A 72,089-nucleotide genomic window follows, 5' to 3' on the forward strand; every position below is an offset into this window, starting at 1 on the left:
CTGGAAGAGCTAAACACTATACCGAAGATCGAGTTCCAGAAGTGTTTTGGGGATTGGAAAAAGCGCTAGCATAATTGTATAATACCTAATGGAGATTATTTTGAAGGGGTTAACATTCCTGTAGACGAATAAATAAAATTCCAAAAAACAAAAATTCTTGTTACTTTTTGAACACACACATCGTATATAATATGATTTGGAGAATTATTTTTAATTTTTATCAATGCACAGTTTTCTTGGCCTTTTTCAATCCTACCTAAGTTTAATACCAAAATCACAAGTCAAAAGTTCCCAAAGCTTGTTTACCTAAAACGTTTTTACTTCAAAAAGATTAATACTAATTCTGCGAATAAGAAATTTTTATACATCAAAAATATCTAGAAAGAGAGTTAAATAAATTCCACAGCTATGTAAAAAAAGTCACAGATAAAAAACTATAAATAAGAAAAATATAGTAGAAGAAAAGTAGATTTTAATGTAATCGGCAAACTCAGCTACAATGTAGCTGAGTACTTACATATTTCTATGTAACAATAAATGCTTTATTTTAAAAATGGTTCATTAAATGTGATTTTAAGATCAAAGTAAACTTAAAAATAACCAACCAGAATATTATCGACCGGAAAAAAAATGATTGGTTATTTTTTAATCATTAATCAGCTACAAAGCAACCATAAGAAATAAACCAAAACTTAAAAACACAAAAAGGATAAGTTACATTGGATAAAATGATAATCATAAATCACCATCATATAGAAATATTATAATTAAATATTTAACCATTTTTATAATAGACTGAAAAAATATGGAAGCTCTATCGGAAGCGTTTTCTTGAAAATGTTTCACAAGCATCAAAAACAAACTAAAAAAAATTGTAAAAAACTATCAAACATGTGTTTTCTTTATTATACTTATTAAATAAATAATTGTATTAAACAGGCCATTAACGCACGCTGAAGTGAATTTCAATTGATAAAAAAGATCATAGACAGGGGACAAAGTTTAAAAAATAATTTACAGACAATAAACAAATATTAATATACATACTAATATAAAATAATTTGGTATTTGTTTTTACTTAAAATTTACAATTTAAAACAAAACTAAAAAAGAATCTTTGCTTTTATTAAATAACTTTTCAAAAAAAATACAACTGTTACCCACTTTAAAGGAACGTATTAATATATGCTGGTAAATCGTACCAGTAATAATAAATTTTATTTTGTTTACCACATAAAAGATGATAATTAGAACTTATGAATTGACTAATGACTGTCATAGCAGTGTCACATCACATTCCAAAATCTAAAAATCTGAATGGTATGCAGTTTGTGGAGAGGATGAATCAATGTTACTACGGATCCATAAGACGTATTAATATTTGACTGTTAGAAATATAGGTATAAGAATTAATTACAGTGATAATCAGCATAATAAATTAAAGAAACAGAATTACGTTTATTAAAACTGAAAAAGGTAACATAAAAAATAGATAAACTTTTTGTATAAAATAGTTAAAAGTTGTATTTTTTTCACTGCAGTTTCCAAACACTACCATAAAGCTCATAAACCTCTTCGCATGACACTGCACTAAATGGGTCTTAAATTTTATATAACAAGTCCTCATAATTTTCAAATCAATTAAAACATATTTGCATTAATGAAAATTTATGCTCTTTGATCTACATCAATGAATGTCCACAATCAATTTCTTCAAAATACTATAACGAATGCAACAGCCTTATATTCTAGCATTTTATTAAAGTTCAAAAAACATCAACTGATTTCCACTTTACAAAACAATAACACATGCTGCACTTGTACACGATTTGATTTTCAGTACATAAGGCATTCATATCTTTATGCTACTTATAAAGTCTAGTTAAAAGATAAAACAACACTAAAATACATATTTTTACAAGCACAAAGTGATTATTCCTATTAATTTTTTTTTAAAAATAAAGCGTCTTAAAATAAACACTTTAATACATTAACATTCTTTAATTTAAACAAATTTAAAATTGGATATTATAAATTTAAAATTTATAATTGATAACTAATACAGATATACAAAAATTGTAATAACTCTATCCTGGCAACTGAAAAAATACAAAGCGAAAATCTTTTAATTCACCATTTTTTTTTCTTAATGAAATAGAAAAACATTAAAAAAACATGGTGCATTACAAAATACCACCCAGCTTCAAAAAGTACTCATGCAAAATACAAAAAAAAATTGCTCCATAACTCTCTAAATTAAATTAAGATAATCTGGAGATTGGTAATGCTAATAAACTCTTCATTTGTATTAATCTAGTGAAGTTTCAGAAAAAACTTGTCTTCACATTTATAAACTTAGAAACCAGGCTGGTAAATTAGGCTGATATTTTTTAATGAATGATGGATGATATGAAAAATAATAATTTGTGTTAACAATAAGAAAAACATATTAATTAGTTTATATTGACAATTTGAAAAATAGTTTAGAATAAATTTAATGATAAAAATAATCAAATGGTTGAAAGATAAATATTTATAATGAAAATAAGTTAATGCAGATGATGTTATTAAAATAATATACACACCATGCAATTCGGATCATTTACGAAACCTTGATTCTCAAAATTTTTAGCAACACAATTTTATGACACCTGTCTATGATCTTGACAACAATAAAAATTAATTACAATTCATTACTTTCAATATTATTTATTATCACTACTATTATTATCATCATTAATAATATTAAATAACACTGTTGATTGAGCAGACAACTGGTTTTTCCACGTTGTGGTACCACAGAAGTACTAGTATTACACTATATATATATATATATAATTAAATATTATTGTTTTTATTCAGTTTATTTTATGGTTTGAACTTTACAAGTGGTATAGATTTAGAGTTAAGACACTTGTCGCACACCCATTCAGCATATACTTCAGCAGTTAACAACTGATATGCAGCCTCTATAAGTCCTGTACAAACACTGAAAAGAAAAAAAAAGATATCATTATTTGACAATCTGATCTATAAATTAAAGTTTGACAGTTTCAAATTATTCATTCAAACAGTGGATCCACCTAATTACTTACCATCATTCTAATGTAGGGAATACATGCTATGAAATATAAAAAGAAGCCTTCTATCCAACCCCTCTACTATAAGGTTAGGTTAGGTATAAATAAGATAACTATCTGCTGTAAAATTTGTATCTATTCTCAATGTCAAGGCAAAGGGGATACTTAGACTGTGTTGCGAAAGTATAGATGTTTGTAGATTCCATCCCTTCATTTTTTCATAAATATTTCAATTTTCTTAAAAGACATGAATCGATCACAGTTTCTGTCTACATATTATACTATCATTTTGTCCATGGTCAGAAGCAAAAAAAAAACTTTTTTGAATGAATATAAAAAAGCTCACAATAGAAATAATCAGATTAAATATTATTAACTGTCTTAACTTTGTATTCAATTAAGACACTTAGTCTTGTTATATTAAACAATCGATTTTCCAACATAAAGTACATAGTTATTTTTTCAACAAATGAAGTTATGAATAAAGGAAAAGCAAGGTAGTAACTACAAAGCACAAATTTTTAATAATAATTGATTGCATTAAATGTTCTTTAAATATAGACAAAAGTATCACCACACCAAAAACAGACTGCTATGGTTTTTTAGGGCTAAGAGTTTTTCTTAAGACTGCTTAGGTTCTCTCCAGCAAACCAAGTTAAATGCTAACCATTCAAAGAACTAATAAGTAATTCTACTTACATCCCTGCTAAACAAGAGTGAATCAAGTAAAGGGTCAAAAATGTTTTTTCATAAATATTTGAAAAACAATCAATTGAATGTCAATAAGTCAAATGTATATCAACATTTTTAACATTACCTTATTCTTTTGGCAGCAAAATAAAATTTCTTAATTTTTTGTTATTTAGCTTATTTCAAAATGCTCCATTTTAACAATTATTTTTCATAATATAATAAAAATTATCATAAATTTCTATTTTTTACAACTCTGTTGAAAAAAAACTAAACTCAAAATGGAATTTACATATAATAAAATTTTTATAATGAATATTATCAAAGCTAAAGTTTTTAGTCTTTTACTTTTTTTAATTTCACCTGCTTTATAAATACCTATTGATTAAATAAGCTTGAAGCTTGTGTGAGGATGTCAAACTTTTCATATGCTATGTTTTTTAGCATGTTTATGTTTGTTAGTATGTTTTTAGCATGAAAAATGCCAAACCAAAAATGTCTGACCAAGATTCAAACCTAGGATTTTAGATGAAAGACTGATTAAAAGTTATTTATATGAACTAAGATAAATAAAGTATTAAAATAGCTCCTTTTTAATTCTGGGAAATAGTAGAATATTTTTTAATCCATATAACTTATACAAAAACAGAAAAAATGAAAGAAGATTCTCTAGCACATTTAAAACTTGGAGAATCTGTTTTAACAGATGATTTCACTACTTAGATGGTTCAAACATTTTCATTCAAGATGGTGTGTATTTTGGATGTTTTTTTTCTTCGGATTATGTATGGTTTTATATTTCTGGTTACATTAATAACCAGCCCAGCGGGCTGGGGTATTGGTTAACTCATCATCACAAATCAGCTGATTTCAAAGTCTAGAGTTTCAAAATTCAAATCCTAGTAAAGGCAGTTTACTTTTATACGGATTTGCAAATACTAGATTGCGGATACTGGTGTTCTTTGGTGGTTGGGTTTCAATTATCCATACATCTCAGGAACAGTCGACCTGAGACTGTACAAAACTACATTCATACATATCATCCTCATTTATCAAGTTAGTGACAAGTTTTGTGAAATAATGCAACAAATAAACTTGGACACAAATTTTTCTAATTCAATAATATTTATTGATGAGCTACGTTCATGTTAAATGGTCATGTGAATAGGCATAACTGTCAATACTGGGGCAACGATAATCCCAAAGTGATGTTAGAGGGTCATACAAAGTACCTTGAGAAAGTATACGTTTGAGCAGGATTCATTGGTAATTGTATTGTAGGGCCTTTTATTTTATATGGTAATCTTACAAGAGATGCTTCATGCAACTTGTTAGCCAATGGGATTTTACCAAATATACAGAACAGTTTTGGACAACTTTGATTTCAGCAAGATTGATATTACAAATCTCACTACCTAAGGGCATGACAAATTTTTAATTAAACATTTCCAGATCATCAGGTCATAGAGGAGCCATAGAGTGGTCTGCCAGATCTCTAATCTGTCTTTACATTATTATTTTTGGGGTTACTAAAACATAACATATACAGAACAAAACCTGTAAGCGACAACTTGAAAAGGCATACAATTTATGAATCTACATATATACCACCAAACATGATACAACAAAGTGTGCACAAGCTAATACGTAAGATTAGTGCATTGCCAAACAGTAGAGGGAAACCACATTGAACATTTCTTGCACAATGGTATGATTTCAAAGTTTATTAGGTAATTTAGGAAAAGAACATTTAATTAAATTTAAAAATTAAATAATAATGTGATAATTAAAGTAAATAATATCAGTTGATTTAGCTATTTAATTTATATTAGCGTTGCAAATTATTAGTTATTGCAAACACTGCCATTTTTTGAGCGAGACATACACGTAATTTGTGTTGTTTTAGAATCACATGATTTGAATTTTTTTTTTTAATTTTTGAATTAAAACATTTACCTTTCTTAAAATTTATTTTTTTGTCAGGATAAGCTCTTTCCTTCTTCTTTTTAAACTAAATCATATTTTTAAGAAAATCATAAAATTTACTTTGTATTTTTCTGAATTATTTTCTTCTTTTAAAATATTTGCAATACAAAGTCTTTTGCAACGAAAGCAGAGTAGAGGTCTTGCCTGTACTTCATACACTGTGATGATCTTTCTGACCTAAATTGTATTATACTGTATATAATAGGCAGTCTAAAAAGTAGTGAGCCTTTTGCACACAAGACAGTGTTAGCGTCCCAAATCTCAGGGAATATGAGTCACAGTGGGTCAAGCGGAATGTCATTTGACAGCTGACAGTTGAAGCTAGTAGATGTGCAAACAGTGTTGGAATTCTTATATTCAAGACATAAGATATTGCGCTATGAAGATGAGTGAACTTTCCTCAAAACTGAGTTACATTTTACAATTTCAATAAAGATGCAAATGCTGTGTAGACCTGTGAAGTTTGTGCTGTTTATAGGCAAAATATACTTTCAAAAGCAATAGCCAAAAGATTGTAGTCATTTTCGTTCTAGAAATCTGAACGTCCAAAATGCTCCTCACAGTAGGTAACTGATCACAGAAAAAGTGAATGATATTCTGGCAAAAGTTGAGAAGTCTGGCATGTAAGCATTGCCAATAACCTAAACATCAGTCACCAAACAGTGTTAAATCATTTTGAGAAATCTGGCTATAAAAAGAAGTTTAATGTTTGGGTGCCATATGATCTGACTCGGAAAAATTTACTCAATCAAATTTCTATCTGCAAATCTCTGATAAGACCGAGCCATTTCTGAAGTGATTGATCACAAGTGATTAAAAGTGGATAACATACAACAATAATGTGCATAGATTGTGCAAGGTTCCCAACGAATTTTAAGATTCGTTTTTTGTGACTTTTCCTGACCAATTTTGTAGAAATTTCCTGACTCTCATATGCTATTGCCATTTACTCCACAAAATATATAGATATTTTATTTTTTTGCAGCCTCCACCATCTCTACAGTAGCCCAACTAAAGCCTTTTTTTTATTATTTATTATTATATTCATTTTTAAAGTTTATATTTTAATGATTTTTTTAACAATATTCATTTAAATTTAGGCTTTGCTGTGATAAATTGTTTCAGTAAATTACATTGCAAAGTGCAAAAAAAAAACAACATTTAATAAGTTTCTTGCATAAAAATAAATGACAAATATGAAATAAACACTAACTACAGCAACTAAAGCAATTTTTAAATATAATTGGCTTGCAGTTGATTGCTGAAACTTTTTCAAAAAAACTACCCTACATTAATTTGCAAAGTACACAAAAACAATATTTAATAACGTGGTTTGTATAAAAATGCTAAGAAACACAGGTTTCAATTTAATAAAGAATGTATGCATGATCACAACTTAAAGGAAAACTAAAATCACTGTAATTAAAAGTAATATACATAAAAAAACTAGAACAAAACACCTTATTTTCTTTTGGTACAGAAAACAAAATTATTAACATTTACTTCAAAATATTTTGTCATTATTATTCTAGCAAATTTCCAGAATGCCATCAAATTATGGTGCAAGGCCATAATTAATGACATAAAAGCATTTAGTAGCTCAAAGCTGAATTTAAATGCTATACAACTATCAGGAAACATGATTTTAAAAGTAGCACAATATTATCACATAAACTTAAGGATGTAAATTATTTTGTACAACAATGAGAACCCACATAATTTCCACCTTAAAAACTGTGTTAACATTTCGCATAAATGAAGTCAAGGATTCAAATGCATGATTTGCTGCTATTACTCGGATAAGAAGATCCGGGCCAAGAACACACAGTTGTATCACAACCACAATTCTCACAACTATTGATCAAAGTTTTAGTCTACTGAGTTGAAGTACCACTGAGAGATAAAAAAAGTTTTCTATGAAGGCTGAGAATTCCTTATCTTAATTATTTCATTATGTTGCTTTCCTTTTGGTCACTGCCTTTTGGCCAGAATTGCCCCATTCAAAGTTTTTTACACACATCACAAAAACCATGATACACATCTATTTCTTTTCAACCAATTCTGTTAAAATAAATTAATTCTGGGTGTATATTTACATCTAATCACTAGTCATTAAAGTCTTTTTAGATGCCATTTAAAAGTAATTAATTACCTAAAATACAAAAAATATTCATGGTGGTTTAAGAGAAATTCCAAGAAAACAGTTAAAAACCTTTAATTTTTCAATGGGACTTTTTTGTTAAAATTTCATCAGTGAAAAAATTAACTGCAATTTAGAATATTTTTCCTTTAATATAAAATAATAATTGGGTAATGTAAGTATTAATGGCTGCTTGAAGCACACAGTTGAAATGTGCTGAGCAATGAGGTCACCACTTCCTCCAGTAAGTTATCAAATATATTTTGGCATGACTTAAAAAATACTTTACAACTACCATAATCTTAATTCAGTAATAAAAATGCAATTCTCTAAAATTTTCAGCAATTTTCTGATTTTTTAAAAATTCCTGACTCTTTTTAACTAAATTTATATTTCCTGACTTTTCTTGCCTGTGGGAACCATGTCATGGTCGAAGCTCCACAGTCTGTGGCAAAGCCCACAATGACGCCCAGGAAACTTATGCTGTGTGTTGGGTGAAATTGGAAGGGCATCACAAGCTGCTGCCGCAAGGCAGTATGATAGACACAGACCTGTAATGTAGAAAATTAGCACGACTGCACCTAGCAATTCAAAAGAAACGGCCTTAACTGGTCAACAGAGTCTCCATATATCATACTGATGCCATACCACATACATCTTTAACAACTTATCAGGAATTGTGAGAACCTGACTGGGAGGTTTTAATGCACCTACCATGTATCCTGGACCTGGCACACTGTCAGAGTATTATTTGTTTTGGTCTTTGCAGAAATCTCTGAATGGTGTTAAGTTAGTTTCAAAAGAGGCCTGTGAAAACCATGTGTCACAATTTTTTGACCAGAAACCACAGAAGTTCTATAACAACAGGATTACAATGTCTCTGGAAAAATGGCAGGTCACAAAAAAAAAAAAATGGTACATATGTAGTTCATAATAATATTTTCCAATAACAAGAAATGTTTTCTCAAATTTTGCATCCAAAGGTTCAATACTTTTTAGACAACCTAATATTATTATTAATATTATAATATTATAATAATATTATTATTCCTGATATAATTTAAATAACACACCAGCTCATGTGCCAATTCTTAAGTTAGTATCTTGCTAAAACCGAGACAATATTTTCCAGTGATTACAGGAACTTTTTTCTTGTTTCTCAGATTAACGATAATCTTGAAAGGATATTATTTTTAACCATAAACAATACTGAGGAAAACATAATGCAACAGCTGCACACAGTCTCCAAAAATGCATTCCAGGAAACAATCCAAAAATGGAAGAAATGTGTACTGCTGATAACAAGGAATGAATAGTACAAATTCATTCCTGATGGCTAGAAACAAGGAAATTTCTATATCCTTCATTATTTACGATGCAGTAAGAAGGAAGCATTCTGAAAAATGGGAAATAAAGAATTGACAACTTCTGCATGACAACGCACTGGCATATCAATCCATGGTCATCAATGATTACCTGGTATAAAATATAAAATAGCAATTCTGGAACATACATTTTACATCATACTCTTCCAATCTGACACTTAGTTGATGTATAATTTACAATTTTCTTGCTTGAAAAATGCTCAGAAGGGGAAGAATAAAAACGCTGAGAATGATATCTCAAATGGTTCCAGAGATATTTCTAATACGCCTGAAGGAGGAAGTGTACAAATTTGTTCATATAAGCAGTTTTTAAAAAATAAACTAACTGCACCTATCATAACCAAAATATCTTAAAATATATTAACCAGAATTTTAAACCTACAGAGAAATTTAAAAAAATAAAGTTATATAGATAATAAAATTAAATGAAATTTTTTTTTACAATGTGCAGTGATACTGTATGTAACAGGGTCTACACACTAGGTCTGAAAGGTTTCCAAACTAAATTTCTGTAGTTGATATAGGGTGGAAGTGGTTTAAAGAAGGTAGAGAGTCGTTGGATGATGACAAATGAAGCAGGAGGCCGTCAACAACTGTTCACGATGAAAATGTTGCAAAAGCATGCGCGCTCCTGCTTAACTCTTATCTTACCCTTCGAGCCATAGCAGAAGAACTAAACATCGGTAAAGACACAATATGTACATTTCTAACAGAAAAAATGAACTGCCAAAAGGTGTGTTCTTGGTTTTGTTCCACATTTCTTGACCAAAGAACAAAAACAGGTGCATCTTTCTTGCGCTCAAGACTTTATTGAAACTGCCGATAGCGACCCAAATTTTTTTGCAAACTATTGTAACTAGGGATGAAAGCTAGTGCTTCATGTATGATCTGCAAATGAAGCATCAATCCACTGCTTGGTTGAGTCCTGAAGCACAGAGACCAGCAAAAACAAAGAGTAAAAACGATGTTGACTGTATTCTTTGACTCAAAGGGCCTGTTCATCATGAATTTGTCCCAGCTGGTCAAACTGTAAATTCTAAATTCTATTTGGAAGTAATGAAATACCTGATGCATCGCATTCATCAAATCTGGCCTGAGTACCGGGATCCAGGCAGTTTGACTCTCTTGCACAACTGCCCCAGCACACATGGCAACAGTTTTAACACATTATTACACCACAAATCAAATCACTGTCTTATTCCACCCACCCTATTCACCTGATTTGGCTCCAGCAGACTATTTTCTGTTCCCGAAGCTCAAGTTGATGAAAGGCCGCTTTTTCAACGACATTCTGTCCATCCAAAGGAGCTTGCACTGAGCAGTTGAAGGCAATCCCACAAAGTCATTTCTTCAGTATGTTTGACAGACTATCAGCGCTGCAACGAATATATAACTAGAGAAGGATTCTATTTAGAACCCTTCCCAAATTTTGAGGGTAGGCTGCAACAAATATAAAACTAGAGAAGGGTTTTATGTAGAGGGCTAATGTGAGTAAATTCCTTTATCTTTATATTTGAATTTTTATTTAATTTAATTTGGGAACTTTCAGATATACTGTGTATGATCTGCAAAGTTAGTAGCAACATTGTGCCTGTTGTGTGTTTAAAATGGCTGCAAAATTCCAAATCATGACAAGTGTAAGATACATTCAGTCATTTATACCCTTTGAACGAAAGAAGAGATTGCTCTGAAAATTCATCAGATTTTTTCCGTTTATGACAAAGATGTCATAAATAGGTAAAATAGATTGTAGGTTTAAAACAACACCACATTCATCATTCAATAAAAATAATTCAAAATATTAATTAAGAAAAATAATGAACAGCCATATTTGAGGTAGATGGGATACACTTCTCATAAAATTTTCTTTCTTGGCAAAACACCATAAATATTGCATCTGCATTTCGAATCTGATCGAGGAATGTAGATTAACGGACAGAATAGTTGACATGAGTAGTCTGTCAACTAAACTACCTGCAAACACATTGTCACAAGGAAGTATGATTCAAAATGAAAATTCTATTCCAAAATAAAAAGCTTTAAAACTATTTTCTGGCCTTTATAACTTCACTTTCCGTACATTCCTGATGAATGTTGGATTGAGCATTTGCAAAAGATTTTTGTTTCAATTGATTAATTAAAACAATTAATTAATTAATTAATTAAAACAATTACTACCTTTCAACTGGTAGCTTTCTTGCTGCTTATTTAAGAAATATGATTCAACTTTTTTCATCTCAGAACTCAAGTGACTGAAAAATGTTGCCTCAACTATCTTTATTTTTGTTGGGATATAATTTATAATCAAAAATATATATATAGAAACACTACTTGGCTGTAAAATATAATACTTTACTTACCGGTGGAACCAGAAATTACAACCTGATTCACACAATATTGCCTGATCATTATCATGAACTTCCTTATGACAGATGCCACAAGGATATATAGGAGGTGCATTAGGATTCTGTGGATTAAATACCATAGGCTGATCAGCAGGATACACCTAAAAAAAAAAAGAAAATCAATAAAGAATAAATATATCTGCATGATAAAAAAACGTAACTAGACAATTACAAAAATTAAAAAACTTGTAGATCAAGACAGTATAAATGAATTATACTATATGTACTGTTCATCACCATATGGCTCCAAGAATAAAGTTAATAATCTAAAGTTATTTGTTGCTCTATAAAATACATTATTTCCAAGAAATCTTGTTCTAACTACACATTAACAATTATGAGAATTTGATCACTATTCCATTTGCCTTTTATTAAACTTATCAAACCAAGCCTTTTCTCGTAAATGAGAAAGATGAAGACTGTATGTATTCTGTAAATATATTTTGAAGGTCTACCTTGGAATTTTAACATATTTTGATTAATTTATCTAAATCCTTTTTTCTGTTATCAAAGATTTATTTTTAAACACTAAAGTGAACTGTGAATGAAATTTTCTACCTTTACTGGTATACTTCACTGTTATGAAAAATGTTTTAATTACTGTAATCTTTCTTAAGAAAAAAACGAAGAAAATTGTGCAAAGCTTGCAATTGTTTTCATTAGAATTTGTAATTGTTTTTGTGAAAAACCAAGTGCTAATTATCGAAGTTAGTTTATCTACAGTACAAAAATGTTAAAAGTAAAAATGGATGGAAATGAAAGTTTTATTCACTTACTTAATAAGACATCTTTTAAGACCTGCTTAATGTAATGAATATTTATATTACAATATAATATGACATATTGTAAAAAATATTTCATGTGTGAAATCATGTACAACTATAGAATTGCTGTAAAAAACTGCATTATGATGAATTTCTTTAAAACAGTATTTTTTCAGGTCCCAGTAAATTTTTTATTAATTTGATATAGAATACCAACCCCTAAGTTAACCACATCCAATGTAACAAACCAAAACTGCTTGATAATGATGTAATAACTAAGCAGCTCAATACTAAAAATGATTTGTTTTTAAAAGAAATTTCATGAATTATTTCACTATTATGGATAAATCCCCCACTAAAAATCATGAGACCTTGCCAATGGTGAGGGAGCTTGAATGCTCACCGATACAGAGTAGCTGGACCAACGATGCAACCATATCAGAGTGGTATCTGTTAGCTGTTAAAGGCGTAGATCAGGAAGACCTAAACGGCCATATCAACATCACTCAATCTTCTGAGTACTGCGCAGCTGAATGTAATGGAAAACTACAGCTGTGTTTTTTTCAAGAGAATGTAGCGCTCTGCATTTTCATGTAACAAAGATGGAGCACCTTCCTTGGTAAACATTCCAGAGGTAAACTAGTCCCTCGTTCGAATATCTGGGGGGTGACTGCTAAGAGGTCACCAGAAAATTAAAAAATAACATTCTATGAGTCACAGCGTGGAATGTTAGAAGTCTAAAAAAATACTGACAGATAAGAAAATTTAAAGAGGGAATTGGGTAGGTTAAATGTAGATGTAGTAGGAGAGGTTCGGTGGGAAAAGGAAAACTTTTGGTCAAGTGATTTTAGAATAATTAACTCAGCATCAAATAAAGGGCAGACAGAAGTAGGTTTCATAATGAACAAACAGATAGGGAAGAGAGTGGAGTATTTGAAAATGCATTGCAATAGAATCATTGTAATAAGGATAAAATCAAAACCTAAACCGACAACGATTGTTAACATCTATATGCTTACAAGCGCCCATGATGATGATGAGGTAGAGTGTGTATACGAAGAGAATGATGAAGCGATTAAACACGTAAAAGAAGATGAAAATTTAATAACAGTTGGAGACTGGAAAGCAAGCATCAAAAAAGGCAAGGAAGGAAATATTGTGGTTGAATATAAGCTGGGATAAAGAAATGAAAGAGAAGACTGACTTATTGAGTTTTGCACAAAGTATAATCTGTAATTACCAACACCCAGTTTAAAAATCATAATAGAAGAATATACACATGGAAAAAGCTGGGCAATACTGCAAGGTATCTGATAGATCATATCATGGTTAAGCAAAGACTTAGAGGCTAACTCTTCAACTGTAAAGCATATCCAGGAGCAGACAATGATAGCAACCATAATTTAGTTATAATGAAATGTAGGAATGGAGTTTAAAATCCTGAAGAAAAGGTGTCAGATGAATCACAGAATTTTGAGAAGGTTAAGGAAGAGTTGTTTGGAAAATGTTAAAAAGGAAAATTCTTAAATCAGCAGAAGTGAACTCAGGTGGAATAAAGACAACTAGTAGAAAACCTTGGATATCAGAGGATATATTGCTGCTGATGGACAAGCGTAGAAAGTATAAGAATGTTAGTGATGAAGAAGGTAAAAGGACCTATCGACAATTAAAAAATACTATAAACTCAAAAAGTCAAATTAGCGAAAGAAGGGTGGATTAAAGGAAAGTGTTCAGAAGCGAAAAGAGAAATGATCATAGGTAAAATTGACAGAGCATACAGAAAAGTTAAGATTTTGTGATACATAAGTTAAAATCTAATAATGTTTTAAAGTAAAGATGGTACAAGACTTACAATATGAAAGAAAAGGTCGATGGGTGGGGGGGGAATAAATTGAAGAGTTATATGGATGGAATGAATTAGAAACTGGTGTTAGAGAAGAAGTTGAAGAGGATGAAAAGGGAGATACAATACAGAGATCTGAATTTAAAGGATTTGAATGGTAGAAAGGCTCCTGGGATAGACAGGATATCTGCAGAATTACTGTGCAGAGCAGGTGAGGAAGCAATAGATAGATTATACAAATTGATGTGTAATATTTACGAAAAAGGGGAAGTAAATTCAGACTTCAAAAAGAGTGTTATTTTCATGATACCAAAAAAAGCTGGAACAGATAAATGTGAAGAATACAGAACAACTAGCTTAACTACTATACATCAAAAATTTTAACTAGAATTCTGTACAGAATTGAGAGGAGAGTGGAAGAATTGTTAGGAGAAGACCAATTTGGTTTCAGGAAAAGTATAAAGACTATGGAAACAAAGTTTTGCGCTCAGATTAATAGTAGAAGGAAGATTAAAGAAAAACAAACCAAAATACTTGGCATTTATAGACCTAGAAAAGGCATTCGACAACATAGACTGGAATAAAATGTTCAGCATTTAAAAAAAATTAGGGTTCAAATACAGAGATAGAAAAATGATTGCTAACATTTACAGGAACCAAACTGCAACAATAATAATTGAAGAACATAAGAATCAGTAATAAAAAAGGGAGTCAGACAAGGGTGTTCTCCCTATCCCTCTTACTTTCTAATAGAACCAGCAGTTAACGATGTTAAAGAACAGTTTAGATCTGGAGTAACATTGCAAAGTGAAAAGATAAAGATGCTATGATTTGCTGATAATAAAGTAATTCTAGCTGAGAATAAAAAAAATTTAGAAGAAACAATGAATGGCATGGATAAAGTTCTACACAAGAACTACTGCATGAAAACAAACACGAACAAAATGAAAGTAGTAGAAATAAAGTAGATGGACCACTGAATATAAAAATAGGATGAGAAAAGATTATGGAATTAGAAGAATTTTTTTTTATTTGGGAAGTAAAATTACTTTCCAATGATGAAAAAGTAGCTTCCCAATGATGATGGAGTAATATAAAATGCCAAATAGCACAGACAAAATGAGCTTTCAGTCAGAAATATAATTTGCTTACATCAAAAATTAATTTAAACATTAGAAAAACATGTTGAAAGTATTTGTTTGCTTTATAGCCGTATAGCTTTATATGCATACGGAAAGGCTATTGCTTGTTTTGTGCAAACAAAATATAGTAAACACAAAAACTTGTATAAGATCAACAAGTTAATCAGGTTGGAGATTGAAAAGGTAAAAAAGAACTGGTTTGTTAAACTGTACTGAAATTTAGGACAGCAGAGATCTGATTGTTTCAACCTGTACATAAGTTAAAAGAAGCCTCTGCAGTTACCGTATGGAGAAGGTATAACCTAGTGGATAGAAATAAAGACTTTGTTGAAACAGTGGACATATTGCTAAATAAATGGAAGGAATGATCTAAAAGAGGAATTTCTGCAGATGGTGGAACAGAAATATACGATTAGGAGAGTCATCATCTGATACTGAAAAGTGAAATCATTGCTACTATTCAAAAAGCAAAAGTTGGAAAAGCTATATGCCCAAACAAGGTAACCAAAGAGATTCTCAAGATTTAATCAGAAGTGTCAACTTTTTTGAAAGAGTTTTTCAATTTAATATATATCAGGTTGACTGCATTTAATGTTTGTTACATTGCTAAAGAATAGTAGTGCTAAGGACTGCAGGAAATATCATACAATCAGTCTGACATTGTGTGTTTTGACATGTGTTAAATGAAAGAATATACTTGAGAACTGAACAACATCTAAACAATTTTGATTCAGAAAAGTACTAAGAACTGTGGGAGGTTATCTTTAGTAAATTAGTATTAATTATCTTTTAGTACATGTAACACTTTGGCGGTTGGTGTCTCCACGGGCCTAGCCTCTGCAGCTTTTCTTCCTGCTATATACTGAGCTGCACAACACTTTACACCATACACATATACTACATCAAGAACAATACATAAATTACAATATATACCCTTACACAACTACACAACAACCCATACTGATATTTCTTACATTTACACTCTGTGGTGTTGCGACATCTTACAAAATGCAACCATAACCCAAGGTGGGAACTACCGTGCTGATGGGTGAATGGCTTTACATAGTGAGTCTCGAACGATATCCTCTGGGCACCAGGGCAAACCCAGTTGTATTTTTCTCTAGCAACTGGAGAAAAATACAACTATATGCATGCGCTCTGCTGGAATGGTCCATTTTTTCACCAGTACTCGTGGGAACAAAATTTCAGTTCCAATTAAAAATACTATGATGGTTGGTGGTCCATCTGAAAAAACCACCAAACCTAGTCTTGTGAAGAGGCCACGGTCAGCTTTGTCTGACAAGGATAAAAGTCCAACCGAAGAGAACTGCAAATCATTAGATATGAATTTTAAAAATATCTGATTTGTTGTTCTCTGAAATATTCAAGAAGGTGGCTCCCTCCAAAAGGTTTCGCCTTTCTTGATAAACAAAGCTATAACAGGTGCAAGTGGTTCCCTGAAGAAAATCAGAAATTTACGTGACGGATCGATTCTGAGTGAAACATTCAATGATAAGCAGAGTCGATCTACCTTACGTCTTCATAATATGGGCAGTATAAAAATAAGAGCGGAATGCCACACTGTGGCATTCACACAGAGGACTTATGGAGATCTTTGTCAAGAACTTATGGATATAGGGGTCACTGAAATAGCTGATGAGCTTTGTGCTCAAGATGTTGTAGAAGTGAAGCATATTATGAAAAGGTAGAACGGAATGAAAGAACCAACACCTTCTCTTATACAGACGTTCAACCTTCCAGTACCACCGGAAAAATAAAAACTGGTTATCTTGCAATTAGAGTACGACCTTTCATTCCCAACCCTCAATGATGGTTTCAAATGTCAAGGGTATTGTCACACTATAATATCTTGCTAAAAAACAGAGATCTGTGGTAGATGTGTTAAGGAAGGCCACAATGATACTAACTACCAAGAAGTTGAAAAATGTGCTAATTGCAGTGGTTCGCATACAGCTCGCTCCTGAGATTGTCCAACTTTTAAGGAAGAAAAGGTAATTCTCAGAATCTCTAAGGAGCAGAAACTATCTTTTACGGTGGCATGCAGAGAATATAAAAAAAACTATTAACTCTAGGAAACTGGTAAACCAAACGTACGCTGCCACTACATCACAACAAGCTCCTACAAACAAGTAATCTGCCATGCAGATCCTTTCTTTTTCCTGTTTAGCCTCCGGTAACTACCGTTCAGATAATACTTCAGAGGATGAATAAGGATGATATATATGAATGTAAATGTAGTCTTGTACATTCTCAGTTCGACCATTCCTGAGATGTATGGTTAATTGAAACCCAACCACCAAAGAACACTGGTATCCACGATCTAGTATTCAAATCCGTGTAAAAATAACTGGCTTTACTAGGACTTCCAAATCAGCTGATTTGGGAAGACGCGTTCACCACTAGACCAACCCGGTGGGTTGCCATGCGGATCCTGCAGTGAGCTAAAAAAACTTATTCAGATGTTATCTGATCAAGTTGCAACACTAACAACCACTATTTCAGAGCTGAGAAAGATGAACAAAAAGTCTTTCATCGCAGTTAGTGAATCCAACAGTGTGATCCCTATGAAAGTTCCTGTTCCCAAAGTTTTACCAGTATGGGCAGGGATAATCACAGCTGGCAGTAAGCCACCAAATAAGCTCCCTGTTAAGGGAACCCACGTAACCACCTCCTCTGGGATGTCATCTGCAGCATCCCATTCTACTAAATCTCCTCCACCATCACCTCATATACTGGAGGATATGGTTGAAGAACCACCCGACCCCAGGGCATCGGAGTTCTTTAAAATCAAAAATACTAAAAAAAACCGAATCATGTACAACTAATTTTTATATAGTTTTTGAATTTATCTATACTTATAAATATTATTCAGTGGAATGTTAGAGGTCTTCAGTCCCGCAATGAAGATATTAGAATATTGGCAAACGCACATGATCCAATAATCATGTGCTTCCAAGAAACACATCTTCTACAATAACTGTCTAATAAGCAGTAGAGAGAGTGGTGGACTGGCCATTTTCAAGAAGAATACGGTGTCGGCTACAAGGATTCAACTAGCCACCTTCATTCCTGCTGTTGCAGTAAAGGTCTCTAAACCCTTCTAATTGCATATCTGCAACTTGTATCTCTCACCGAACTCTGAGTTCAATGCTCTAGATATCTCAAATCTCCTCATGCAAATACCATCACTATCGTTAATAGTAGGAGACTTCAATGCCCACCATAATTTCTGGGGCTCAATGTTTTGCTCCACTTGAGGAAATATGATAAACAGAGTGAGACAAGACTTTGACCTTTGTCTACTGAATGATGGATCACACACATTCATGTCTTTATCATCTGGTACTGTATCTAACATTGACCTCTTCGTATGCTCAAAGAGTTTACTCCCTCATCTTAATTGGTCTGTTTGAGATGACTTTCACGGCAGTGATCACAGACCAATTATTATTGGTTTCAGTGTTGACCATAAGGTGAAAAGAAGTCCATGAAGATGGATTGTTGAAAAAGCAGATTGAAATGGATACCATAAAACCTTCCAATCACAGTATGATGATGGTACAGACATCCTTGACCAACTTTCCTCTTTTACGTCCATGATACTTGAGAATGCTAACAGATATATCCCATAAATATCGGGTAATATCCTTCCATTCCATGGTGGAATGATTATTGCCAAATTGCTGTTAGGAATTGATGGCAGGCAAATTTAATCGTAGGCCTACAACTGAACATCTAAATTTCTACTGCAGGGATAAAGCAGTATGCCGTTAAGTATTCTTGTATGCTAAGAGGAAGTCGTGGATGAAATACGTGAGCACTATCTCTCACACTAGTCCCACATCTACTGTGTGGAAAAAGATCCGTGCAATTTTCAGATCACCGAAACAATCTATTCTCGGTCTTATTGATGAAGGAGAACTCCTTTCATCATCTTCGGTTGTGGCAAATACTTTAGTGAAATCTTTCTGTTCGGTGTCTCTCATGTCATCATATAATAACAATTTTAAAAGGTACAAGATACAGACAGAAGTATTATCGTTAAACATTGGTGATTCAGTTGGCGAATTAAACGCCCCATTTGTATTCAAAGAATTGTCACACACACTTAAAAACTCACGTGACACTTCCCCTAGACCAGACATATTCGCCTTGCTTTCACACCTTCCTAATTTGGCGCTACAACATCTACTGAGCATTTATAATGGTTTATTCTCCAAACAAGTCTTCCCACCCAGCTGGTCAAAAGCCTTTATTATACCAGTACTTAAACCTGGAAAAGAAAAAAAACCAACCCACAAGCTACCGCCCCTATCTCTTTAACAAGCATTTTGTGCAAAGTAATGGAGAGAATGGTAAACCGCAGACTTAAATGGTACTTTAAAAGACATGGCCTTCTATCTCCAGAACAGTGTGGTTTCTGACAAGGATGATCTTCCATTGACCATTTAGTGTCAATAGAAACAGCCATACAAAATGCTTCTTACACTGCCAACACCTCGTCACTATCTTCTTTGAAATAAAAAAAGGCGTTTGACACAGCCTGACGTCATGGTATTCTTAACACAGACAGAGAATGGGGAATCAAGGGCAATATGCTTGCTTTTATCTGGGGTTTCTTAAATCAACAAATGTTTTGTGTTTGTGTGAGCGATTCTCTTTCAGGTTGTGTCATCTTTGACAATGAAGTGCCTCAAGGTAGTGTATTAAGTGCCACCTTATTTCTGTAGCCATAAACAGTATTACCAAATTTGTGCAGGAACCTGTCTTATGTTCTCTATTTGTTGACGATTTTGCTATTTACACTGCATTCCGTTCAACACCCACAGCAGAGAGACTACTACAGAACACTATATTTCACCTTGAAGCTTGGTCCAGGGGTTACCACTCACGTTTACACATTTTGTTTTTTCAGATGAAGTCTTTCCTTGGCTACAGAACCCTTCTATTCCGCTTATTGCTATCTCTACCCAAGTCAAGTTTTTAGGTTTATTTTTTGATAGCCATCTTACTTGAGTCAAAGAATTAAAAACAAAATGTTCCAAACTTTTAGATATGATAAAAGTCCTTAGTAACACCAATTGGAGGAGCCAATCCGGTCATGTATGATACGTTTTTGTTATTCCTTTGTTCTTTCCCGTTTAGATTGTTGTGTCGCCCACCCTTCAGCATACCATGCTTAAAATGCTGGATGCTGTACATCATGCTTTCCTTCGGCTTGCCACACGTGTATTTAGATCAAGCCCTGTCGCAAGCTTACTTGTAGACTGTGGCGAGCCATAAGTGATGGCTCACCACAGCTTTTAGCAACTTATTTTGCTCGTCTTAAAGGATAGCCAAATCACCTGGCTTTCGACTCAGTTCTTAGAAATCCTAATTTAGGAAGGTATGAGGACCATCCACATTGTACTGCACCTGTAGGTGTCCATACCCGACGCCTACTGCACCATAAAAATGTTGACACACCTTCATTCTTTCCAATGTATCCATGCTCATATCCTCTGTGGAGAATAAACCTTATAAATTTTACTTTTGACCTTACAACATACAATAAACAATCAACACTACCTACTGTCTTCCAGCGTATGTTTCAGTGTGTTCTCTCCAAGATGAACTCGACGCAGTGGTATACATTGATGGATCAAAACAAAACTATACCGTTGGTTGTGCGTTTGTTGTCAATGAAAGAACTTATATGTTTGGTCTACCCGTTATTACGAGTGTGTTTACCACTGAACTATACGCTATAAATATCATTAACCCTAAATATAGAAACATTCTCATTTGCAGTGACTCGTGTAATGCTCTCCAAGCCTTAAAAAGGCCTTTATTCCAAACATCCTATCGTCATTGAAATTTACAACGCAATCGCCGAGTTAAATAATCGCAACACAGAATAAGTTTCTGCTGGGTCCCTAGCCACGTAGGGATTCTGGATAATGAACATGCAGATTCTGCTGCCAAAGACGTATGTAATCAACCTCCTTTCACCACTCAAGTTGCTACTTCTGATTTTATTAATCACGTAAAACAATCCCTATGAGCAAAGTGGCAAGGTGACTGGATGGCTACCGTTGATAATAACTCTGGCACATTAAAGATTCTGTGTTGCCATGGGACTCCTCATGCAGAAAAACTTGTCATGAGGAAATGCTCCTTCGTTGATTGCGGATAGAACATAAGAGAGCCACTCACTGCTACCTGATGTCAGTGGAAAATGCACCACTATGCGTAAGATGCGACTGCCGATTAACTGTGCGCCACATCCTTGAGGATTGCGTACGTTATGCAGCCTTACATCGCAAATTTAAGCTACCAAATAACATTCACAGTATCCTGGGCAATGACAAGAAAGTGTTAGATCAAGTACCATTATTCCTATGGATTATAAACATGATTCAGGAAACATATCTGCCTAGTTCTAGTACTTGTAATCTTTATTCATGAGAGAATGTTTTTTTTGTTATTATTTTATTTTAATTATAAACTTATATACTTTGTTATCCGTAAAGAGGCTCTTACACCTCTTACAGATTTTGTTTAATTGTATATTTATTTTTAAGATTCTGACTGTGATATTGGTTATAAGAAACTTTTTCTGATTTTAGTTTTAAGATTTTAGTGATATCTGTGACAATTAGTTTTAGTTTTAATTGTTTTTTCCTCTTTTTTAACAATTAATTTTAATCTAATTTTAGTGTTTAGCTTTTTTTCTGTTGTATGTGATATTAGTCGTAATTTTTAATGATATTAATTTTTAAGTTTTTAGTCATATTTTATGTAATTTAGTTTCATTTTAGATGATTTTCTTTTATAGATTAATTTTATAGATCTAGTTTTAGTTTGGTCCGGGTGATGATAACACAAAAGCATTTTTCGCCTTCCAAAAACAAAAAAAAGTATATGTAGCGATATTAACTAGAATATGTATCTGTATTTCAGAGATTATATTTATTTGGAAAGGATTTTTAAAGAAACTTTAGATGATGTTTCAGAAGTAATAAGAGTAAATGGCTTGTCAAACAAGCAATATTGGCTGATTTCTTGATGCCAAGTATTATTAACAGATCTTTTCCATTCAATGGCAATATTTGCATTTCTGTTGGGAATAATGTAAACCCGCTTCAGTATAAGCTGGAATGGCATTATTGTTGCATACTAATGGCAACACCAGTGACTGGCCCATTAGCCACCACGACTTTGTGGCGCCAGATTGTCAAAGCAATAATAATTCAGTATTCGATTGAATACAATGTTATTGTTTACCTTAATTTTATTAAATTATTTTTCTTTTTTACAAATTCGTATTTTTAACTTCACTTAATAATAAATATACACCATTCAATAATAATCAATGTACACTACACAAAAATAAATATACATAAAGAAAATAAAAAAAGAAAACGAGGAAATAAGAATATTACAGGCGTATAATACAGAAGAATAGTAATGTAGAATAATACAAAATATAAAGGATAATTTATTCAGGCGGCATAAATTCTGCAACATATTGAAGAATTTTTTCAAATAAATCTTTACCTCCAGTGTATAATATAATTTCATGCCCATTAGCAGATCAGCATAGAACATACATCTTTTTTTTGCAAGAACTGAATATCTATTTTGTTATTGTGAATGTAACTAGTCAACTGCAGTAAATTCATTTTGGCAAAAATTACATTTTTTATGAAAATTGCATGAGGGAATTATGTTTTTTATACAATGAATGAAGGCTTCAACTCGCATGAATGATTTCTGAGGAATGAAAATTTGTAAACAAATTAATTACTGCATGGTGGCGGTGGCAATGAACACTACCAGCTATAATCTCATTCCATTCCATACAGAGGCGTGTATACACTATTCTCAACAAAATGCAAATGATGCTACTTATCAGAAAGGATCCCTATAAAGTATAATGAAAGACATGGATGGGTACTGTGGATTACATCAATGCAATAAGACAAAATACATGGCAGTATGTAAACATAGAATCCAGGACAATGGCCTTTTCATTGGTAACATTCCTATAGAACAAGTATTAAGTTTAATATCAAATCAAATCATTTTTATTCTTTTAACCATTACAATGTATAGTAGATAACATTTTTATACAAACAGTAAACTTTATTAGGCACTTAATATATAAAAAAATTAAAATAATTAACTTTAAATGGTTTAAAAGAACTAGATACCTTATTTAGGCATTGCCTGTATCAAAGTTACCATGACACTTAAAAATTAGTAATTGAGTTAATGGAGAATTAAAACTACAATTATTAAATTAAAACTAGAGTTAAAAAAATTAAAACTAGTAATTAATCATTTTCAGCAGAGCAGACAAATAAAAAATATTTAAAAAAAATTAATAATGGATTTACCAGCATGGATTCTATAATTTGAGAAAAACCTATTGTACAACAACTAGTAATAATAAAGATAAAAGTTACTCTAAAAAAAAATACAAAATTAAACACATAACATTAGAATACAAATATTACTGATAAACACTGTAAACACTCTTTACACTGTACAATGTTGATTACCAGTTTTTCAAATTTCTTTTAAATAATTTAATGTTTAGAGAGTTTTTTTATAAATATGGTTATTTATTAAAGATTCTTTATTTATTAAAGATACTACATTTATTAAATGTAGTAAAATTTGATTTTGGCATGTGAAAGTCATGCCTAGACGTCAACTGTTGTCAGTATATATTAATTTCTTTTGTACAACAAATCTAAAACTTTATTCATATACACACAGATGTTGTTGTGGAAAGATATTTAGATTAAAAAAAATTTGTCTCGAACATTTAATTTGAGCTTCTTTTGCAAGTATTCGAATAATTTTTTTTTGTATGTTAGCAATAGGAATTAAGTTTGAGCCAAAAGTTGCTCCATAACAAGTTAATCCATAATCTAACTTACTTTGTACCAAAGAAAAATAGAGCTTTCTACTGATCTCTTGAGGGCAGAGATTAGTTAGAAAGTAAAACATTCTTGTGATTTTATTTAACTTTTTCGTTAAGATGTCTATGTGGAGTTTCCAGGAGAGTTGTTCATCAATGAGAATAAGAAAAATAGAGCTTTCTACTGATCTCTTGAGGGCAGAGATTAGTTAGAAAGTAAAACATTCTTGTGATTTTATTTAACTTTTTCGTTAAGATGTCTATGTGGAGTTTCCAGGAGAGTTGTTCATCAATGAGAATACCCAAATATTTCGTAGAAAATTCTCTAAGTGTGGGAGAAACATGTTTGGCATGCACTGTGTGAAACGAGACACTGCAGACACCTATCAGTAACTGAGTAAAAAGAATCTTGAGATTTTCTTAGAGAGAAATTAATGTAATTTGATTTTTGAGTGCTTAGAATAATTTCATGTTTAGAGAACCATAACCTTAATTTGAGCAAATCTTCTTCCATAGCATTTTTATTTTCTAACCAAGATATACCATGATAAAATAACGCAGTATCATCTGCAAAGGAATTATTTTACCGTTAAATCTTTCATCACACGAGCTGTTAATATATATGAGAAACAAAATTGGGCCTAACACAGTTCCTTGAGGTACTCCAGTTTTAACAAAACTTTAGTCACTAATCTGTTCTCTTACTTTACCACATTGTTTCCTACCTGATAAGTAACTTTCAAACCACCTATGTGCCACTCCTCTAAAGTCACAATTCCACATTATTTGTAATAATTTACTGTCATCCACCATATCAAATATGCTTTTGTTATATCGAGAAAAAGACCACTGACTTTTCATCCTTCAAAACAAAGAAGTGCATCCTCCATATTATGCTGTTCTAAAAATCGAAATAGATTTTTACTAAAAAAAGTTTATTTTATTTAAAAATTATAGGAGTTGAAATTTTATTATTTTTTCAAAAATTTTGGAAAGAGTTCAAAAGTAAAGAAATAGCTCTATAATAATAATTCATGTCTTGGGCCTTTTTTATGCAACGGAATAACAAGAGTATTTTTTAGATCATCAGGATATTTGCTGGTCTCAAGACTTATAATAATAATGTATGTTTATACTTCTTTAATATTAATAAACACTTTTTTAATTAAATCAGAACTGATGTTATCTACTCCTGGTGACTTATTTTTCTTTAAAGATTTAACAATTTTTTCAACAATACAACTTGTAACTGGTTATAAAGAAATGAGTTAGCTACATTTTTGTGATAAAAATATTTTTTGTAGCTATCATGGTTAGGTGCGTCATAAGTGTAGCTACATTTATAAAATAAACATTAGAAAGATTAGCAATTTTAAGGGTAACAATTTCATTTTCAATTAATAACTTATTAGTTACCATTGTTCTACGCTTTTGTCCAGTTAGTTCTTTAATTACTTTCCATTCAGCTATTGTGTTTCCTCGACATATTTTAAAAGTGTTATAATAGAAATAAATTCTTTTATTTTTAATTTCAGCTTGTAAACTGTGCTTGAATGATTTAAAGTACATTTTCAGTTTTTTATTCTGTGGATCTTTTAAAGTTTTTTTATAAAGTAAGTTACGTTTTCAAATTTTATTACATATTTAGTCACTTATCCAAGGTTTAAGATATTTACATTTTTGCCTATTTTGTTTAACGTACATGCAGTTGGAAATGTGATTATTTAGAGTAGATAAAAAGAACAGAAGACTAGTCATTGGTTGACAAGGCACTGTTTAGTTCATCATAGTTTACAACTGAGTGTGTGATGTGATCTGTTTTTGGCTTATCAACAGATAAGGAAAAACAAGTCATGCTATGATCTGTAAATAACAGAATTAAATATTTCTGTAGTTATCTCCATAAATTGTTTTGTCTTAAACCTAACAAAAATGTGAACGATACAAGTTCTCGAGTTATCAGCAATACACTTTATCAGCGATTCTAAACCATAACTAGACATAACTGTTTTATATTCATTTATTACATTTGTGTATTCTAGTAAATTTAAGTTCATATCTCCTACAATTACTAGGTTTACAGAGTAATATATAGTCTGCAAATAATTCTCTACTTCAGTGATGAAGCTATATTTACTACCAGTATGATGATGGTATATAGCTACAGGATTAAACGATAAATTGGATACTTTACAGTAAAGTATCTAAACGGTACAGTGTCTGATTCTTGAATTACCAAATCAATAATTTTAAAAATAACAGAATCAAGTAAATCTACTATTATACCACCACAGTGGTAATCATTATTGCAGTTATCAACAACAGAATAATTTTCTAACTTGTACTGGAATACTTCACAGGATTCTATCCAAATTTCAGATAAAATTTATTACGTCAGGTAATGTTTCCCAGGTTGACATAAGAATTACTATTATCAAAAACGCATACTTCTTATGTTCTGATGAACTAGTATGAAATTATTTTTCCAAAATAATTCTTTCATTAGAAAAAAATATCAAAAACTAAAATCAAAGTACATAAAAACCATTTTTGTTAAAAAAAACCTCATAAGAGAAAAAGAGATTAACAGTATTATTAATATTTACAGTTTCTTGAGGTCATCCGAAAAAAAGTGATACATATTACTTTGGAAGAAGGATCCTTACTTTTCCGCATGAAGATATTACCACCTTTCGCCCACAGATATGCATACCCTTTTTTCTTTTTTGCTTCTCTGGCCAAAAAGTGTAATTTTTTCCGAGTCAGGCTCAGTGATTCATTGATGAAAACTCTATTATCAGCCACCATGTTAATATCAAACGTCGATAAGTTCTTCTTTATACGCTTCTTTGCAAGAAATTCCTCCTTATCAATAAACCTGGTGAACTTCACTATTATCCTGGGAGCTTCATCATTCCGGCTGTCATTAAGTCTATGACAATCATATTATCAGAGACATTAAAATCAATTGCGTTTCCAACCTCCTTTACAACTTCCAACGATTTCCTCATCTTTTTTTGTTGGAATTCCTTGAATACAGTTTTTACGGTAATATTGATTCCGCCTCTTTAATTCTAAATTCCAGTTCAGAAATTTTCTTTTTCAGACGTTTGTTTTCAGTTTCTAGAACATCCATTTTTCTTAAGTAGTCTTCAATTTTCTTAGCTTGTTGTTTCAATGCTTTGTTAGGACAATCAATTTTGTTGAACAATAAATCATATGAGTCATTAAAGTCTTTCTTACATTGTTTTTGTTCTTGCTTAAAGGCTAGAAGTTCTTTCATTACATCTTGCACAGTAACATTGTCGACTAAAAAAGTGGATTCCCGCTCAATACTCTTCTCTTCACGGCAAGAACACTGCCATTGTTGGTCAAAGTCAGTCTTCTTCGTATTAACACAGGACCCGTGAAAAACTTTACTGCACTTTACGCACAAAATATTAACGATTTTGAGGTTATTGACTTAGTACAGCCTGAAATTCCGCAAAGTGACATCTTATTTTTATTTAAATTTACGAAAAGATAATAACAGCAATTTTTAGAATATAAATACTTGTAAAGAAACACAGTGAATGAGTCACATTTTCCGCGAAATTAAAACTATGCTCTCACATAAAGTAAAGTTCGATAAGAAGTCTCTGCTGATTCACTGTTAACTCCATCAGCTTGTGATGAATATGCTTAGGGATGCTGCTTGTCTGAAAGTTGGTTATACTCTTCAGAGATAAAAAATAGAATGGTGGGATCAACTTTTCTGTAAATGAGTAAGTCTACATCTTCTACGAGGGTAAGTCAATTATTATCTACAATTTAGTTATATTTTTGTTTATGTTGGTAGTACTGTCGTGTTGCGTAGATGATGCATGCGTGGTTTAATTTTTTTTAAATGGCAGAGTATAGAATGGAAACATCCAAATTCGCCCTGCAAAAAAAAGTTCAAGACCCAACCATCTGCAAGAAAACTGAAACTTACAGTTTTTTGAGATTCACAAGGCCCAGTATACAGGGGCACAACAATAAACAGTGCGCGTTACAGTTAGATGCTTACTGCCAAGCTGAAGCCTGCAATTCGAAGCAAATGTTGAGTAGTGCTGTCGTGAAAGGTGTTGTGTTGTTGCCCGTCCACATACTGTTGCTCACAGTACTGAAACGCTTCAGAAACTCAAATTTGAATTACTAGATCATCCTCCATATAGTCCTGATCTTGCCCCTTCTGACTACCACTTGTTTGGTCCACTTAAAGAGTAATTAAGGGACCGTTGATTTACCTCAGACGAAACAGTGAAAGAAGCGGTGCATTCCTGGCTTACAGCTCAACCGAAAACCTTCTTTTATGAGGGCATCAGGAAGCTTGTACAACGATGGACCAAGTGGATTGAAATGCAAGAGGACTATGTTGAAAAATGATGTACATATACATTTGCTATTTGTATTGCAATAAAATTTATAACTACATTGCGGATATTAATTGACTTACCCTCGTGCATACTATTGTTAAGATGTTAAGCCTTGGACTTAATCAAAAGTAGCACATTGAAGAAAACAGATCTTTGATCTACCAACAATTGCTTAAGATTAGTTAATAGATATGAGATTTGGATGAGAATGTATTCGAAGGGATAAAGCTAACACAGTGATGAAGAAGAAAAGAATCAAGCTCCCATGTCTCATACTTTAAAGAAAATCAGTGGAACTGAAATCGAGAGAGAATTTCATGATTGAAGAATTTAAAGGAACAGATTTCACGATCAACCAGCTCTTTCCACTCAACTGTAGTAGACAAAAATTAAATTGCCCTGATGGTTGCCTATTTTGGGAAAAGACTATGGTACATAAAGGGGAAGAAAGATAATAATCAAAGAAATGTTTCACTGAATTTTTTTTTAAATATTCACTGAACTCTTTAACTATTGCATAAATTTTGACAACACATACCTAGTGTAAGTTTTTAACATTTTAAAAATAATTTTTTTTGAAGTGATCAAATGGACAGGCTTTCATTTATAAATCACAACAAAAAAATATTGCACTGCACATGAATTACAGATAGAGCTGACATAAAAGAACAATACTAAAATAATAGGAACCCACAAAGTATAAATAAACCAAAATGGATGTAAAAATCCATCAGAAAAAATAAACTACTAAAAATAACAATAAACACACAACACTGATGAGGTGGACCACACACATAAACTTTGTGGCCAAACACAAAGAAAGAGCCAATAAAATTACCCTACTTTGATCCATAAATATAAATTATTATAATAAAACAGTATTCTCCCCCTTAGAAATAGAAAACGATAAAATATCTCTAATAGGGTACTTTTCAAGACATTACTTTGGGTACTTTAATTACACTTTAGATACAACAGTTTTGTAATATCCTTCAAAAGTGGTGTTTTTTTTTTTTACTTTCATTGCATTTTTCTTTCTTGTAGTAACAAAGATTAATACTTAAATTAGTTTCTCAACTTAAAGGTTAAATACTGAAAATGTAAGTACATTCAACTATAATGAAAGTTTATTTGATACATTATATCAAACTTGGGTTCTATAATTTTACAACTGACAGTAAGCTCTAGTTAAAATAAATGTTTTAAAAATTCAAAATTCTCAAATTTTTTTAGATTCTTAGAAAAAACATATTCTAAAATATCTGGGTATACTGAACCTTGTCAAAAATCATAAAATGTATGTAAATGATTTCCTGTAATAGCTAAAAGCACTTACCTTACCAGCCGATACAGGCATTGGTTTAGGTCCTGGATAATTATGATGCATACTCATAGGATGAACTGGTGGCATGCCAGGGCCCATCATACCAGGTGGATGTGGTGGTGGAGGTGGATGATGATTCATCATTTGCTGTTGAGGTTGTGATGTTTGTTGTTGCTGTGGTTGCTGCTGCTGTTGTGGTTGTTGTGATTGTGGTTGCTGGGGTTGCTGAGAAGGTTGTTGCTGTTGTGGCTGCTGTTGCTGAGGCTGCTGTTGTGGCTGCGGTTGTTGCTGCTGTTGTGATTGCTGTAATGTCGACTGCGGTTGCATTATTCTATTGTTTCCAGGTCCGTTTACAGTCACACCCCCACACACAGCTGTATTAACACCCACTCCACTGATTCCCATTCCACAACTAACCGTAGCTGTGCTTACACTTACACTAACATTATTAGGTTGTTGAGATGCAACACCTTTTTGACCGGGACATTCTGCACCGCTAGGAGGAACACCCACACCGCTATTACTCGTACCCCCCGCTACACTCACATTAGTGTTTAAATGTGGTGATGGTCCGCTACATAATGGACTGCCAATTCCACCAGCAGCTGGACTTCGATTTAAAACACCGCTCATATCACTCATAGGGCAGCCAGCCATAGGGCTTCCCATAGGAGAACTACAATTCATACTGCCTGAACCTGCAGCTGCAGCTGCTGCAGCGGCAACTGCAGCTGCTGCCGCAACTGATGGAGGTTGTTGTGGGTTAACTCCTGTCATTGGACTTCCCTTCGTTGATCCCATACCACCTCCACACTCCATGGGACTACCTGCATCAATAAAAAAAAAATAATAATTAAACTTATTTACAGTGATACAATAGCAGATTATAAAAGAGTAAGTAAATATTGTTCACTTATTAAATTTTCTGAAAAACCTTATTTTTAACAAACAAAAATTAAACACTCAATACTTATATGGTAAAAAAAATTAATCAATACTTTATTAATAATAAATCAGAGTAACACACAACATACAATTTTATGATGCTTCATGCTAATTTTAAGTTAACGGAAAACAGAATGTACAAATGCATTTGAGAAGAAAAGTGACTTTTTGTTTAACTGGTTTCCTCAAAACACTTTACTGGATGAATTAACTGGACCATCACTCAACAAACTTAATTAGTCATTTTATATAACAGCAGGTTTTAGATAATTTGATCGTTTAATTCATTATAGATATTTCACCTAATTTTCCTTAAAAATCTTCATATATTGAAAATTATATAATAATGTAATTTATACATGTAATAAGTAAAACGTTTGAGCCCAACCGAGATTTCCACTACCTTGAACTACCGTGCTGCACAAAAGCATTATTGTTTTAAAATTAATAAAAACTGTTTTAAAATTTGATTTGTATAAAATGCAGTTAATATTTAAATTATACAAATCATTCTGCTTTATTTTATGCTTTATTCAACAATTATTATGAGCAATGAGATTTTCATAACCAATCAGCAAGAGTATTATTAAAATAACATCATGAAAATAAAAGTATTTTAAAGTCTTATCCCCAATTTTAAAATAATAAATAAAATTATTATTAGAATATGAATTAAGGGTATTATAAACAGTTATGGATCGGCAAATAGTGGGGCAATAGTGGGTGATCTGCCCTATGAGTAGGTCTGTTAGGACATTTTTAAATAATACAAATTTAATCTTAAAAAATGATAAAAAATTATGGCAACCTATTGATCAGATGATATCACTAATTTAATATTTATGAAATTAATGGTTGGAAGCACCTACTTATCTTCATTCATCAATTATTTTCAAGAAATAAAATAAAATGTTATTAATCAAATATTAGTAAAAATATCAAGGATAATCATAGTGTAACCGAAAACATAGCATTAATAATAAATCATATGATATTTATTACAAAGGCAAATAATTATTTTATAACACATCTTACACTAATTATCTATAACAGAAAACTCATCTTTGAAATGGAATGCATCACTATGGGTACTATTTACAAATTTAACATTTTATTATTGGTTTCCAGTAAGGAGTACCAGTTACATTACTTATTGTTCAACTGCCAGTACTAATTAATAATGTATAATATTTATTCATGGATAAAAATAAAATGTATTCATGAATAAACGTAATCATGGAATCACATATATTCAACTGGATATAAAACACTAACAAATCATTTAAACCAAAATATAAATCAATCGACTTGATAAAGTAGCAACTTGCTATATTATTATAATATTAAAAAAAAAAGATTTGTTAAGTATACAACCAATGTTTGTATATTTTATTATTACATACTTATGTTTTTTTTATACATATTTATTCAAAGTAGAAATGCCTAATATAATAAATAAATTATATTCCTTTAAAAATCATCATACTGGGTAGGCAGGCTGTCAGTGAAATAAAAATTACACAATTAAAAATTTTTTTTTTTATTTTAACCATTAAAGTATACACATTTTTCCTAATGATGTTACAAGACAATAAATCATCCCAATTTATAAAGTCAACTGTGTTTTCAGCTGACAGCTTGAAGCATTTCACATTATCTGGATTTCAAGAAAATACCTTCACAATTCCCAAAATATACAAATAAATCACATGAACATGGTGGCCATTCAATTGTTCTTAGGAATCCTATCCATTCAGGAAAAGTTACTTAGTCTATAACTTGAAGAGCACCTTACTAGTTACCATTTTACCTTTCTATTTAATGTTTACGGCCTCTTTACTAATATCAAAATTGTTTATATGAATGCAACTAGTTCTATGTCTACTAAACATCTTTACCAAGAAAGATTTTTTTCAAATACTTTATACATGTATAAACCTCTGTTCTGAAATACATAACCATTAATATTTAGCATATCTCTTGGGTCAATCCCTACAAAATCATCCAGTACAAGATTAAAATGTAGCTGATAAAATTTAATTATTTTTTGTCAGTCTTTCCACATTTGATGTTGAAAAAAAAAATTATTTTTTAGTGTTTCATAGTTTTTGGAGTGGGCATTCTGTATCTGTCATATTTTTATAAGACAAATTTTGCCAATTTTTAAGATTTGTAGAAACTTGTATGTTTTTAAACATATCACGTTTAAACAAAGACCACATTAATCTGCAAAAACACACTATAGTTTATTCTAGAGTATACTTTGGTTTACACTGAAGGAAATGACTAAAAAACTAACTGAAATTTTAAGTTATCAAAATAATTTTGAGTTACAAAATCTCAACTTTGGAACCAAATATTTTTGGGGAAAATATTCACCTTTAATTTTTTTTTTTTTTTTTTTTATAGAAACTTCATATAAGACTACTTTCTAAAAACATCTGAGGCTTGGTAGTCATGTTCTTATTTTTTTTTAAGTCTCAGAGTAGATGTAATTTGTGTAAAATCAGCTATATTCAAAGTTAAATAACTTAGCGCATTAGAAAAATCTTAAATTTTCAGAAAACCAATTTTTATGTAGTAAAATTTGATCAATGATATATATAAAAACAGCACAGATTTGAAATATGATTGCTACCAATAAAAAGAGCTGGGCTCTAAGAGAAGCCTGCAGTGGGCCATACAGTGGCCAGATTCTAACACTAGAAGACACGTATGTACTTTCCTGAGACAATACCTCAGGATCAGACAGAAGAGATACAAGCAAACACATGAAGTTGGAGAAGAGATTTGATACTTAAGAAAATTCTCAAGTAAGGTCTTTGTCATAGACTGCTAATCTAACCAAACAGAAATTGGGTATTACATTGTAATTTATAATATTTAATTAAAATATATGTATTACAAAATACATACATTTGTATAATCTATTTGAATATGAATTACAAAGGTAGTAAGTTCAGTTATTGCAGTACTTCATTTATTCCCAAGTATGATACATTCTGGAGTTACAACAATGAAATCATAACCTGTGTTCATGTTAAACAGTATTTGAAAATAGAGAACACAAGTGCAAAGAAAAAACTTGCCAATGCACATTTCAACCCCATAACCCAAGAACTTTATTTCATACTTGCAAAGATGTCAGAGGCTGACTACCAATTAGTATGGCACTAAGAGAATAATGCCAATAGAATTCACAACTTCTACCAGTGCAACTTCAATGTTTACAAAATTTGTGTATATAAACAAATATATTTACTTAAATTACAACTTAAGCAGTCACAAAAAATATAATGTTAATGGTTTTTGATTCTGAATATATTTCAATTCATATTTTATAAACTCTTAATTGTGTGATTTTAACTTGTATGTTAATAATCAAATTTTAGTAGTACAATATAAATGTGATTTCATCATATTTCAAATGCATTCTCCACTTACATACTTTAGCTAAGCCTCAGCGTTTCAAATTTTAATAAATTACTGCTACACATAAAGTTGGTTTTCTGAAAATTTGACATTTTGTGGTATGTCGCATTTGAATTATTTCAATTCAAATATAGCTGATTTTACACAAATTATAATGCATGAAAGGCTACAAAACAGTAATAACATAATTCCCAGGTCTTAGGCTTTTTCAGGAAGTAGTCTCATATAAAGCCTCAATAGAAAAGAGTTAAAAGATTGGTCTACTTTTAACTCAAAATATCAAATACAAATTTGATATTTTGTGCTCTTACCTTATATTTACTATTATTATTCTGAGCTACTTTCTTAAGTACAGAAAAAATATGCTCTGGACATAAAATAAATGTTTCAAGAAAATTAATGTGGGTTTTTAACTTAAAAAAAAAAGAAAAAAAGTAATTAAATTTTCAAAAATCTCAGTAAGTACAAAATTGGTTGATGCTCCAATAAAATAGCCACTAAAAAATATGAAAATAACTAAAAATAAAATTACCTCCTTTTCAACTCCCTAAATGCTTATGACCATGATAAACAGTAAATAAATTTTTTCCACAACTTTGGGTGATCTGAAATGGATCAATCCCTTAACAAAGGTACAATCACTGAAACTGTAAAACTCCGAAAATTTTATAAAATTTCATTCTTTTATAATTTACATTGATTTTTACTAAATTTATAAATGTTTAATTTAAATCAAGACGTTTTAATTTCTATTTTTTTTTATTTTAATATGTTGACTTGTTTCAGAAACAAAGTTCCCATCAGAAGTGAATATACTGATCTAATATAATTACAATGAAGGTCTAATTAAAAACTCAGCAACCATTAATAAAATTCTGAGATTTGAAAGATTATTTTACCACTGCACTAATAAAAGCTCTTATGTAAACATGTTTACATATTATGCAAGTAGATGGCAGCAGCTGTTGCAAATATGCTGTTCAGTGGTTGCACATAAACTTACTGTCACATATTACTAATGTTTCTTCCTCTATCTAGTTTCTGATTGTGACTGTGAATAATGGTATTAAACAAATTTTTAAGGCGATTGAAACATTCACTGCTACAGCAAGGTTTACAATATCCAATTATCTACATCATAATCCACTGGAGGGTAGTAGAGAAGTATGCAGTATTATGGGACAAGCTAGCATGCTCTACTACACAATGTGTTGGATCCAGTAGATAAGTCATTTATAAATAGTTAGCAAAGGTTGAAGCAACATTGGTGACTTCCAACACCTAAGGAATTGGTTTATTTTATCAATTTTTTATTGTTTTTCAACTGTTGCTTTGTTAGTTTGTTTTTACATAACAATTTATACACAAATCTTTAAAATTAACAAAAAAAGAACCTCTTGTAAAATTTACATATCATAATATAATTACAAAACCTGTTTAGCTTGACACCACACATGTGTGTGTGCCTTCTTTGGAATATGTTGTCAATCATCTTATCGAAGACTATGCTCCTCACAATCTGAAATGGTTTTTGAAATAAGCTATTCAAATCATTCATCATATATTGAAGATGTTTTACTATTTTTCTTTGCTTCAAGTGCAAAAATTTCAGAAGAGCAAAGATCAATCACATGACAATACTGATTTTGTAAATTTATTCTCGCATTAAAATTTTCTGACCAATTCATAAGTATTTTAGATACCAGAGAGAAGCCCAGAGTCACCATTATTGTTGCAAATTTCTGAATTTCAGAAATGTTTGTCTCAGTTCACTTGACTTTTCTTTTACTATTTCACAATTTCTATACAGCTGAGTATACCATTTGGTCTAAATGCCTAACATTTCCCATGTCTTCATTAAAATGAGAAATAATGCAGTAATAAATTCCTTTTTACCTCCTGAGTTACAGAAAATTGCAAGAAAAAAAGCACTCGTAATATATTTGCACTGGCATGGTTTGAGAATAACTAATCATGGAGCATTATCACCTGGTACTGAGATGTTATCCTGTAACACAACCAAATCACCAACTACAGCATATAAATTTTTAAATCTGAGACATTTAAGATATAAAAATCTGAGTCAGTATCGTAGTCATCTCAAAAGAGATCACTACTAACATCAAGTTCACTTGCAGGATTATCATAAATTCACACATTTATTTAGGACAATTCCAGCCAGAACTGTTTTTCTACAAAAATCCTTCCCAGTCTTTGTCTTTTTCAGCAGGACTCCCTCTTCAAAACTTGTTGATTTACAAAAAAATATCTGTTATTGACTACCAACTGCTGGTTGATGACATAGGTTACATCATAGTATACGAGAAAGAAAATAACTCTGTAAAGAAGAATTTTACATTTAAGATACACACAATGTACATTGTAACATCAAATCTATTTCTTTAGAGAGAGTCTTCCACCAAAATCTGTACTGTTGTATACAATCATCCAATTAGAATTGGTAATGCAATCCAATAAAACTAAGGGCAATAAAATTTACAAAATGGATTTACAAAGAGGTACTTCCATCATTATTGCCAAAAAAAGAAAATTAAACTCTTCTTAACTTTTTTTTTGGGAGGGTTTTTTTTCTAAGCAAGAAACGCTTCGGCGTTATCGCTCAGACACAACACGTTTGTTACAATAAACAAGCAGATATCACATTTTACTTTTTAATCAGAACAATAAAGCTTGCAACTGCTATATGGCAACTAGTATGAAGAGCCAATACACACTACAGTAAATCAAGTATCAGAGTATAAACAGATGACCTTAAGAAAAAATACCTGATCGATAATTTCCTTATCATTGCCCAGGTTTTGTTGAATGTTTCTGGGTAATTTATATTTAAGACGCAGCCTTATGCAATCTACAAGGAAGTGGCACATAGTCAAGCAGCTGTCGCATTGTATTCATAATGGAGCATTTTCTCCCGACATCAAAAACCCATGAGTAACTCTCATATGTCCCAACCACAATTGGTAGAAGACCACTTCCTCTCGGCAAACCTTTCTGCAAGAGGAGTCCCATGACATTACAGTGTATCTTTGATAAATCGAAGTTTGTTATCAACAGTTTCTTAATTGATTTTCACCAAACAATCATGCATAAAATTTGATCTTCAAATGACAATTTTTTAAAAGGTTGCAGAATAAGGATGTCAAAACATTGTAAAGCTGAATAAGCATGTGAAATGTAGTATTATCACATCACATAGCCCATATTGTATAGGACATTATAATATAATTTTTTTACCCTAATACAACAATCACTGTGTTAAGGAAATTATTATTAATGGAAAAACTATATTATAATAATAACCTTACCTTTAAATTAATTCAATGAATTTTCATTAAAAATTTCTATTAATTTATCATACAATAAGTAATCAAAAGAAACAAATGACAAATACAAACTTCAAATGAAAAGTTCTATAATACTGGGAAAGATATGAGTCCAGGTGTTGCCGATGTGCAGCAAGTCACCATTTATTCAAGCACTCTTTTAAAGTACAAATATTAAAGTGCAACAAAACTCACCTGTGACTATTAGAGTTATGATAAGAAAATGAGAGTTTTAATTGATTCTGGATATAAATCTTTTCAGCTAGTTTTTTCAATGATATATCATTTTAGCACCACAATAAAACAGGATTCAAGCCTAAAGACAAGCTAATTAAATTAAAATGAGCTTCTTTAATCAATTAGTAATTAAACTGAATTATTAAATTATTATTTTCATATTCAGTCGCAACAAAGACAAAGATAAAATACAAATATTTGTGAATTAGTTGCTGTTATAGAACAACATCTGGAACAATTACATCACCATCAGTTAAGGTTTTTTATATTCATCTATGTGGATATTATGTATAAATAAATAAATCTTTTAGGAGGCTATTTTAACAAACAAACTGTACAATGAATTAATATATTCAAACCAGTTGATGGGAATTTGTTCCCAATACATATAGCAAGACAGATTTAAATTAATAAATTTTATGAATATTTTTTCAGAGGTTAGCAAACTTATATGGAAGTGGAGAAAAAGTTCAATATGATAATTATAAGAGATAATATGAAAAAATATGCAATTAAATTTTTTACGAATGATTAAGTAATCACTACGAACGATTATAAGTATCTACTGTATACTAACGCATTCACTTTTATTTTTCTGCCGTTTCAAAATTTTAAAATTTACTTCTTATACTCAACTTTTTAAAGTTAATTATATTTTAAAGTCATTTGAGAAATGCTTTTTTAATACAGTATATATACAACAAACATGTAGCCTAACAATTTATGAAAACAGTGTCTGTAAAAGTATTTTTTTAACTCCTTCAAGGACAGCAATGGCTTAATTGTGTGTTTATGTGTGTTTTATGTATAAAACTAAAAGTTATGGTAGTAATTTACAGAAAAAAAGGTATTTCTTCTAAGATAAAGTACAGCATCAAAGATAAAGTTAACTTACTATTACAATAACTAAACAGAAAAGTGTTACCTTTCTAAGACATGTTGTATATCTATAAAAGAGTAAATGGATTAAAAGTATTATGCTTATTATTAGATTTATTTATCACTAACCTGAAGGTGGGCCACTCATTGCATTCATTAGTGGGCTACCAACAGAAGGGTTCATTGGACTGCTAGCAGGCGGGCCGCAGCTCATCATCCCACCACCAGGTGGGCACATTAAAGGACTCCTATTAGGTCCAATTGGGCTACCCATACCTGGTCCACAGTTCATACCACCAGGACCACCAACACATGACATCGGACTACCCATCGGAGGACCGCAATTAAGCGGTGATCCACCCATCTGACAAGGTGAAGGACCACCCATATGCATCATATGCTGTGGACTGCATGGCATGTGCCGCATATGCTGTTGCATATGATTCATATTATTCATACTATTGATATTAGTCATACTGTTCATATTATTCATGCTATTCATACTGTTCATGCTATTCATATTATTCATATTAACATGAGAAGGAGCCATCTGTGGTGGGGAATCATCAAATGGATTTGAAGCCACAATTGTATCTCCATAACCTGAAAAAAATACAACAAAACTTCAGTAATTATTTAAAACAATTTCAGGCAACAAACATATCTTAAAGATATTCAAATTTTTTTACACAAACACACACACATAAAATAGCTCCACTTATCTGGAAACATTTAACAAAAACTGTATTAAAAGTAAAGAAAAACTTGAACATAATACCATCCAATAGAAAAAAAATTAAAATATTTAAATATGAAAACCTTAATAAGGTGCTATTTGTATGGTTCATACAACACAAGAGGAATTTTTACCATATGCCCTTCTTATTCAGGAAAAATTTAAACAGCATGCAGAAATTTTTAGCAACAAATATAACAACTTCACAGCTAGTTATGGATAGTTAGGCATGGGAAGATGAGAAATCAGATACAAAGTTTGATACCAAAATAATTATAGAAAGAAGTCTATCAGCTGATTCAAATACAACTAAAATTTTTAAAACTGAATAAAGGAAGTGTTAAAGGATTATTTGGAAAAGAAACTTTTTAACACACAAATTTTCAAAATGTTGTAAATAAAACATTACCAACTTACTGAAGTGATAAAAATTTGTACAAGTATAAACATTTCTACCTGGTGTTGAAAATGTTTGTCTGGTAAAACTGCCTAGAAATATGATTTTATTTATTGAAAATGCACCAACATATCCACAAAGTTAAGTAAATAATATGTGATATTTGTATGAGATTCTTAGTGCTCAATGTTAGCAACTTATGATAAATAATAAACCAGAATTTTTTTCTTATTTTTAAGAAAATTATAATAGGTATGCCTACATAAAACTGTAGACATTGTTCTTACAAAATTTATGTAACTGAAAGGTATAAAAAAAATTATTTTACTGATGTACAATCAAGGAAGAAATACAGCTGCAACTCCTAAAAGCTCATAAAACAATTTATTTTATGAAATATTGACTGAAGATGCCAGTGGTGCAGAAGAAAACTTGAGCATGTTATAGATGGTTCAAAAGAAAAGAAATAAAAAAGAAAGAAAATATTCTTTTATTCCTGTATTTATTATTTAATATCTTATTATTTCTGTATAATTTAATATAATTAAGAAATTCCTGGGTGCAACAACTAAGAAGTAAAGGAATGGTTTTTTTTGTTATTTTAACACAATTGACAACAGAATCAATGGTAGATTATGTAGTGGATATTGCATTACAGGCAGAAGTGGAAGTAGGTAACGATGTGGATGACTATGAATTATTTACTGCTGAGGAAGGAACCATTAAATTCATTATAGGTAGATATTTTTCTTAAATTTAAAAAATGTTCTATCTGTATTTCTAATTTCATTTACGTTAAAATGCATTGAATACAGCAATAAATCCTCTATGTCATGACTTAAAACTAAATTGTTAATTAAATTTTAACAGTGGTTAAATTTTTTTAAATAAATAAATAATCAGAACAATTATTTATTTAGCGTGACTACCATTATTATTAAGCAGACCATATCTTGATTCATTTAACAATTTTCTTTTTCTGGAAAAAATGTTGTTTCTTAATAAATTAGCCATTTCTTGTTTATAACATAGTAGATCTAGGTTACCCAAGATTGATAATTCACCATTTAAACTTAAAACTTGTGTGCAGAAATATTAAACAGATTTTTACATTATAATTTTACATTATTTTAAGCGTTAACAAAAATCCAGGAACATTATCATCAGAAAAACATTAGCAACAAAAAACTGCACACCAACTGAACTGGAGCATTTACATAATTTATCATTAAAGCTGAAAGACAAAACAAAATTTTCAAGTGCAGCATATAGAAAAAAAACTAGGGGTATAAACATGCCTTTCAATAGAAGGTATTAACCAAAATTGGTTGTGTGTGTGTGTGTGTGTGTGTGTGTGTGTACACACAAATTAAAAGAAAATAATTGTATAGTGATGACAAAAACTCCTGTTATTATTTCAACTGATAAATACAATGAATTAAATATATAAATGAAAATGGTTTTAAAAAAATTAATGACCCAACAAATAAATTTTTAAGAATTACAAAAGATCTTAGTTAAATATATAGAAATATTTAATTATAATAATAAATTAAAATATCATAGCAAGTTATATCCACATACGAGGTGCGACAATAAAGTAATGAGACTGATTTTTCTTTGCAAGATGTGGCAACCCTGCAGCTTGCGTAGGCACACCATCTTTGACCTTGGTCTATAAGCTACTTCTAGTCCAAGCGGGACATTGATACAACTGCTCAGTTGTGCTGTAATAAGTGAACACATGTTTGTGTCTCTCGTCACAGAAATGAAACCGCAAAATATTGCGCAACGGTATGCCATTTCTTTTTGCTTTAAATTGGGTGAAAACGCGACGACAACATATGGTAAGCTTCAGAAGGCTTTTGGAGAGGAGGTTATGTCAAGAGCTCAAGTTTTTCGGTGGCATAAAATTTTTAGTGAAGGCAGAACGAATGTTGAAGATGAAGACCGCAGTGGACGACCATCAACCTCACGGACAGATCTCAACTTGACCAGGGTGCGTGAAATCGTACGATCTGATCGAAGATTATCCGTGAAAATGATTGCAGAAAAACTCAACATCAATTGAGAAATGGTTCGTCTAATATTAACTGAAGATCTTGGTATGAGAAAGATTTGTGCAAAAATCGTCCCCAAAAATCTCACACAACAGCGTGAAACACGGGAAAATGTGGCAGCCGATCTGTTAGAGCAAATGGAAATCAATCCAGATTTGTTGAGCCGTGTTATCACTGGTGATGAAGGTTGATTTTTTCAATATGATCCAGAGACAAAACGCCAAAGTTCGCAATGGTGCTCAAAGGGATCACCTAGACCAAAAAAAGCTTGCATGTCAAAGTCAAAAGTGAAATGCATGCTTGTGTGCTTCTTCGATTCCAAGGGAATTGTTCATAAAGAGTGGGTGCCTCCTGGACAAACAGTTAACCAATATTTCTACAAAGAGATTTTAGAAAGACTTCGTTAACGAGTTCTTCGTGTCCGTGCCAACATTGCTGATAATTTGATTCTGCATCACGATAATGCGCCATCCCATACTGCTCTGTCAGTACAGCAATTTTTAACCTCAAAACAAATTTCAGTACTACCACAGCCACCTTATTCACCAGATATCGCTCCATGCGACTTTTTTCTATTTCCAAGAGTCAAAATGGCAATCAAGGGACACCACTTTCAAACACTAGATGTCCAAAAAGGTGTGACGAGGGTCTTGGAGGATATTACAGAAGATGAGTTCCAGAAATGTTACCATCAATGGCAGAAGCGCTGGAATAAGTGTGTGCAATCAGAGAGGAACTACTTTGAAGGAGACAACACTAAACATGACTAAATCGGTAAGCAACATTTTTTCCACATCAGTCTTATTACTTTATTGTCGTACCTCGTATACCTTATGCCCCAAAACTTAGTTTCCTAAAATTAAATAAAGAAGGTATACCTATGAGAACATTAATTAATTTCAAAACAGCCCCAAGACATACTATTACTAAAATTATTGATAAAGTAACTAGATCAAAGATAAATTTAGAATATAAATATAATATAAAATGAGTATGAATTAATAAATTAAATAAGTTAAAAATTATTAATAATGAAACTAAAATGATTAGATCTGATATAACTAATATGTACCCAAATATACCCATTGATATAGAATCTCAATAATAAAAAATAAATTAATAAAAGCAGGTGAAGACCAAAAATTTATAAATATTATAAATTAATTAGAAATATATGTAAGCAGAATTATTTTGAATTTAATGGAACCTGTTATACACAAAAGAAATGTTTTACCCATGGGGTTTCCCTTATCTGCAGGAATTTGAAAGGAGAATAGTATATGGCATAAAACACGTACGTAAAATTTTGTTGTGTGTATATATGAACCAGTTATAAATAATGAACATGAAGTAATTTTAAATAAATTAAATTTGTATCATAAAACTTTAAAATTTATGTAAGAAATGGAAATAACAGAAAAATAAATGATGTAGATGCAAATATTAAAATGTATAAAAACCTACCTCAAATGAATTACAATTAGGAATTCTCATCATCCTTGGTCCCAAAAGGTTAATTTATAAGAACATGATAAACAGAGCAATAAAATACATAAACGATAAACAGGAATTGTACACGAAATAAATAGTATAAAGAATATAGCTATAAAAAATTGATATTTTTGTCACTGATTGATAATATTGATTTATTATCACTGATTGATAATATACATAAAAAATATAATTCAGAATTTTTCAATAATACAAATATTACTATATTATTAACGATAAATGACAATAAAAATACTGAAAATGTTTATGCAAAATACTCTTATACAAATAAAATTATAGAAAACTTAATTGATGCATACAATGACAAAAAATATAACCTGCTAATCATATAATAAAACATTTAAAATTTTATAATAATGAAACAGTAAAAAATAAATATGATTCTTCCAGTATTTATAAAATTAAATGCAACAATTGTGAAAATATATATTTGGTAAAAGAAATACATCATTTAAAAATAGATTTAATGAACATTTTAGATCATTTAAAAATATAAAGATGGGTTTCTGAAATGTTGCTGAACATTTTATAAATAATAATCCTAATATAACTAGTTAAGAAGACAATTTGGAAATTAAAAAAGTAAATATTGAAAATGAAAATGGTAATAAAAAATTAGAAATTTTAGAAATATTGTATATAAATAGATATAAACATGAATTCAGCCTTATAAATCTGCAAAAAGAATTTGATGGGGGACATTCTTTTTAAAATTATTTAAGTTGGTATACAAAAATAAGATACGATAAATTAATAGTTATTGTAATATTTTTTCATTCTTTACTGAACATATATTTGTTCAGTTACTGAACAAATATTTGTTCATTTTAAAATGTTTTTAAATTTATTTTTATTTTTAACAAAACAATTTTTACAAAATGTCAAAAGCTAATAAGAGTTGTTGTGTAAATTGTAAACAGTTTAAGAATTTATAAAAGATATTACTGAGGATGGGCTTTTAGGCCCAAAAGCGTTTTGTAGAAGTAAAAAAATTAATGGTAAGAGTGTTTCTCTGTGCTTTGCAGAGGCTGAAAGAATATTATCTTGTACCACACGAGCATCCGCCAAGCAATTATAGTAGGATTGTATAGGTGCTCATAAAAAATTGACTGAAAAGCAATTTAAAATTTAAATATAAACAGAACAGATATAAGAAATTGAGACAGTAATAATTTCTGCTACATTTTCTCTCAAAATTTTACAATTATTTGGTGCTAGTTTAAATCTCCTTCAAAATATCACCTAATATAAATAAAAAGAGAGCGCCTGGCAAACCTTTACAAAGCCTTTGTAAGGCATGACTATACCACATGAAAAATCCATGAATAAACCGGGCGTTGCAAATGCAGATGGCAAAAGATGACCTCTTCAAAGAGATTATATTCACTGATACTACATCATGTTTAATAAGACAAACATTATTTTCAAAACGATGATCATCCATTCTATTACATGGTGATGCCCATCCCACAGCTTGCAAGCAACATGTTGCTCATGACTACTGGTTGGCTCGTGGTACTGGTTTAATGTGGCTCATGTATTCAGATTCATCATGTTTATAAAAAATAAAATAGTTTTTATTATTTTTACATAGAAATTAGTTTTCAATATATGTAATTTTTATTTATGGCTGTTTAGGACATACATCCCTTTCCGCCCATATGTCACACCCAAAAATCGGCTAGCCTTGAATGATTCACACTTGACATTGCACATCTACTGACACCATCCAGCTCTCACCGTCGCAATAATGTAGCAAGTTATATCGGTTCACTGTGAGTGTGTTGTATGTATATTTTTTAGAGTGGTTGTATGTTTTTATTTTCATAACATTTAATGTGTATCCATATTTACATGGAGCAAACTTTGAATTTGTGTGTTAACTGACTCATGGTTTCAACCAGATATAATATATTTATTTGATTTATTTTAAGGGTTTACTAAAAATGAAATCTATCTTATGATAGATAGTTACCTTTACATGTCTGAATATGAGCCACAGAAAAAGAAAAACAAACACATTTTTCAAGAAGATAGGGAAGAGAAATATTTTTTTTTTATTTTAGGAACAGATGTATTTGTTTTGTTTGCAGTTCAACAGTGCTCTTGGAAAAAGTCCAACGTAGAACAACATTTCACAGTTCATTAAATGTATGATACTGAATATCCTATTAAAAGCAGTTTAACAAAATCTAAAGTGAAAGAACTGAAAACCACATTAGTTGCCCAACAATATTAATTTACTGAGTCATAACTAAATCATGAGCTGCTATAATTACTTCATTTAAAACTGCCCATACACTTGCAATGAACAAAAAACCCCTTGATGACAGCAACAAACAATTAAAGAAGCAATGTTTGCTGCATCAGAAACATTCTTTCAAGAATTTAAAAATAAGAAGGAAATTACGTCAACTACTGAAGATGTTTATTGTCAGGAAATTCAGTCACTCATAGAATAGAAGCAATGTCTGAAAATATCAAATAACAAATAAAAACTTTAGAAAAATACATTTTTTTACTTCCTTGTACGTGAAAAATTTTGGTTTTCAGATTTCAACAGAAATATCAATTTTGACTATCCTTGAATCCATTTTGACTAGTTTCGGCGTGACGTCTGTAGACCTCACCATATAGAGAAGTCATACAGATGTACTCAAAAACGATTAGTCGTAGAATGTTGACATTTTAATTTAAGACTGTTGTAACATCTAATTCTGCACCTCCTCTCCTTTTGATTGCAATCAACTGGACTAAAAGTGTCCATAAAGCCCAAAATTCAAAAAAATTAGATTTTGGACTATTTCTTAACTGCAGTAATCAGCCCTGATTGAGAGCTTTTCAACAATATATCATAAGTGGTACTTATTTTGATTGGTTCCAGAGTTAAGGCAAAATAAAATTTTAATTAATGAAATATTTGGATCGTACAAGGGGAATGCACATCGGTTCAAATAAGACTTCATTTTCTTTTTTCTTTTTAACCTTTTTTTTTTTTTTTTTAATCTAAATATACAGACTAATAATTAATTATTAACCTCTGAATGTAAACAAATTTTTTTAACTTTTTTTTTCTTTAAATTTAAACATATTGTTTTATTAATAATTATTAACCTCTGATTGTAAAAAAAATGTGTGTATGTAATTTAATAGGCATACAAGGAAGTCATATGGCGTCCAAATCAGATTTTTTAAGTTTACAATGTGATGAATCAACATCACTATCTGCCAAATTGCTCGAATAAATACTTTTATAAAGTCTTTAACGATTGCTCAATGAAAGAAGATATACTCTCAGTTTTGCCAATACAAGCAAGTATATGTAGAAAGGAGATATACCAAATAATTAAAAACTACATTAAATAAATAAATCTGCTCCTTCAAAAACTTGTGTTCATAACAACTGACAGAGCACCTGCCATGATTAGTTCTCATGTTGGCTTCATCACATTATGTAAGAATAATTCTGAGTTTCCAAATTTCTTTCATGCTCACTACATCATTCATCAGCAGGCATTTTGTAAAAAAGTGTTGCATAATGAATATGTCATAAAAGTTTTTCTAAAAATTGTCAATTCTCTTCAAGCTAGACCACTCACAACAGATAATTAAAAAATACTGATTAATGAACTTGATACTGCATACAGAACTTTAATGTTACATTCTGAACTTATATGGCCTACTAAGGGAAAATTTCTGATTTGTAGAGCTTCTTCCAGAAATAAAACTGTTGTAGAATCCAGAAACGAAACTTAAGAAGAATTGAATGATCATAACTGGTTTAGATTTATAATTTCTTACAGCTATAACAATCAAAATGAATAAACTCAAACTTGAATTTCAGGAGAACAAAGAACTGTTTTTTGAATTAATAAGAAGTGTAAATGCATTTCAGACAAAAATTAAATTTGTGGTATATCCCAAATTAAAGAATGTAACATGAGCCACATTCCAAATTTAGAGAACTAAATTAATAAATATAAGGAAATTGAATAAGATAAATATTCTGAAAATCTTGCTGAACTTAAAAATCTTGAAATTAGGATTGTCTGATTTTTGCAAAATTCATCCAATCATTTCACTCATTCTAAATCCATTTTTGATAATAACACTTGAATAAAAATGTCAGTATTTTAAATATGGAAATAATTGATTATTAATCTGACCTTCAATTAAAAACCAGAGTATCACAACTGATTTTTGAACACTTGTTGATGACAAGAAATACCCATACTTGTAAAGAAAACTTTTCAAAGGTTACACTCCTGCTTTGGATCAACTTACCTCTGTGTAAGTGGCTTTTCAACAATGAAACTTTTAAAATCAAAGTTCAAATCCAGAATAATAAATGAACATTTGAATAGCTGTATGACTCTTGCTGCAACAGTCTGTGCCAGAGTACAATGAACTGGGCGAAGACATGGAATGGCAATCAGTCTTCACATTGATATGTTTTGGTTGTCCTGTATTGTATTTAATTTTTAGTACATTAGCAGTAGTAATTTGTACTTTTATACGAATTGGTTGACCTGAGACTACAAGACTAAACCTAATTTACTTCATCCTTTGAAATAATACCATATGGCAGTTCTGGAGGCTAGACAGAAGAAGAAAGAAGTAGAAGTAACGCACAGTAATAGTGTAATATTATATTCTTTTACCTATTATTGCTGATTTTATCAACAAAAAAAAAGATCAGTAGTAGTTCTGTGTGGTTCGCCTAAAATGTTAAAATTTGCTCACAATAGACTAAAGGTGGGGGACCACTGCTACAGCATATGAAAAGTGCTTAAAAGTACTAGTAAAATAAGCACTAGAAGAAACAGAATTTCAAACCAGAGACCTTCTGAACAAACAACCAAGATGCTACCATTTTCTTGTAAAGGTTGATGTAGTTTATTTCAATAATAGTAAATGATCAATTTAAAAAAAATTGATTATTGAAAATGTAAATTCATCATTGGCAATTAAAATAATATTGATAAAATTAAAAAAATAATAATAAACAAACCAGTTAATGGAGGAGGTAGTAAATCCTGCATGACTGGAGGTGGTGGTGCTTGATTAGCTGTCACGTTGTTTGATGCTCTCCGCTTCTTTTTTGGAGGTGGAGGCTCAATATTTGACATTATAGGGGGCTTAAATTCTGCAATACCACCAACCATCCTGTACAAATTAAGTTATAAATTTCAACAAAACAAAGTAACATTTTCAACACATTAAAGATCTAACTTTATAAGCAGAAACTTCTAAAATGTAAACTTAAAAAAACAATATTTCCTGATATAACTAAGCTTAATTATTGTTATAAAAAACCAAATTATTTATCTTACTTTCCAGGCATTACAATGTGGGCCCAATATAATCCATTACAATTTTAAGTAATTATAATATAAAAAACAGCTCAAAGATTAAAAATAAATAACAAAAAACCTGAGAAATAAGTATTAAAGTATTTGCACATCACAAGAAAATAGACAAAAGTATAACAATGAAAGTATAAAAAAAGTATAACAATGAAAGAAACATAATATGAGTAATTTGCAACTTTTATTAGTGAACCATTTGTATAACAAAATTGAAATACTTTTCAAATAAATTATTACCAACAACTGCACCCACTTTAAATCAATAGTGAATGAAAAACTGTAACTACATGTTTCTTAATTAGAAAAAAAATTATATTAAAAACTCACCCACAGTTGAGCTTATCATCTGGGAAACATGGACGCTGCATATTAGGTGGCATATCAGGAGCAGAACACTGAGTATAGTACATCTGATTGCGACCCCTAGCCATGCTAAAAAAGAAAAAATGTATTTTTAAGAATAAAACAAAGTAACTTCATTAACAAGTAGAAATAAAATCTGGAGGAGCATATTTATTTTTCATGGACAATCAACCAGAGGGTGGTATCACCAGAAAACCACAAGCATTTAAGTGCTGTCCTAAAGTTAATTATAGAAAATGTTTAACTTTTTTGAAATGTTAGAAGAGATATAAACATAAAAGTGTAGAAAAGAAGTTTAGTAAGCAGCAGCATATAACCAAAAGGAACAACAAAAGAAGGGTAGAAAAACATTGATATGCAAAAAAAAGCAGACAAAGATGGGTGTAGAAATCAGTTACACAAAATTTTAAACGAAAAAGCAATATAAATTAAAAACAAATATTTTATTAAATATTTATAGCAAGCAATAAGCAGCAGCAGCGGTGGCAACAAAAGCAACAACAATTCTCCATGCAGATAGGGAGTGCTAATCTCTCTTCTGCTGCTCACAGAAGCTCAACCTAGCTCCACAATTACAGCATTACAACAACGAAGATGTAGATTGTGGTGGGCTGCTGTGAGCTTAGTTCTGCTGAAGTCTTGCGCCGCTCAGCATGGATCAGTCACTTTGGCCCTTGGCAGGGAGAACAGAAATACATTGGGTGAACAGAAATTCTTCTGCTTGCCATAAAATGGAAGACAACAGAGGGAACAAGAGTCAGAACTGCCCAGCGTGACAGCTACTGAAACAATAACCAGAATGGACATATAAAATCGAATCTAAGGACAAACCCTGAAAAGACCTGCCTTTGTCAAAAAAATGTTATAAAATCTATAAATTATAATAAAAAATCATCAAATTATAATACTAATCAAAACAGAAAATTATACTTCTAATTAAAAAAGAAATTTAAAAATCAATCAATCAAACTAACTCACAATTAATCAATTATATTAAAAAAATTATCAATTTATATATTATTAATAAAGTTTACTAATTAGATTATGGATTTAATCAAACTTCAGTTAAAAACATAAACAGTATATTGCATCATACAAGCATCGTTAAATGCAAAATCATAATAATAAAAGGAATTTAATAAAGAACACATATAAATAAATAAAGACCTAAAGAAATAGACAGAGTAAGAGTAGGTGACTGGTGCAGGGACCCTGTTAGACTGCAATCTAGCAAAGGGAATTCTAGATGATTGGGAACCTAACCTATAAACACATGGTAGATTTATAGGTTAGACACAAGACCACTATAGAACAAGGAAACAGAAAAAAAGCAAGCACTTCTGAGGGAAAGCTGATGCTACCTACAAGCAACTATCACATGGTGAATTAAAAGGGTAGACAGCTAAAAACACAATAAAAGAATGAACAAAACAAGTGAAATGACTATTAAAAATAGTAAAATGGGAAGAAGTAAAAAATGGCAAAAAATATATATTAAAATAAGAAAATAGAAACACAAAAGAGTGATGCCATATGGCAAATAGACATCGTACTTTAAACACAAAATCACAAAAAACATACATATACAAGGCATGTTTTTGAACAAGGCAAGTAAGTACAGTTTTGAAATTAAAAAGAAAAATAAGTATGCTATTCTCTTAAAAGTTTTATTTTTACATAAAAGCCTACACATAAATCCACTTTTCTACATAATTTCCACTAATATTACTAATATTATTTTTAAACATCATTGTCATAGAAATCTGCCACCTGACATAATAAGCACTACAACACGATCACAATTTTCGATAATTTAAGCATTCGGTCACAATTTCATACAACACTTCTTGAAATTTGAAGAAACCCTTCAGTTAGCAAAGAAATCATAAAGCGTCTGTTCTCTCTCACTTTTTCATCAACTTTCTGCCCCAAATTTTCAGTAATGACAGAAGGTCATCCATTCCATTCTTCATCATGAACATTCTGGCAGCCATCTTTAAAAGCTCTAACCCATTATCACACCATTCCATAGCTCATAATATTTTCTCCATAAACTTCACTAATCTGCCAATGAATTTCAGCCATTTTCACATCTTTAGCACTAAGAAAACAAATCACACCATGTATTTCACAGTTGGCAGAATTCTCAATCAGCAGAGGCATTTTAAATATTCACAATCCTAAACACAGTCAAATATTTTCGTAATGGCATCTTGCCAACAGATGCAGGTACACAGTGCGCATCTGTGGAATGCCAACTGCAGCGATGGAATTTCAAAATGGTACTTACTTTAAAAACATGCCTCACACAAAGCACAAATTATTACTTACAATAATTGTAATTATTAATTAATAATAATATAACTGTATATTGCTAACACACAAAAACATACATTAAGCTCAAAAAGAAGCACCAAGTGCCAAGAAAAATCACTAAAAATCTATCTCCAGGAACATCTCAAAGACCATCATAATAATAATAAGCAATCATTATATAAAAAATTATTTTAAAATGCTCTTTTAATTAATAAGTCTACTGTGTTCCACTTTATTACAAAAATCATGCATTAACACATCAAAATAGCAAGCTTAACATGTAACTTCTAACTCAAATAAAAAAATCAATGTAATCATATAAAAAATCAAACTCAATTTTCAAATCAATGGATTCATCATATTTGGTTTTGTTCATTCACACAAATTGGATAATTATGTACAATTATTGCCCAATTTAGCCAATAATCAGAGGCGACTCCCTCACTCTGATTTTAATGAAATTTGTAATATACCTTTTTTATTACCTAAGTTATTTGTTACAATTAAAATTATTTGGCAGAAACGCTTTTCACCCAATTTAAATCCTTTACAAGTTACATAGACTATCACCAAAACTTTTGTAATTCAGCACTGTATACAAGTGTAATATACATTATTTTCAGACTAAATTATTGGTTACTACATATAACTATGGACTCAATTATGAACATTCTCAAATATGTAAATTCACCACCGACAGTTAAAATAATGTTAATAAAATTTAAAAACTAATATACAATCAGCCAATATAACATTTAAGATTAATTAGATGGGTTAGTAAGCATTAATTTAAGTTATATTGATGTTGCATCAAGTTCAGTATATGGAATCGTTATTTACCTTACCTAACATAACCTTAACCTTGACCTAAACTCAATTGAATTTCACTTACAAGTTATTTAGTGCATAAATATGGTATATTACACTTAAACTAATTTGCACCTTAGCTTAACCAACTTAATTTAATTTTATTTTTAACTTAATTAAATTTAACCAAATTATTTGTCCAAAAATAATAATATTAAACGTTTATATATTGCTGAATTATGAAGTTTTTGGTGATTGTACTGTGTAACTTAAAAGGGACATTACTGGGTGAAAGACATTTGTGACGAATAATTTCAATTGTTATCAAATAACTTGGGTCCTACATAAGGTATATTTCAAATTTCATCAAAATCAGAAGCAAGTTCCTTGTATAATTGCCACAAATTGTGACAACAAGACCCATTACTGTTACTGTTAAAACTAACAATTAAACTGCCTCACATCAGTCAATAACATCAAGTTCAGAACAGCTCTAACTAAACCAGGCTAGATAACCAGTTCTGTGAATTTCTGTTTTCAGAGCATCGACATGTTTCTTCACTGTGTTCAGGTTATATCCTATTAGTTTTGAGATCATGTTTGTTTGACTTTCCTAACTGACATAAATATAATTTGCAAGCTTTAACTAAAAAAATAAAGCATTTCCAAACATATGACTTGAAAGAGGAAACTGCAATGTAATTTCAAACACGTAAATGTTCAATGGGATTTTCAAATTGCTATTTCATTTGGGTACACGAGGAAGGTTACAAGAATTACAATTAAGCTCATGAAACAGTTTGAATGAGGTAATCATAATAGATAACAGAACAAAATTAATATGAAAAAAAACAAGTACCTCACATAGGGCGCAATGGGGTTTTCAAATTGGTATTTCATTTGGGTACTGAAGGAAGGTTACAGAATTACATAGGCTATTTGACTGGTTTCTGGAAACTATCTCAGATATTTAGTGGTGCTTATCAAGCCCATAAAAAGTGGTTACTTTTAATTCTTTTTTGCATTTCTTCAAAAAATGACAAATAAAAATGCGCTATTTAAATAGCAACCTAAACACTATCTTTAGCAAGACGGCGTCGCACTAACTTCAGTGACATCATAAATCAGTAAATAAACATCAAAAGTCACAAGTTGAGTTAGCATTCTGTTGTGTGTTATTTTTTACTGTGATTTACCCAAGAAAATGAGTTACAAATGGTGTGTAGTGCCAGTATGCACAAATATGTCAATAAAGACACCGGAAAAACTATTTGTATGTGTTCTAAAATATGCCAAAATGCGCAAAAGATGGTTACAACTTGCTCACAGAAATCCTGATGCTATAGTGAATAATTCAACTGTTTTCTTCTGTGAAGACCACTTTAATGTAAGTAAACATATTATTATTAATGAGTATTTCATGAGAAAGACATAATATTTAGATTATGGATAGTCTATTTTACCAATCTGTTTGAGGTTACAATTCAATGTTGTCTTACATATGGGGAGTCCTGAGTCACGCACACCTGGTCATTTAGGTGCACTACTGCTCTCAGGTTAACCAAGATCATGTTATTTTATATGTAAAATGACCGATATATTTTCTAATCTCAAGAATCTTTTTTCATATAGTCATATCAACAACTAAAGTCATTAGCGACTTAAGTAATATAACTGTACCAGTAAATGTGTAGTCTTGATCAAACTCAGGTCAACCATTCCTGAAATGAATTGTTAATTGAAATTATTGAAAACATTACTGTTTTCACATTTCTAAGCTCAGTAGCATAAAAATCGGGATTATTTTTAAAGAAAATTCTGATCATAATGCATCAAATTTAGGCTGTCTGCTTTCACGAAATTGCTCTCTATGATTGAATAAAATACAAAAATGTAATACAGAAATCGTAAAATATCATATATTATAATAATTAATAGTTTCAAAATCACAAACACCGAGGAACGCAAAGGGACAGCAATTAATGACAGACATATTTACTGATGTGTGATGTCATTATAAATTCAGCCAATCCAGACCGTTTTCGATCACATGGCACCAGCTAAAGAAAATGAATTTTTTTCAGGGGTTTCTGGATAAATAATACATTATTTTTTTGTCAGATTAATGCAAATCGCTTTTAAAACCCATAATCTATGCAGATATAAATAATTGTGACATTATTTTTCACACTATAAAATAGCCTATTAAGCTCATGAAACGCTTCGAATGAGATAATCTCGATAGATAACATGCCAAATTAATAAAATATTAAAATAAAATAACAAGTTACCTCACGTAGGGCGCCATTCCTCCCATGTTGTGGCTCATCATCTATGCTACAGCTTTACAAAATTGTTACTGGCAATACTTATTATAAATATATATTACACAAACCAAAACAGGTGCCTCATGAAACAGCAACAATGCTATAGCTAACCGCTTCTGCTGCTCTACTGTTGAATGACAGCACACTCAGTATAATGTACAACATTCTGCAAACACATACATAAAGTAGTGACATTAAAAAAAAATTTGACCCATATCCTCTAATGTGCAGTAACAACATATCCTAGAAAAATATCAACATATTATACTAGTGTGTTATTATTAATTAGTATTAGTTATTATTAATAACACATTCACTAAGTCACAGAATACACATGACAGCTATACTAGCTGCTCAACTAGATCATTATGATAAACAAACAGGCTTTCTTAAATTAAATGATGGGAGCAATGTATGTGTGTTCTTGTTTACTAGATCCTCTCTAAAAGTGTATAACCTTTTTTCAAAGCAGTCACTTTTCACTTTCAACCATTTGTCTAGTGATTGTTTTTATTTCTAAAAAGTTAAATTTTTATGAAAACCTAACTACATTTTTAAAATCATTTTTAAGTATTATTTTACCAGTATAAATTACTTTTGTCTTATAATTATGTATATTTATAAAATGTGATGCTCTACTAAATGTGTATACTCTAAAATGTGATTCATACTTATTAAGATGGCTCTTGGTGCAAATCATTTTTGCCGTAACTTTCACTACATATTTTTTATTAATTTTTGTCACCATTGGCTTCTGAATGATAGGTAAATTAGAATTAATGCACCTTAAAAAACCATAGTTATAACTAGTTGACAAAATTGAAAAAGATTATTGCAGATTCCCACTTTTGCTAATTACACCATATCCACCATACAGTCAGTGTATGTGGCAGTAATATACTTTAAAATGACACTTTTATAGCTGGCTAACAGAATAAAGCTTCACAGCTGAGCTGTTATATGTTTAAATTAATAGTCAGAAAAACCATAACAAATATCAAACTTAAGGCTGTTCTGTTCTATATTATATTTTATTAAGAATATGTTTCTTCTATATAAAATTTGTTATTTACATTTGCAGAAAATCAAAGAAATACTCTTTTTTGCCCACTTTTGGTATATTCAAATTTGAACCTAAGTAAAATAATTCTTTAAAATATGTAGTTACAATAATAAAAAAAATACATATTACTCTAAGTATCGGACCATTTCAATAATAGGTGTTAAAAAAACCATCTTATCAAAATAACTTGTCTTAACAGTAAATAAACAGTTTTACGATAGAAACTCATAAATGTGGTTGTGTATAAAATTACAATCATGCTTTCAATAAACTCAAAAATATATTTATAGAATTTTCATTTCCAGCAATTATTCACATGAGACATGAATCTAATACACTATGTGACTGTGTGCGTTGTGTCAAGATATGATCAACTATTGTTTGGAATAATACATTGTTTTAAAAATCTAATAGCTTATTGTTTCAATCAGTAATATGGATGAATGTTATTCACTGTAATATATCCTTTGTAATAGTAACAACTGTAATAGGGATATTTAAGATAAATGAATTTTCCTCAATTGTAGTAAATCTACTACAAAAACTATTATAGTTTATTATAGAACAATTTTCAACAGTAGATTTATGTAGGTATTAGATGTATGATTTGTTTGAAACAATAATACAAATCAATTATAGTTTATTATAAAATAATTTGTTACAGTAAATTATGTAGGTATTAGATGCAAAATTTGTTTGAAACAATAATATAAATTAATTATAATTAGTAATTAATTAATATTAATTATAATTAGTAATTAATTAATTACTTACATTATTATTATAGTTACTTACATTATTTTAAACACTAATGTAACTAATAATATTTATTATATGGAATTATGATCTTTAAGTTAATTATATTTCTCATAATGAACAATGAGTCAAATATAACACTGATAAACAATGTATTCCTTCTTAGCTGAAGCAGTGCAATACTTACATGCTTCCCTCCGGCTGACAATCTGTGCAATGTTTAAAAAAATTCCTATTTCCAAATATTTTCCCTTTCTCTCACATGAAATAAAATAAATGTGAAATACTGTTTTTATAAATCTAATTATATAATATTAACATTTTACTAACTATTTTCAGTTGTAAATTTAAGTGTTGTTTGTAGAATTATTTACAAATTACCAATCTTATTTACTTTGAACATTCCACAAAACACCTTGAACTGCCACATTACAAGTATTAAAATTTGTTTGGTTTTAATGAACTAACTAGTAGGTAAAAGCTTCCATTTTAGTAATTAACAAAAATGGAACACAATGCTAAAAGTTTAGAGAAAATATTAAACAGGGTATTTTACAATTTGACTAAACCTAAATAGTACCTTTATAAAACTATAAATAAAAAACTTAAAATTATATAAATTCATATAATTTCATATGAAATTATATCAGCTTCATAGCAAAGTAACCTTTCATGCTGCCATAATGACCAGCATTATAGAAAATTAAATTTTATAAAAGAAAAGTAATTAGTTTGCATCAAATTACACAAAAACTAATCAAAGTGAAGAAAGACACACACTAATAATACAACTCCGAAATTTGTAATGTTAGGTTAAGACATAACCTAACATTTTTGAAAACGTTAGAAAAATAAAGATATATCATATGACCACAAAGTTATCTGTAGTCAGATAAAATCACAATTAAAATTTAACATAAAAATTCGGTAATATCTTATTAATAACCAAAGTGTAGTTCAGAGATAATTTTATTTTTATATTCATTAAAAACAAGAAATCCAGTCCTACACGAAAAACGGAACAACATTCGATATAAAAATACAACAGCAACACAGAACAGATCTCAATCTACAAAATAAAAAAATTATAAATCACTTTAGAAAAAAAAATAATAAATACCTAAAACAATGGCCACGATACCTACTCATATGGTTTCACATACACTATAAACGGATTAAACGAATAACAACACTAACATAAAACAACATACTTACATAACACGCATGTTCGCATGATATTCATTTTCGTCATGAAAAAACAATTTTTAACGGTAAAGCCTCCTAATCATATTCTAAATTGAGTTAAATGACATGTTGCCCTTCCCTGACTCAGGGAACCATGGCATTCGTACCCAGGCCAGGCCAAGTACAAGTAGCAAACCTAATCGAATAATTTAAATGCACCATACACATCACATTTTCTCGCTAAACAAAATTTTAAAATAAAAAAACGATACTAATATTTACATTTCATAACCGAGTAAATAAATCACTTTTTATTTCGAAAAAAAATATTAAAAATGCACACGAGCTCTAATCGCCGCTTGATTATTGTTTAACTATAAACAGATACAAAGAGGAATTCATAATGGGAGGTCGAGGGAGAAGTCTTAACCGGACCGGTTCTATGGAATTTTATTTTTTTAATTTGAATTCATGGGATAATTATCAGAACAGTATGTTTTAATTCTTAGTTGTTACATAATGAGGTTGGTCATAAACTAATAATTGTTATTTTAATAAAAGAAATAAAGAGTAGTAAAAGATTATAAAATTCTACAACAAATTATAAGTTATAAAAATTTGTTTGAATTATCAAATTTTTTTAATCTCAAAGACTTAAACTCTTTTAATCGATCTTATTCTTTATAAAATAAAATAACATTAATCACAGTTGATAAATTTATCATTACACAAACTCAATACGTTTTAAGGGCAATTATCATCCAGCAGTTAGCGCTCAATTGTGTACGAACAGCGGGGAAAAGAGAAACAAATTTGTACATTAAGAAACCTACCAAATAAAGGCGATACCGCTAGTGTTGTGTGTGTTTTGACCATTTTAAGAGCCGGTTCACTAAGAAAAAAAAAACAAAAACGGGGAACTAGCGAAAAAGATTCTGTCGCCAGGGGGTCGAATCGTGGACACATGCAAAGCCAGGGAGGTAGCCTCTTTGTTAAGAGCGTTTTGATTCAGCAGACGGCTGGATGGGGACGTCTCGATAACGCATTTTGGACCCTTGAGGTATGTGAGAACGCGCAATTGCGGGGGGGATGCGTGGGAAGTATACACGGACTCTGACTACCAGATAGGTATGGGGAGGGTAAAAAACGAGAGAAGTTAATCTTTACCAATTTAACTTGAACAATATTCACTAATTACTTAGCTTCTGAAGGTGGATCAGTTGTTTGGCAATATGAAGCAATAGGTCAATAATTGTTATGTTATGTAAAACTAATTCACTATAACAAGATTGTACAATGAATAGCAAAACCAATAATATTAATATTTTTTTTTTAGCATGGCACCCATTCTCCCCTAAAGCCTGCCACTCCTTTCCACAAGTGTGCCTAAACAACCGGGTTATAACAAGTAATGGGGGAAAACTGTGCAGGATGAACAGTTATAAATCTTTGTATGCTGCAAAAATTCTATTTTTCAAATAATATGACAAATAAAAAATAAGTATTGAATGTAGAATGTAGGAAAGAAACATAAAATGTAGAATTACAACACAAAATGAAAAACAAGACACAGATTATTTCAATTCACTGGGCTGATGATAACAATTATGAAGGCTCTAAAATTACATTTTAAAATTTCTTATGTTAGTACTAAAAAAGTCAATGTATTCTGCAATCTCATTTGAAATTAAAAACATATTGCTGCAGTAGCTATTGTCAAAATATTTCTTTAGTAAAATTGCCCTTAGTGCCAATGATTACCATAAGGTTCTTTCAACCCGTTCAGGGAATTGTGAGTGTAAAACTTTTGTAAGAAAAGTAAATTGAGCAGCCTTGTTGCAATGCTCGTGCAAAGAATCTAATCTTAATTCACAACACAGTTCAGTATAAGAAGCAAGAACAATAAAACCTCTATTGACAAGAATATGACAAAACATCTTTTGGACTGCTTCAAACTTGTCAATAGTATAAACCTGGTCATAATTCCATAAAATTAAGCAGTATTTCAAAACAGGTCAAACAATAACCAGAAATTCTGACCAGAGTAGTTGGTCTCGCAAAACTATGTCCAATCTATTGAATAAAATAAATTCCTCCTCAACCAGAATATGTGTTCATGAGGCTCTGGAATTTTGCTTTTTTTTAGTGTTATTTTATTTTAGTTCTTAGTGCTGTTTTCACGTTTTGTTACAAGGTTTGACATTTTGCTAGCTAAGAAATTATTTTTTGTTGGATATATACTATTTATTATAACTGTTTTTAAAATTTTGGATTACCTACATCATTGTTTTGTTTATTTTGATTTAACAAACTGGTTATAATAATGTATTTTTTTGCTACCAATCTAAACCATTGATAGAAAAACTAAAGTGATCAGAATGTCAGGGAGTTCTGACAGTTGTCATGGATGTAATAAAATATTTTTCAGGAAATAAAAGTATGTTCATTGTAAATCATCCAACATGAGGTTTCACATGACTTGCCTTAATTTAAGTTCAGCTGAAATCCCCATCTTTAACGAAAATGGATACAATTGTTACTCATGCATGCTGTGAAAGAGTGAGAATAATGGTGATAAATGTTAAAACATCTAAATCTTGTGCCATTGTTTCACATGTACCTGATGCTGAATCTGATGCTTTTGATGACACACTTTCTTTTCCTATTTAGCCTCCGGTAACTACTGTTTAGATAATTCTTCAGAGGATGAATGAGGATGATATGTATGAGTGTAAATGAAGTCTAGTCTTGTACATTCTCAGTTCGACCATTCCTGAGATGTGTGGTTAATTGAAACCCAACCACCAAAGAACACCGATATCCACGATCTAGTATTCAAATCCGTGTAAAAATAACTGGCTTTACTAGGACTTGAACGCTGTAAGTCTCGACTTCCAAATCAGCTGATTTGGGAAGACGCGTTAACCACTAGACCGACCCGGTCGGTTATTTGATGACACACTGTTGCAGCAAAGAGTAACATTTTCAACATTGTATCCTCGTCATTAAATTCTCCATTGAATTTGGTGCAGCAAACATTTTTTTTTTTAGATGGCTTTCAAGGTGTGCTTTCCACTTTTCGTCGTGAATTGTCTTCATAACACAGAAATATGTATTCTGCATGAGGAAAATCGTGTTCTCGCAGACCAAACTTGAATTTAGTACTTGTAATTGAAAACTCATGCATGATGCTGAACTATTCACAGATTGTGAAGAAGAGATTTCAAAAAATAATAAAGATAAGGCAACTATTCGTAGTTTAAGTGGTTCTAACTTGTGCCCGAATGTTATTGATTTTCTTGGTAAGATAAACAAAAATATAATTGACGATGGTGCAAATATTGCTGCCCCAGAAATAAATAAAAACATAAATTCGCGCAAGGATTCATTCTTGACAGATGATGATTTGGGACCACTCCAGAATGCAATGTGTAGTTGGTCTGATGAGGTTTTAAGAAACAAATAAAATAACTTATAAAAATAAAAACGACTTATAAAAATAATAGTACTAACAAATAATTATATTTTTATTTATTAAATAGAGTAAAAATATTTACTACAAATAACTATTTTTGAATTTGGTACTAACCAAGCCAAATTAAACATACATTTACGTAAAGTTAGTACGTCAACCGACCGTTAAGCAGCTAAATGGGATTCCCACATGTAAAATCGGATCTCAAGAGCATATAGTTAAAAGCGTCTTACAATCAAACTCATCTTGAGTTCGTTACGGCATATATATTTGATAATATATTTTTACCACATACATGCCTAATTTAATAACAGCGGGCAAACACGGTTGCAACGACGTGAGCTGGCGCACGGTATACGCAAGCGCTAATACAGCATCACTCCCACCGCGCAGTTCTCCCAGCATAGCGGCGACCAGCGCCTGGAGAAGTCTAAGAAGAAGAAAAAGAAGATGGAAGAAGACAGAAGAAGTTCCCTGGCCGCCTCAAAGTGGGACCTCCCGGCGGAAGATAACATCCCCGCCGAGGGAGCCGCTGGACGAGGACGCAACCTTCCCGCTCCAGCTCGCCGAGCTTCAATCGCCCAGCAGTAGCCGGCCCAGCGTGGGATCGCTCGGGAAGAACATAAGATTAGTAAGTGCCACGTGCTATCGAAGCAATTCGGCGTTAAATGGCGCCCAACCTGGGGCGAAGATCGTCTGGACGAGAAGACTGGACATAGCCACGCCTCTGCCGATTACATGTTAGCCGACAAACCAACACACAAGGCGCTCAACAATATTGACTGCCTGATTGCGGGCATCCGTGCAGAATTTCCGCCGGTGATAACGGCAACCTTCAGCGGTCTACCACATGAAGACCCAGAACTGTTCCTCCTTTTCTACAAACTCAGTTACAAGAACAGATAGTGCCTGTTGAGCAATGGGCCGAGTACGTCGAACGGCAGCTGAAAGGAGAGGCTCTGTTCTGGGCCAGGCAATATAAAAATCTACAAATCGATTGTCCGAGTTCATCGACCGATTTTGGCATCAATATAACCACCCACAGATTATCACCAAGCTCTGGTCTCAACATTACGGACAAACGCAAGCAGCTAATGAATCGGTGGAGCTTTTCCTGTTACAGAAGAGGATACTCATTCACCGACTAGCTCCCGGTAGTGAAGTTGCTTTCCTACCAACATTGCTGAAGCAGCTCAGACCCCAGGTTCGACTTTCGTTGCGAGCGGCAACCATTCAGGATATTGACGACCTGCTACATCGGGCCATCATTAATGAATCAGATGAACAGGAAATCCAAGCTACAATGTTAAACAGTACTCACGAAATGCGCGTTAGTTCTTGGTGGTGCTCGCTGGATAAAATGGGTGAGTTTCAACCGGATACTTCCGTGGCTAGAACAAATGACAAAGCAACTCAACGTAGAAGCAGCTTGGCTCCGTGGTGTCATTACTGCCCGGAGCGCCATTTTCACAGGGACTGCCCAATAAAGGTCCCAGCAGGGAAACGAGTAAGGGTCCCGGCTGTGGAGCCAACCGGGGCCCTCAATCAACTAGACTGTAGCAGGACGATTCACGAAAGCGATCACAGATTCTGCGGCCAACTTCAACTTCAGCTTTGGAAGAACTGAGCTATTACCGTAGCAAACCAATTCCAACACAGACATCAAGATAGATCTGGCATTGAATTCGACCTCCTACCGTACCACGGGAGTGATGCAAATAGAGCTTCTCTGCGGCGACACGAAAATTCCCACAACGCTTCTACTAGTTCCAGAGCTTCGGGAAGAAATCATCTTGGGACACGACTGGCTGAAGAAGCAACAGGCCGTGTTGGACTACAGTCGTGGCTGCCTCCATCTGGGTAGAGAAACCCACAAAACCGTTTTTGGCACGATTGACCCGAACCTGCGGCATCGGAACGACTGGTCGGTAGTGAAAAGTACAGCACCCCGCAAGGTAAAGACAAGATTGGAGACGGTGTTGAAGCGGCACCATGAAGTATAGCCAACTCGGTCAGCAGTACATGGGATCCGGGAAGAAACCCGGCCGATTCGCTTACCGATGTACCGGTACAGCGAAGAAAAGAAACGGACTATAAGAGAACAAGTGGAAGAGATGCTCATATGAGATGATTTTGAAAATTTATTTTAAATTTCTTTTGGATGTACTGAATACTCTGCGTTACGGTGTAATTGTTTTGGATGATTTCAACAACGCTGAAATTTCATGACAATCTGGACTTGTAATGTTAATTATTATTCTAAATGCAAAGCGAGATCCATTTTCGAATTTGGTGTTCTTGCTGGTCTTAATATAGTATCCTACGAGGATGAAGATTTTATCATGAATCAGTTTGTTCTTGATATAGTTCTAACCAATGTTGCTATTGTTTTAAATTTTTACGATAATCCTCTGGTTAAGATAGATCAGCTTCATCCGTCATTTACAAACTCGATCAACAAATTTGAGTTCATCGATTTGGATGCACCCAGATCCATAAGGAATTCCAGTTGTGGTGATAACTTGAGTCACTTCGCTGAAATTTTTCAAACGGTTTGGAGTAATATTTTGCTTAATATCAATGTTGACACAGCAGGAGTCGGGTTACAAGCTATAATTGTTAAATCTATTAACAATAATGTTCCTGTCGTTGAATTCCGTAATAGTAATTTTCTGATTTTTTCTCTAAAACCCTTTTTGATTAAAAAGAAGAAGAGGGCTCAATCTTGCGTCAAACGTTCTCGCCGCCTTACTGCACATTATGAGCAATTTTTGCTTTTGAGGAGATTAGTCAAGCATACTCTCAAGCAGAATAAGTTGATTTCCGCTCAGCGGTGCGAGAGTGAACTTTACAGCGAGCACTCTATTTTTTGGAAGTTTGTCGCGAAAAATAAGGCTGATACCAACCGTGCTGTTACCCTAATTGCCGAAGGTGAACTCTTGACGGATTCTCGGGCATCGTGGAGGCGTTTGGAGAACACCTCGAGTCAGTCTATCAGAAGTTTTACTTTGCTGATGAAGAACTTTGCTGGCATTTTTAACTTTAAACGTCGCGGAAGTTACGTTTCCTTCTATCTTGGCTAGTGAAGTGATGACTGCAATAAAAGAGATCAATCGAAGGTCTGCATGTATTTATGGGTTTCCGGTATTCAAAATTAAAGGCAATGGTGACATCATCGCCCTAGTTCCTGCGTCTATCTTTTCCTGCTGTCTCGCATGGGTTCTTTCCCCACCACCTGGAAAAACGTCTTGGTTACTCCTATCCCCAAGCCCGGGATACCTTTACTGCAGAATTACCATCCTATGTCAGTCCTTTCAAATATATTTAAAGTCTTGGAGGGAGTTGTTTTTGGAAACATCTATTCTATCGTCAAACATATTCTTTCGCCGATTAAGCACGATTTCAGAAAGAGCTGATCAACATCGTCCAATCTGGCAGGATTCTTGGCAACAAAAAGCCCTGCAGTTCAACAGCAAAAATAAGTAGATGTAGCATAATTTGATTTACAAAAGAGCTTTGATAAGTTGTATGACTATGTGTACAAACTATCTGTACGCACGCCCATGCCAGCCGACTGATTGGCGAGCAGTGGAGAGGGTCTCTCTCTTCCAAAAACATTGTGTTGATTGTCTGTCAACACAACACTTTCACAGCATCTCATTTGAATCTATAAGCAATGACTCACCACAGTTAATGTATTATTATGTCTATTATATTATTATTACGTCACTGTATTTAGAATAATATTTATCTAAGGATTTGCCGATGCAATGATTAATGTCAACACACAGTAGCAACAATCAATTATTGTGGTTTGGTAATTAATGTTAAAATTAATTTTTAAACAACCCTCCCCCAAATACCCCTTTATAAAATTACAAACAGATTGCATAAATTAACAGTCTTCAACTAAGCATTGCGAAGTTGTATATGGTTGTAAGGTTTTTATATAGTAATCTTCCTGTAATAAATGAAATAAATGTATAAATGTTGTGATAATGATTTTATGCTAACAAAAAATTATATGGTAGTTTTGTAGGTAGTAATTTAATATTTAAAAAGTTTGTGTTTGCACAGAAATTTAAAAATGAACTACAGCGTTCAATGAAAATTGAAAGGACGCATCATTCACAGTCAAGCCAGAGAAATTATTTCTAACATTTACAAGTTTATGAAGGAAGAAGCAAACAATGCTGTAACAATTCCTTTATCAAAAGCTTGAGGAAGAACTGCTGCAGCATGTGGTGTGTCTCAGCGAGTGATGACAACAATTAATAGCAAACTGAAAAAAACAGATAGTGATGACAACCAACAAAACATTTTTCAATGTCAGGCAAAAGAACAACTTCTAAAGGACATATCACAGGACTGGACAACTTTGATAAATGTATGGTTAGATGAATAGTTTATAATTTTCACCTGCGAAAACATTGCCTTTCTACAGTGAAAATTCTAATACAAGAGCTACAAAAAAATATTAACTTTCAAGGATAGAAAAGTAGTTTGAAATATATTCTGAAGGATTTTGGCTTCAAATGGAGAAGTATCTAAAATAACAGAAAACTATTAATTGAAACGCCAGATGCTTAAGTACAAAGAACTTCTTACCTGAGGGCAATGAAGCATTTCAGAAATCAAGGATGACCCACAATTTATCTCGATGAATCTTACATACATAGCAGTCACCTTAAAAATCAATCGTGGTCAAACAATTTCAACAATGGTGTCCAACGTCCAATCTCTAAAAGGTACAGATTAATAATTATTCATGCTGGCGATGAAAAAGGATTCGTCCCAAATGCCTTGACTACATGGAAAGCAACAAATCAAATTGGAAACTATCATGATAATGTAAACAGTGATACGTTTATGAAATGGATGAAAGAAAAATTGCTGACAAATTTGGAACCAAGGAGTGTTTTAGTAACAGATAACGCTCCTTACCATAATGTTCAAATCGATAAAGCTCCGCTCTCAAAGAGTAGAAAACAAGATATGAAAGATTGGCTTATAAAACGAAACATTCCTTTCACCATGCTATGTATGTGCCTGAGCTGTACAAACTGGTAAAACTGCACAAACCTTGATTTTGCCGCTATGAAGTTGTTTAAGAAAAGGGTCATAATATCTTAAGACTGTCACCATATCATGAATCAATGGGCTATCAATTGGATTCATATGGGCTGATGTTAAAAGCTACATTGTTAGTAAAAATATATCTTATAGTTTCCTCAAGTTCAAATGCTAACCAAAGAGAAGACTGCTAGCATGGAACAAGAAGACTGGTTAAGAAAGTGCGACCACATAAAAAAAAATTGAAGACAAGTATTTATCTGGATTAAATAATATGTATAGTTTATGCTGTAGATAAAATACCATAATATAAGATAATATTTTGATTTTAATATTATAAATTCACACTAATTACATTAATTAACGAATTCATAACAATTATTTCTAAATTACATATTAATGAGGTGTATTATCAAATAGTTCAATTTTGATGAATGTTAGTTTAGCAATTCACATTAGCTGTACTACAGATGTCAACCAATAGAGGCGAGTGTGATGTTTTCAGTTAGGGTAGTAATAACACAACCACGTGTGCAAATAGTTTGGCTCAAGAGTAATGTAGTCATGAATGTTGTCATTCCTTTGATTTGGCTGTATCAAAGAAATTACTAATATATACTATGCATAATAAGACAAACATCACATGAAAACACAATGCATAAATAAGTAATTCGCTTGATATGACTATATCAAAGGAATGATTAAAATGATGCACATGTAGCTTACAGAGTAGTCGCTTCTGAACTGCCTCATCTGATGGCTAGTATAGTCCCTATAGCAATTCCAAATCACAACACACTTCTCACACTTTCCTGCCTGGGTGAAAACCGTACTAATCATCCATGAACAACTTTCTAGAATTCAATTTATCACTAATATGAAGATATAAAACCTTTCCAGAAACTGGCAGGTACATTAAAAGCTTATAAGAGGATCTCATGGTGGGCTCTTACCACCAGCTTTAAACAAAAATTTAAGAACAACACCTTTTTTCCAACAAACAAGGATAGTATAGCCAGCAAAGAAAAATTCTAGTCAAAGTGCCAACAGAAATTCTGACAGAACAGACAAGGAACTCCACTGTATTTCATCGAAACTGGGGGCTTTATTTCTACCAGAACTGCAAATTATCTGATGTACCTCTGCCTCTGTAATCTCCATAAATAAAATATAGATCAGAGTAAAATGCAGTAACTTCTACTCAGACTCACAACTGACATAAAATTTCATTAGTTGCAACATCATCCGGCAATAAATCATTCAATAGAATATTTAAAATCTCAACTTTATTAGAATCAACACCTTGCTGGGTCGATAGAGCCGACAAAAGAACATTTTTCTTATTCTTATGTCCTAGGCCTATACACAACACCCCAAGGTTTCTTATCTCCTTGCTCTTTAACAAAAGAATGCCAAAAATCCCTTTTTGATGTCCCAACCAAATAAAAATATTCAGACCTCTGCCTTCAACAGTCATCTACCAAAACCACTTACCATTCAGGATCACTCTTTCGCTGATTAGTTCTCTTGAAATGGTTCACAGACTATTTCAAAAAATACAAATCTCTAGTCCACCAAGGAGCAACTCTCTCTTGATCCAAACTGTGGGGAATTGAATTGTCTACGGCATCAATGAAAGCCAAGAAAATTTTTCTGCCAGGTCTTCAAATGGAATATCATCCAGACTTCAGTCTAGGTACAGAGTCTAGCAAAGAGAATATTAACAAATTTAGGCCAGTCTGCCTTCCTGTGCAGGAAGTCCTCTGCTGAACAGGGAGATTGCAGCATCTCATAACTCACTAACGAACTCAAAGGTGATTAATCAATGATCACTAGAAGAGTCATCATCTACTCCACCAGAAGTATTTCTACCAACAGTAATATCAATATTTGGTCCATCAATCTCTTTCCATCTACCATTCCAGCATATGTTGGTACATAACCAAAAACATTAAAGACTCTCTAAAATATTGACCTGATTCTTGGTATAAGAGTGAGTGTTGCTGCTAACAATCCTACTTTCCCACTGAATACTACAGGGGCATTGAAGTAACCAAAAAAAACATGATAAGCACTGTCAATTTTACTAGCCAGGCTATCCAAATAATCAGATATAATCTCTGGCTTAGTATCAGGATTAAAACAGTGATTTCCAAACAGAAGATTAACCCCACAATGCAATTGTATTTCAACCAAGAGACATTCATCAAAGTTTTTTAAATCAGGACGTCTGAAAAAAGCGAAAGAAGAGCAAACAGCAATAGGATCAAACGCTATACTTCTTGCCCGACCTAATGAAATCACGATCAACCTATAGACATTAAAAATGTCTGGAAGTATCTACAATTTAGGGAGGAATGATTAAAAACTGATTCAGTAACAGTGATATCATAAAGACTTGCAGCAGCAGACATAAAGAAATAAGAAGCTTTTGTACAAAGACCTCAACATTCTGATATATTATGATTAAGTTTTTTTTCCCGTCACAATGCTGACTATGATCACCTCCATGAACTTATTAATCAGACTCCAACTTTTGCTCAGATTTCAGCTATCCTTAAAATGAGAATACCAGAACACCAGAAGACCAATTTTCATAAGACATTACGTTATCAAAATGCATTTCCGGAATCGCGAGATGATTTTTTTGTTATTTTTATCATTGCAAGTGAGATAAGGGTATCGCTTTCCTGACTTGTCAGAGTATCAACAATGAGTTTAACCTCATGACCTACCTATTGGAGATAATAGAAAATAGGTAAAAATAACCAAAGGTGAAGGATGGAATTCAGAAAAAGTAATGGGATGAAAAGGTCAAACCCACAGAAACATAGATCTCTTAGCCAGACTGGGCAAAAAGCTGATCAGCTAGTCCAATCAGCTAGAATCCAAGGCCATTGCCAGACACCAACCAGCTGAGTCAGCATACTGGAAAACCTCAACCTACTGCACAACTCACCGAGGAGGTAGGACACATTCACAGGAGGAAGGAAAAAGACCTTTGAAACCTGAAAGAAAAAATGCCTGAGGAAAAAGCAAAAGGAAACAGCAAAGATGTAAAGAAATGACTACAGGAGTAGAGATAATAATGTCAAGCAGTCCTCAGAAAATTGCTGCAAGTGCACGGAGTCAGAGGCTGAGAAGTAATTGCAGGGATAATGATGATGATTGTGATGGGTCAGCTCAAATTGATCCCCCACATACTTGTAAAATTTGCTTTCCAGTACTGGATTCTATTACACTCATACTATTCAAAATATAAAACATAATTTCTAATAAAACAACAAACAATTACAACAATATGTTTTAATTTAATGCCAACTGAAGATGTGGATAACCACAAAAACTAGATATTGGAAATTAGTATGGTAAATTTAACTTATCTAATTACTGTGTTTTGGTGGTTTATATTTTATATTATATTAAATGTATGTATTTATGTGATATCAATATTTTACTTTTATAATTATTAATATTATTTTAGTTCTATTATATATATATATATATATAATGACCATTTATAAGATCTTATAAGACCTCCTTAAACATGTACAAGATAAACAAGTAAGTTAAATCTCTTATCTACACCTTTTGCAAATTAATTGAAATAAGCTCAATGTTTTTATATTTTGTGATTGGCCAACTTGCTTTCAATTGTTTCCCTCTAAATATCAGCCCACTAAATACAGTTTTTTAGTCCAATAAGTGCTCAGTTCTATTTTTCTAGTGCTTTATCCTTAATCTTTTCTGTATTTTTGTATATTTGTTAAGCAAATAGAACTTTTTAATAATGGATGTAACACCAAGGGGGAGAAAGGGCTGCAGTATACTGGCCAGTTTAGTCTAGTCAACAGAATTATTAAACAGAAAAATGAAACTGGTTCAATATCACCTAAACATAAAAGAAATTATGGAATGAAAAGATCTACAATTTTGTGAGATGATGAGAGTTTTGATAAAAAAAGAATAAGATAGATCCTCAAAACACAGCTTTGACTTTCAAAAAGATCTTGTAGAGGGCATAGTCAGAGCACAGAACTAAACAGTTAGTCAGATGTTATTGGAAGGCTCATAGACAAGTAAAAAAACAACTTTCAACGTCTGCAATAATGAAAAAAAAAAACAACTTGAATGGCTAGAATTATTTTCTGATGAATCTCAATTTTATGTTCAGAAAATAAAAATTTGGCATGTATGAAAAACTGATAGTGAAAATTTAAGTCCAAAATATATTCACCAAAACTGTGACGTACTCTTTGAAGTATGTTTTGGGGTTGTTTTTTATTTAATGGCATAGGATCACCTAGGTCTGTGAAGGAATGATGAATAGTGAAAAATATTTATCATTACTAGAGCAAAGGTTAACCAGAGTTGCCAGAGTTAACAAAATATCAGCCTGAGCAAGATATCACACGGTGTCATGTTTTGAAACAGTACCAAATGTTTTTTTTTTTTTCAGGACAAAGGTGTTAAAATACTCAACTGATCTGACAATTTACCAGATATGAATCCCTCTAAAAATCTGTAGTCCATTTGTAAGGACATGCTCAGGAAAATGGATTGCACAACAAAGAGATGATTTCATCAGTTATATGGGTCTGGTATCATGATGCAGAGATTCCTGAAAAGTCTAAATTATTTGTTTATTCTATGCCTAATATAATTAAAATGTTAATTAAATCTAAAGGAAGACATAATAACTACTAAAAATTATTTGAATATAAGTAATTTTATTTGTTTTGTCATTATAAAAAAATAAAGCATTCATATTACAAAAATAATCTTGTTTCAATTAACTTGCATAAGGGTGTACTTTTTTTATCAGATTGTGTAAAAGTAATGGCTAGTTTACACAATTATGTGAAATTTAAACACAGGTAGGAAAGAAATTTAATTTTGCATTTATTATAATATGTATGAAAAAGCCATATCTCAAATAATTTAGTCTTCTTGCAAGGTGTTATTAATTAAGAGTTGCCAGTTATTGAACCATGCCTTAAAAAATGGTTCAACAGATATGATAAAGAAGCTAGATGAAAGAATCTGAATCTGATGGCAAAAGTGGCTCACAGTTTGTAAATTTTGAACAGTTAAAATAAATGTGCACATCTATCAATTAAAATGTCACCATAAACGAGTATTTTTAATAATCAGGTCTGCTTAAGTCATTTATTATTATTACAATTTTGAAAAAATGTATTAATACCACTGATGTTAAAAACATAAGGAACACAATTCATTTAAAAGGTATAAAGTGGCATACTTTTCTTCTTTTTTTACAGCAATTAAATTTTTTTTCTTCAGAATATGGTTTTCACAATATTAAAACTTAGTAGACTCTAATTATTTTCACAGACTAGAGTACACATACTGTTAGAGAATGATCAATTATAGGACAATACAATGTTTTATTGAAAGGGATTAATGTAAGAGCGAATGAGTCTGATGAACATCTGTCTCACTTCATATACTATGAATTTGTAATGCAAACTAAGTCTTCATTAAAGTATTACTATGCCAATGGACTGCCCTCAGTTGATGAAAAAGAGACTTTTGGCACTTAGGACACACTTAAAAAAAAAAAATTGGTGTAAAATAATTTATTTTTGAGTCATCAGTCATTTAATTGTTTTAGTGTTATTCTCTATTCCTTTCTATAATGTGCTAATCTTTATTATCAACATAATTACTACATTCTACATCCTCTGTTTTGTAAATTCTTATT

General features: G+C 31.5%; 1 protein-coding gene across 1 annotated transcript; it reads right to left on the reverse strand.

Moving 5' to 3' along the window:
- Positions 1 to 872: 872 nt before the first annotated feature.
- Positions 873 to 58,168, reverse strand: LOC142322080 (uncharacterized). The gene is made up of 8 exons (XM_075360736.1): positions 57,847 to 58,168; positions 54,777 to 54,978; positions 49,327 to 49,431; positions 48,642 to 48,796; positions 39,055 to 39,528; positions 30,101 to 30,915; positions 11,642 to 11,787; positions 873 to 2,989 (listed from the first exon to the last, which is right to left on the reverse strand). Exons 2-8 carry the CDS (start codon positions 54,815 to 54,817, stop codon positions 2,869 to 2,871), a joined length of 1,857 nt encoding a protein of 618 aa, XP_075216851.1. The 5' UTR covers positions 54,818 to 54,978; positions 57,847 to 58,168; the 3' UTR covers positions 873 to 2,868.
- Between the last annotated feature and the right edge of the window lie 13,921 nt (positions 58,169 to 72,089).

The sequence above is a fragment of the Lycorma delicatula genome, chromosome 1 (assembly GCF_047948215.1).
Source record: "Lycorma delicatula isolate Av1 chromosome 1, ASM4794821v1, whole genome shotgun sequence".
NCBI lineage: Eukaryota > Metazoa > Arthropoda > Insecta > Hemiptera > Fulgoridae > Lycorma > Lycorma delicatula.

Excerpts from the sequence above, each read along its gene's own strand:
- LOC142322080 (XM_075360736.1), bottom strand. The coding sequence starts at position 54,817 with ATGATGAGCCACAACATGGGAGGAATGGCGCCCTACGTGAG. Across the intron at positions 39,529-48,641 it reads ACTACCTCCTCCATTAACTG|GTTATGGAGATACAATTGTG; the intron begins GTTTGTTTATTA and ends TATTTTTTTCAG. Across the intron at positions 30,916-39,054 it reads AATGAGTGGCCCACCTTCAG|GTAGTCCCATGGAGTGTGGA; the intron begins GTTAGTGATAAA and ends TTATTGATGCAG.